The following is a 72089-nucleotide window of genomic DNA, read 5'->3' as shown; positions in this document are numbered from 1 at the left end:
GTTTTACTTAATTTGGTGTTTTGTGTGTGTCCCCTTTTTAACAGTTTAGTTCAAGATAAAGCTACTACCCCATTAGGGGTAGATTCCCAATAAGTAACATATCTGGTAACTAGGTGGGAGCCCTCCACCCCACAGACGGATTGACATGGATAATAGGAGCAACTGGAGAGGAGGTAATGTGACAAGAGGGTGAGGTGATTTGGAAGATCCCTTGCCATGGTCTCCAGTATTCAGGTTTCAGTCCTGGAATCTCACAAGCAAGCTGTGATGTTCCTCAAGAGGGAGGGTAATTGGGTCTGCCTTAAACCCAATTCCAGAGTGTTCTAGGGACCCGATAGGCAATGCCCTGCTGGTGTAGCCTAACTAGATAGATCGGGGGAAAGGAAGTCCCCTGGAGTTACTAGTGTCCCACTCCTTCCCACAGCTGGGGAAACAACCCCAGCCTCTTCCTCTGGTTAATACCAGGGGCATTGAGAGACAGGTTGCTTCTCATCCCACCAAGATAACTTAAGGGGTGGTTGGGTCCCATTTTACCACACCTCTTCTCATCTCCCAATTGCTCTGACTATGAGTACATGCAAGGAAATGATCTGTTGAAGAACAGATCTTTTTACATGGTTCTGTTTCAGAGCAAAACTACACTCTAAACTTATTATGAACCATATCTTGCATTCTGCAGCAATAAATTAGTTTAATATATTTTCTTTAAAGCAAGCACATTTGAGGGCAAATTCACCCCATTCTGCAAAATAACTTAATTGCTCAATTACATCTTTAATTACAGAAGCAAATATAGAAAAAGTACTAGTATGATGCTGTCTGCAAAAATAGTTGAAACAATGCCTCATCTTTTCTAGGTCACATTTTTTGTCTTTACTTCTATACTGATATCTAAAAAGTGAAAACAGAAACCACAGAAAGAAATGATGATACACAGGTGCAATGGTTGTTATTGCACTGATAACATAGTGAGGTTTTTGTGGTGGTTGCCATAGTAACAAGATCATTTACAGAATATAATCCTATTAGAAGAAACATTTTTAAATTGAGCTAATTGCACAGGAGTTTATTCTGTTACACAACGAATTGTCTGTTTCTGGTAGATTTCATATTTGAAGTTACTAATAACAAACCACTTAAGAGCATTTCACATTGTCCTAAATTATTCTCAGAGAAAGAGAGAGAGAAGATAAGAATTATGTAAATTATTGCATATATCTACAGATCCAACAGGTAAGATATAATCAATTAACATATGTGCTTCTTTCTATAGTAAGAGCCAATGGGTAGCAGACTTGGTGATAACATATCAGCTTGACATTTGGTTCAAAGGGATAATCTTCAAATTCCAATCTTCTTCTTCTCTGCATGCACAAAACTGTTCCTCAGCTGGGCTTTTTAATTCCTGAGGCTTCATTTATTCCTTTAGCTGGAAATTGCATGCATGGCCAAGTAGTTTTTCAGGAGTCTTGGGAAAATTCTCTCTTCAGGCAATATAAGAGATTGGTCAGTGCACATAGGGCTGCAGACAGCATCTGATAGTGGATTAGTGGGAAGGGAACAGATCATAAAAAGTAGTGTGAATAAATCCTGTATGAAACTCATCACCTCTGAGAAGGCAAAGTTAGGATTTAGTTAAGAGGAAGGAAAAGACTAAAGTCTATGAAAAGTTTAAGGAACCAACGGCTTCCTGCATCTGCTAAGAAACTCCATTCAGCCTTGGTTTTATATACCTGCAGTAAGATTGGCCTTTTGCCCTCCTTCAGAAAGAGAAATCTTCCTTGCCAGGTAATAGAATCCAAATGGAATGAACTCCACTATAGTCAGATAAGTCCTCCCCTGCCAGGGCATAGCTCTCACTACTGGCTAAATAACAGCATCCTACCTTCAGTTCTTGGTTAGCAAACAAGAGTATTCCAATGAGGAAATGCTTGTCTGATATTCCATTTGTCACGCTGTCACTCAGCAAATAGACTGTGGAACTCTTTGCCGCAGGAAGTCACGGAGGCCAAGAATTTAGCAAGATTCAAAAAGGGATTGGACATTTCTATGGATAATAGAATATGCAGAGTTAACAATAGTTATAAGAGATTAAGATAGGACCTAATGTCGGGGTCAGATTATCCCCCATTATAGACATCTTCCTACTATGGGGTTCTTACATTTTCCTCTGAAACATCTGATGTTGGCCACTGTTGGAGGCAGGATACTGAACTAGCTAGACCACTGATCTGATGCATTCTGTTACTATGTATCCTGTCAGAGGTGAGGTTCACAGAAATCTTGAGGCCAAAAGCAGCCCTGGGTACATGTGTATGGTTCCCATTGAGTTCAGTAAGAGTTGTGCAAGCCCCACTGTATGATGGGATGCCAATGAGGGGCAGGATGAAGAGGCAGCAGGAACCTCAGAGGAAGTCCCTGAGCCAGAGGAACTCACGATTCTGCACTGCTACCCACTTGAGGGAGCCTCCACTGAGGAGGCTGAGGAAGACCTTGAGCCACTGCAGGAACCAGAACCTAGTTGGTAAATGACCTTGCTCCCTCAAAATACCCCTTCTTGCACTGGTAATCCATGCCTGTTTGGAAATCCCATCCTCTGAAATTCCACTATAATTTCAAGGACTCTGGTTATGGCAACCACTGTGGGTAGATTACAGTATTGATAGCATGGCAAACCTGTATAACCATCACACCATCGGTTTACTTCCCAACCCTGAACTGGTTTGCAACTGACTGGTAGCTGTCAGGTGTTACCAGCTTCCAAAGGGAAGTAACCACCCACTTCTGAGCTGGTGTGGGTTTCTTAAAATTAGTGGTCTAGTGCTGGAGGATTGGTGCAAGGCGCTCGCACAACTCTGTGGAGGTCTGCTTCCTCATTCAGCAATTCTGCCACCACTGGTCCGCATCCCAGGTATCTAAGACGGTGTGGTCCCACCATAGCGTGCTGGACCAAAAGTGGAGGTCCACCCATGTGCATACTTTTGCAACCTTGGCACGCAACACATGTGTTCATTGGGATCACAGGGGATTTTTATTCACTCTCATCAGCCATATTTAGCGCCTCAAATTCTTCTGAACCCATTCTGTCGAGTATCTGGTACTGCACCACATGAACATTTGTCCTGTGTGCAGTAGCAGGAGGAAAATCACATCATCATGAACTTGCTCCATGTCTTCAACTCAGTTTGGTAGAAGGGAGAGATGACTGGGAGCTGCCTTTGCCAGATGTGTGAATACGGCGTATAGTACCGGCATCTTGCAGCAAGGTGCTTCCCAGCATGTCTCCTGGGACACAAAGAACTCTGGGATACCACCTGAAATGTAACACTACTGTCACATACTGGAAAAAGGGTAGCATGGGCGTGGGTATATGCCTGTACACAGCGTAAATCCATGCCCTGCACAACATATGTGGACACTCCATGTATGTATGGGGTACATGTGCGAGCAGTCATGGACATGTATACAGGGAAGAACACAAGTGTAGACACAGCCTTACAAATAGATTTCTACACAGTGAGCCATCTTTGTTCAGCTTCTCACGTCTCCTCACCCAACATCCTTCCCCACCCCTCCACATACACATGCACATGTGCATTATGAGATAACAGTACATTCACAAAATAGCGTAGACTAGAGGAAAATTTCCTTAGGGATGACAGGCCAAACTATTTGTCTCCTACATATGGAAAGTAGGAATATTTTAGTAATGAAGGTGGAGAAAAGCATTTCTTCCCCACTTCACATGCACTCTTGCACACTTAATTTTTCTGCAAAAAATCCAAGCAGCACTGTCAAGTTTGCAAAAGGCCCCAGTTTATTGCAAAATAAACTTTAATTTTTTAAAGCATGTATTAAGTATTACAAATATTTTAGACTTGGACTATTATCTTGTTCACAAGCCTTTCACGTATTCCATATGGGAGGTGTTTATTAGTGTAGTGTATAACTTATTTTTGTTCTGAATGCATAACGAACAGCATTTGAAACCCACTAAATATCTTACCATTAGCCATTGAATTTCATTGATCTAATTCTTTGAAAACCTTAAATGCTGTAAGAGCCTGGAAACACATCCCTCAATCCCCTTTTCTCCCCCTTTTTCCAAACCAAACTCTGTGAGCCTGAGGGCCAGTCATTATGTTTGCAATAGGAAAACTGAGCTGCTTGCAAAGCAAATCTAAATCTTCTTTTCATGGCGGTTTTTATGAAGGTTTTACATTTCTGTCAAGTCTTCTCACATGGTACCATAGACTATACGGTACTTGATTGGCTTTATTAGGACATTTTAAAAAATCTATAGAGAAAATCATTTTAATGCATCAGCTTTCCAGTTCATGGCACTCAGTTCTATTATTATTACCAATATTTTGTATTGAAGTACAGCAACCAGGAGGGCTATTCACTGCACATCATATTGCTCAACATTAGGGGGATAATAGGGCATCTTGGCAGCTTTTATACTCATGCTGGGGCTCCAATTCAGTGCCGCCATTTAAAGCTGACCTCTCCTAATGGAAGGCATCAATGGTACTGTTGCCTGCCTTCCACACAAAGGTATGAATTGGCAAAGGAGAGGAGGGCATGCTGCTTTCTCTTAAGGAGTGGCACAGTGGATGTGTACCTCCTGAGTATTAGGGAGTTCAGGGAGGTAGAGAGAGAGCTCCTTGAGCTTTCCTTTGTGCTATAAGCCTCAATCTGGCACTGGCTTGTGCTTAACACACTTCAGTTTATCTTTACGATGTGGCTTGTTCTAATTTTTTTTTTTTACTATCCTCCCTATGTTATTGCTGTATTGTGATGTATATACCATCAGACACGTTAATGCCATCAACATTAAGATCAACAAATTCATCATTAATATTGTTACTAGGAAATGAGAGAGCCTGTACGGAACAGTTCAGAACTGTGATAAAACCGTCAATGCTGAATCAGAGACAAATGTGTTTTTTTGTTTTGTTTTTTTAAAGCTTCAGATAATGTGTACCATTCACATGCATCTCCAAGCTGATGCTCCCTGGTTTCCTACTCCATCTGCTCAATGGCAGCATGGTGGAGCTTGTTCTGGAGAAGCAAAGACTGGGGAAGCAGATAGACCTCTTGTTTATCATGATCACAGTTCATCAGCATCTACTGAATTCACTACAGTAGGTCACTGATACCATACAGCAGTACGCCAGCAGGCTTCCCACCACCACCTCCATACAAGCAGTTCTGACAATCAACATGGGATGGAAAATAATCAGGCAGAAGAGTCATAGTCTCCCAGGGTCTGCGCAGGCATTTGCAGTCATTTGCACTTCCCTGTTTAAGTTGGGTGAATTTGGCCATGTTTTCACAAGGCTGGTGTTGGGAAGGTGACATTTTTAAAGAAGTTTTGTGAGTATGAGCTAGCATGTGTCTGTCTGCTGACTCCGGAAAGCACACTGCAGTGTAGATGTACTGATAGGTGGGCTTAGGATGCTTATCCAAAAGGTTTTCTGAATGTTGGCCTTGATCTTGCAATGTGATTTCCATGGGCAGAGACCCCAACATGTGTGGAGTCCCATTTTGGTCACTGGGACGCCATGCTGGCATGTCAGCACATGTGATCGGGTTGCAGGTTCACCCATCAGTATTAACTGAATTATGCTAAATGGCTTAAAATATGTATTTTTAACCTAGCTAAATGTATTTGTCAACTAGCAATGAGCAGCCACAATTTTGACAAGTTAAGAAAGTTGGCAAGATTCCTCTTTTTAGCCTTATAGCCCAGTTGCAACACTGAACCACAGACATGGTCACATGGAGACTGAACAATCAAAGAAACAAACCTCAGTGATTTCATGCGTCAAACAGCATAACAAAATTGAAGCTGGCTGGCTTTATGCAACAAGCTTTTCTCCTTGGTCTGCTGTAAACACAGAGACCACATCTATTTCTGTTTTTAAATCTAGGTCAACTTTAATTTACGTTTAAAGTTATCTTGAAAATAGGCACCAAAGAGCACTTCAGGACACACGAATGTCAGGAAGCCCTTTTCCATGCCTTGTCACTTTGGGGTTGGCAGTTATTAACCTACAATATTCTTTCCCATGATTCCTGGCTTAAACAGCTTCTGTTAGTGGCATCTATTGTTGCTTCTATTGGTGCCCTTGGTAATTTTTGTGTACTTTCTGTATAGAGAGATTCTACCTCAGTACTAAGGCCTAGTGCCTACTTACTTGAAGTTCATGCTCATTTGCTTTTGTATTGGATGCTAGCTCGTACAGCTTCAGAGCATCTAATTTCTTTTTTCTCTTTGGAATTTCTTATAACACAATGGAGTCCCCTTGAGAGTGCCTTTTTCATTTTTAATTATTAAGAAATATGTACCATAGCTCATTTCTGCAAAGGGTAAAACATTGTGTCGTATTTTTCAGTGGCTTTCTGCAGTATTAGGAGCAGATGAAGAGGGTCAGGTAAATAAGGCATGTCCACTCAAACACTAAACTTTGTTTAGAAGTTAACTGAAACAAGACTTTTAAGGTTCTGAAATATTCCTGTAGATTTTTGTTATCCCTTTCATTTTTGCATCCCTTTGGATTTCCTGGTTCCAGCTGGACTGGAAGCAAAGATGCCAGAAATATCATGAGAGCACCTCTCTCATAAGACTTCCAGCCCAGTGTTGCATTTTCCAGAAGATTGGATAAACTTTAGAAAAGTATCTCAAATTTTGGTTGTTTGTCCACACTTGAACCCAAACTCCAAATCTCTGTTATAACTTTTTTATTTCTATATGTAATAAGGGGATCATAATTGTGGAGTATGCTCATAACTGGAGACTCTGACTAGCTTATAGCACAAAGAAGGAATAGTTCTATCCATTCTTTATCTTCGTGTTTGTGCCTTTTAAAATATATTTTGGCTTTTGCTCTTCTTTGTCATTGCTGATAAGAGCTGTTCTGGAATGTTTTTCATTGGCTCCTTGCAGGTCACTCTTCTGATAGGTATCTCATGGAGTACTAGATCTGGCTTCTCAGAGTACATTACATTTTCCAGTTTTATGTCCTTAATCTTTTGTCTTCCATTTCTCAGTATTAGCAATTGGCAAACCAGTCCAAAAAATTAAGTATTTATTTGCACAAAAACTAAAGCATACACAAACTGTTGTGGAAGTTTAGTATATTTTGGATGAGTAGCTCACAGATGCAATACACCCAAGTCTGTTCTTTTCCTGTTGCATTATTCTGTGTGTATTGACTTCTGACCAAATCTGTTGCAAGGGTCTCAGCAGGCCAGTCTCTATTGGGACAGCAGAAGGCATCAAAGGACCTTGGGGTGGAAAGGCTATCTCTTGAGCCAGCTGAAGACAAAATGGAGGGGTTTCTCAGGGGCTTATATAGTCTCTCTCTCTCTTGTCGGTGGAAACCCCTCCCTCCCCCTATGTAGAATCACAGCCACAAGATGGAGTTTTGGAATCACATGGGCAAGTCACATGTCCATGCATGACTCAGTTCTCTGTAGGAACATTCCCAGGAAAGCTCAGATGTGGACTGGCATCTATCAAGGTCCATTGTTAGCCAAGTACTTCCATTTACTTGAATAACCCCTTCACACTATGTTGACCAAATCTGCCTTAGGAGCTTTCTACGATGAACACTTTGAATACAAGTGTCATAAATATAAAGGGAAGGGTAAACCCCTTTGAAATCCCTCCTGGCCAGGGGAAAGCTCCTCTCACCTGTAAAGGGTTAAGAAGCTAAAGGTAACCTCGCTGGCACCTGACCAAAATGACCAATGAGGAGACAAGATACTTTCAAAAGCTGGGAGGAGGGAGAGAAACAAAGGGTCTGTCTGTAGTCGTCTTGGCCGGGGACAGAACAGGAATGGAGTCTTAGAACTTTTAGTAAGTAATCTAGCTAGGTATGTGTTAGATTATGATTTCTTTAAATGGCTGAGAAAAGAATTGTGCTGAATAGAATAACTATTTCTGTCTGTGTATCTTTTTTGTAACTTAAGGTTTTGCCTAGAGGGGTTCTCTATGTTTTTGAATCTAATTACCCTGTAAGATATATACCATCCTGATTTTACAGGGGGGATTTCTTTATTTCTATTTACTTCTATTTTTTATTAAAAGTCTTCTTGTAAAACACTGAATGCTTTTTCATTGTTCTCAGATCCAAGGGTTTGGGTCTGTGGTCACCTATGCAAATTGGTGAGGCTTTTTATCCAACATTTCCCAGGAAAGGGGGAGTGCAAGTGTTGGGAGGATTGTTCATTGTTCTTAAGATCCAAGGGTCTGGGTCTGTAGTCACCTAGGCAAATTGGTGAGGCTTTTTACCAAACCTTGTCCAGGAAGTGGGGTGCAAGGTTTTGGGAAGTATTTTGGGGGGAAGGACGCGTCCAAACAGCTCTTCCCCAGTAACCAGTATTAGTTTGGTGGTGGTAGCGGCCATTCCAAGGATAACGGGGGTAATATTTGTTACCTTGGGGAAGTTTTGACCTAAGCTGGTAAAGATAAGCTTAGGAGGTTTTTCATGCAGGTCCCCACATCTGTACCCTAGAGTTCAGAGTGGGGGAGGAACCTTGACATCAAGCATAGAACCAATGGTCATCTTCAGATCTGAACATGATACATGCATATGAATAGGATGAATTCATGCAGTAGAACATAACCTTTGCAAAGATATGTTACCTGACATATCTAGCATAAAACATATTCCAGTTATGTCATATTTACACTCACAAGCATATTTCTATAAACCATTATGGGGTGCAATGTCACATATGGGTGTACTTATTAGGAAGCAAGAAAGAGGTTGTAGACTACTGGAAACCCGTTGGATGGAGGAACTGTCAGTCATAGAGAGGGTTAGAGGTGGGTAGCTCAAAGTTGGGATTACTTTTGAGCTTCTTAGTACTTATCTGAATCAAAACCTTGCAAGGTTTGCCAGTCCTATCCTTGGGTGTGCTTATATGGCTTGACCTAAAGACCACTGAAGTCAATAGAAGGGCTCTCATTGATTTCACCTGAGTTTGATGAGACTCATTTTCTTTCCTTTTAGGCTCTCTTTGGTCCTAATTAGAGCTGCCTAAATATCACAATTTTAGTGTTTGACAAAAAAAGTGTCCCTTCATTTTACAAGTGTTCATTAATCTTTACATAATGGCATTTGTTTTGTGTTGATTCCATCAAAATCATACTAGAATTCATAACAAAAATCCTCGTAAACTCAATTCCAAGCAAAGGGATTCCAGTAAGAAGTACTGCTGTGTTACACTAAAGGCTAGCGGGATTAGTGACTCCAATTTTGCCTTTTTAAAAGTGTAATAGAAAATTAGCTAAAATACAAAGCTGCTCTTAAAATGCTCCAGTGTTTTTACAGATGATACATGCCTCTTTTGACCCACTGTTTTCTCATGTGTACAGGAGTAGTCTGAGAGGGATACATCCACCCCAAAGCATTTATTTTAAGGAGTATTATTCTTATTAGTTATAAAAATATAGCTGCCCTAATCTGATTTCTGTTACTTCATCTGTATCATGGTGTATTGCATAACCCCACCCCCTCCCCCCTTGCAAGTACTGGATCTGATGCCAAAAAATTGCTTGGCCAAATCTAGTCTTGGGCAATCTTTTCTTCTCTCCTAATGCCTCCCTCCCACTTCAATTTACAAAATTTCCAATCGGATTTAACCCGTAGAAAAGCCCTTTTTCACGGCTTGATTATTTAAAAACCTCCATCCAACTGCATAGCACGCCCCTAAGGACTCTATTTTCAGCAAAACACTTGGAAACATGACTTGGGTTGTTGTAGTGGAGTAGGAGAGATGGGGAACTAAACTACTTTATACAAAACAAATCTTCTTTTACACAACCTACAGTGTACAATATTAAACTGCAAGATGGAGATACCCGGAGAAATAACTAGTGAAATTTTCATCGAGGTCAAAATCTAGATGACTTTTTCTTTGTATGTTAAAAGAGTTCTTGTTGGAGTCAAGGAATTGGTCATGACTTTGAAAATACAGGTTGAAGCTCTCTAATCCAGCACTGCCTGGTCTGGCGATGTTCGTGGTGCAGCATAGGCACCGACGCCATGAGTGCTCCGGGACTGGAGCACGCACAGGAAAAAATTAGTGGGTGTGGATCATCCACTGGCACCAAGCTCCCCTCCTCTGTCTCCCTCCCACTGTGCCTCTCATGCGCCGGTGGCCGCGCACTTACCAACTCCTCCTCCTCCCTTCCAGCCCTTCTGGAGTGCCACAAACGGCTGATTTGCAGCGTTCAAGCTCCAGGAGGGAGTGGGAGGACCTGGGGCCGGTGGCTGAAACCCTGGGAGAAGGGTTGGCAGTTGGGACCTGGAGCCAGCATCAGAGGCCCCGGGTGGCAGCACCGCCCCTGGGGGGGGGGGGGTGAGTCATACTGGATGCAAAGCCTGGGGGGTGATGTTTTTGGCCAATCACAATTCACCGACACAGTGTGAATAGCAAATAGTTATGGTTTACTGTTTGCAATTGATCCATACAGATAAAAGGACTAACGATAATTCAAAGAAATTATGATGAAATTTCCATGAAAAGAAAAAGATGTGAAATCATCATATAACTTAGTCACGTTACTTACTCATCTCTACTGAATTAGTGCATGTTTTCTTCAGATACTGCCTTGAGATTGAGAGCCTAGTTTTCATTGAAATACAAACCTGCTCTTGATTCTTTTGTAACAAGGAAAGCATTGCCATATCAAAAAGGGCTGAGATAATTTGTTTGACATGCAGCCTATTTTAGGAATAGATATTAAAAGCATTGGTAGTTTTGTGTCTTGGGATTTTCAAATTTTGTTGATAGTTTTAAGTAGTTTTCTTAGCTAGTTGGCACCCATTTGGTTTCCACTAATGCACTTAAACTTTGCAAATGCCATCTTAGTTTGACCTCCTTAATGGTTGTGTCAAAAATGTATAAAAATACAAAAGCTGAATAATAAAGATCGCATTTGCTAGCTTGGAAAAAGTAATCACTTTCCTTTTTTTTCCTTTCTTTTATAAGTGATGGGCCATGAAATGTAGAAATATGTCCAGAATAAGACCTCAGAAGTCATCCTGTCAATCTTAAAGCACTTGTTAGACCCTTCTGTTGTAAAATTAAAGTGTTAACCATGTTGAAAAACCATCCTTAACACCATTCAGGAGAGTCTTTGAAAGTGTAGTTCTATTCTGAAAAGTGATTATGCTAAAATGGCACCTTTTAACTTATCAGATCTGCTCCCTCTGGGAATTCAGGTTCCAATCTGCTTGCTTAAGGGTCAAAAATAAATTTTTACTGCTTTACTTTTATTAGCCCTGCAGAGCTAAAACAACTATGAGAGAGTGAACTGGATTCTATTATGATGCACATCTTCATCATCTGAATTATGTACTAAATTTCAATTACAGGACCAATTGGATACTCTTGTGAGACCCTATTGAAATCAGTGGTGTTACACACGTCACAGTGAAATTCAAAGACAGTGGGGTTACACAGGTGTGACTATGAGCCTAATTTGGCCCGCACAACTTTTCTTACCAGTGATTGGGCACAAGAAGGAAAGAATCCAGCTCGGCTTGCAGATACAAAGTTCAGTTTTCAGGTTAGCTGCTAGGGAAAAAAAAATCTTTAATTATAAGCTAAGCACATTTGATCTGGAATCACCGAGAAACATTACGCTTCAAACCCCATGAGACTATTTTTACAGAGACACTTTTCATAGTGGAACAGCACTTTAAATCCCCCAGTGGTGGTGTGGGTGCCGATAGGGAATAAGACCTCTCCAAGGCCCTTCTGGGCCATTTAAGTTTGCTCCGCCTGTATTCTCTACCAAGTGTCCGTTGTTCTACTTTTCTATTCAGAATTTTGCCAGCAAGTTATTTTTAGCTCACTAGTGAGTTAATCTGTGTGTATGACTGACATATGCCACATTGCTGAAAACTTTATTATAACAAGGCATTGTCCATTTAATGGACAATCTCTGTCATTTCCATTGATTCCTGAAGCTCTGTAGAGGGGGAAAAAACAGTGGCTTTAAAAATAAATTCTTATTAAAGATGTATCTGAACCCCAAACCCTAGATCTTCTAGGGGCATTCAGAATCTGAATGTAGCTCTGGTTCTGGCTCTGGATTCGAATTTTGTAATTCACCCCTATGTTTCTTATGAGATGAACTGTAATCCCCAGTTCCCCAAAATTATGGCGGTTCAATATTTGAAATCTTCATCTGTCGCCAAGTTTTCTAGTTTGAGTTGATTCCCAAGGAGATTGAAAAAGGACACTGCACCACCAACGCATTCTCATGATGCTCATGCACTCAGATACCATGGTGATGAGCAAGATATAAATACCCAGACAGATAGCAAAAAAAGTGTAATGAGGCAAAAACATAAAAAAAAGTAGCACATTTGGAATTTTTTTTTAAATCAAGCAATGCCAATTATATGTATAAGGTTATAACAATGTATTGATGTAATATTGTTATTAATTAGATTTTACTTTTAGGAATGACACTTTTTAGAGAATCATTACCTGGTTTCTACTTATCCTGTTTTTATGCATCTTTTTTTATTCTAAGTCAATCTCTGTTCACTTAATCACAGTTCTCACACAGGAGAGGTCTACAGGTTTCACTGGCTAACTGTGTCTGAGCTCAGAGTCACTTATTATAATGAGGAAGATAAGCATAGCAGACATTGTTCTTAGCATTTTTTTTTAACCTGCAATCGACAGCAGTTCTGCAGGACTCAGAAACCTTTCCATAATTGCCACTGTGTGTCATTGTCATTTAAAGTCCTGGTAGCTGCTTTAAAATAATATATATATAATATGTATGTATATGTATAGCTCTAGGAGACTGAAAGGATAGTGCTAGGGGAAAGATGGGGGTGGTCAGCTGATGTATGTCGAAAGCCAAGATCCAGTCATTATACCAATGTGGTTGTGCTAATTAAAAATGTGATAGTGTTAATGTTCTGCATATTATCTTAAATTCATTCATATCACACAGATATATAGCTATATGGAATTCAAAATAAATAAGTAAGCATCATATTATTCTTGGCCTATTGTAATCATTATAAGGGTCACTGCCATGGGCTGTAACACAGCTATTGATGACATTTCTGTCCATGCTTCAGGGGAAAATGAATCAATATTTGTTATTAACAAGTCCTTTTATTGCTGTGCATTCCCATGCATATGAGACTAGGGAGGTGTTGATTCTATTCCCATCTCTGGTTATGACTCACTGTGTGAAACAGAAATATACCCAATATAAAACTTCAGAAGTCATCCTGTCTACCTTTAAATGTTTCTCAGCGCCTTCTGATATATTATAAAACAACATGGGACATTTTGTTAAGAGTTTACTTTGGGTGCTCTGCAGAGAATTTCACTGTGCATACTCAGAAAACAAAGGGAAGTTTTCAAAGCAGCATGTGGGCAGTACTGATTATTTGAAAATATTCTCTCAGCACTCGGTGCCCAACCTGTCTTGGCACCCAGTCATTAGGATTTTCCAAACCTTATTGCTGTATGATTCCATCCTTTCCAAGCACTACTCCTCTTCCTGTTTCTGAATATCACAGTCTCCCCTTCTTCCCCATCCCACCCCAGGTCATTGGGAGCAGTCTTCCCATGGGACACCTGTTGTCTACTGAGACAATGTATTGACCTAGCCAACACCTGAACTGATAGAAACAAGAATTATGGGAGCAATTAAAAAGCATAAAGATATTGCAGAGATGCTAGAAACTGTATTTTCATGCATTGTTAATCACAGATGGCTGGTAAAATACTGTGGCGTTGCACTCCATATGTTTTAAGGAAATATGCTTATGAGTGTGAATATGATGTAACTGGAATATGCTTTATGCAAAAGGTCTCTTGTAAGGTATCATAACAAATGTTATAACCTACTGAATATAATATTCCTCCTATGTGTATGCATGTATCATTCTTAAAGCTAGAAATACCAAGTATAATTCTGAGGTCCTATTGTAATTATGCGAAGTGTGGGCCATTAATGGTGGTTTAGAATCTTGATGGCTCCCATTGACTAGGACAATTGGTTGTAAATGGTTTATTTACCTGCAAACCTTCCTGTGTATGTGTGAGCCAACCCAGGAAGAATGGAGACTAGGGGTCTTATAGTGACATGTGACCATGTCACATGATACTGGAATCCATCTTAGTCCTTGTACTTTTCCATTGATGAGGCGGGGTTGGGGACAAGCACAGACAAAAGATTCCCGCCTTGTGCCCAAGCTATAAAAGCCGGTGAAGCTGAACAAAAGGGGCTGCCAGTCATGAGAAAACCTCTGCTTACCACCCGAGATGTCTGCTGGAACTAACGAGGACTGTACCAGGGGAAAGGATTGAGCCCAGACTAGGAAGGAGTCTAATCTGTGAAAGAAGCTTATTGGAACATCTCTGAGGGTGAGATATTACCTGTAATCAGTTTCTTAACGTATTAGGCTTAGACTTGCTTGTTTTTTTATTTTGCTTTGTGACTTACTTTGTTCTGTCTGTTATTACTTGAAACCCCTTAAATCCTACTTTTTATACTTTTGTTTATTAATAAACCCAGAGTAAGTGATTAATACCTGGGGTAGCAAACAGCTGTGCATATCTCTCTATCAGTGTTATAGAGGGAGGACAATTTATGAATTTACCATGTATAAGCTTTATACAGAGTAAAACGGATTTATTTGGGGTTCAGACTCCCAGAAAGGCTGAACATTGAGCGTTGAGAAAGTCCCTGTGTAATGGGGCATGACTCACCCCACGGCACCTCCTGCTGACTGTCTGGGAATTAGCTCTTTTTACCAGCTCCGGAGCACCCTCTGCTGGTGTCTCACCATCGCTGGCCCCCGTGTCCCTCCCAGACCCCAGTGCCCCTTTACCTGGGGTGCTGCCCCTCCAGGCAATACCCCACAGATCTGGGTCTCCCCTCCCCAGGGAACCCCCCACCTTGCCTCAGCCTATGGGCTACTACCAGTCACCATCTAGCCCCTTTTCACTGGGGCCGACTGCAGTTTGTATAGGCCAGTCATCATAGGCAAGGGGGGTTTTGACCTGCTGCCTTTCCCTGCAACCCACTACCTCCAGGGGCCTTGTACAAGGCCCTGCAGCCTGGGGAGTTGCCGGCCTGGAGCTCTCCAGCTCCTCTGGCCTTTCCCCAGCCCTGCTTCACTCCAGTACCCTTTAGCACTCAGGCAGCTAGGTCCATTTCCCTCCTCAGCTAGAGGGAGACTCTGTGTGCTCCTGTTCCACTGCCCTCTTATAAGGGCCAGCGGGGCCCTGATTCAAGCCAAGCCGCGGCCTGATTGGGGCATGGCCCCCAGCTGAGGCTGCTTCTCCCAATCCGCCCAGCTTTTCATTCCCTGTCACAACCCTCTCTCCGGGTTGTTTTAAGCCTTTTAAGGCAGGAGCGGGTGACCACCCCACTACACCCTGTTAACTGAGGAGGCCCTGGACTGAGTGAATCTCAGTGTCAGTGAACTGCAGAGAGGCGTGGCCCAACTTCTGGGTCTGTGCTGGAGCTGACTGGAGTGTCTAACTCAGCAAGACAGGAGTGGAGGGGTGCCTATTCTGACAGGAGGGTTGTTCTCAGTGGTATCCCAGCTCATTGAGTGACCGTCTCGAGGGGAATCTCTGTGACCGAACCCGTCATGGATACCTATTATTTTCAAGTGATAAAGATGAGGCATTGTCAGAGACAGAGGTGTCAAAAGAGGAGGGTGCTGCAAAAGAGAGGATAGTGCATACAAACACTAGCCAGTTCAATACAAAGTGTATATAGTGAGTTAGGCATAGATCATGCATTAGTTTTATATTATGTTCAGCAAGGTAAGCATCTAGGCATCTTGAAGTGCAAGGCTGTGAGGGCATGAATACTGCGTACAGATGTGGTCCCCTCATCTCAAAAAATATATACTGGATTTAGAAAAGGTTCAGAAAAGGGCAACTAAAATGATTAGGGGTTTGGAACGGGTCCCATATGAGTTAAAATTAAAGAGGCTAGGACTTTTAAGCTTGGAAAAGAGGAGACTAAGGGGGGATATGATAGAGATATAAAATCATGAGTGGTGTGGAGAAAGTGAATAAGGAAAAGTTATTTACTTGTTCCCATAATATAAGAACTAGAGGCCACCAAATGAAATTAATGGGTAGCAGGTTTAAAACAAATAAAAGGAAGTTCTTCTTCACTCAGCGCACAGTCAACCTGTGGAACTCCTTGCCTGAGGAGCTTGTGAAGGCTAGGACTATAACAGGGTTTAAAAGAGAACTGGATACATTCATGGAGGTTAAGTCCATTAATGGCTATTAGCCAGGATGGGCAAGGAATGGTGTCCCTAACCTCTGTTTGTCAGAGGGTGGAGGTGGATGGCAGGAGAGAGATCACTAGATCATTTCCTGTTAGGTTCACTCCCTCTGGGGCACCTGGCATTGGCCACTGTCGGTAGACAGGATACTGGGCTGGATGGATCTTTGGTCTGACCCAGTATGGCCGTTCTTATGTTCTAAATCCTTCAGTTGAAACTGATGACACAGTTATTATTGTTCAGAATATTTTCCACTTCCCACCAACGTCACCTTTGTTTTGTCCAGGTTTAACTTCAGCCAGTTGTCTTTTGTCCAGGTTCTTCTCTCGGCCAGGCATGGGGATGGATGAGTAATTCTACTCTTGTTATTAAACGTGGATGAGCTTGAGTTATCTGTGTATCACAGAGACTTGCGTCAATGATGTCTCAACATTTCCGCTAGTGGTTTCACATAATTGTAAAGCAGAATGTGAAAAAGAGTAGCGTCTTATGGAATTCTATGGGGAAACAGTCCAGATCTAGAGGAGCATCTGTCCAACATAACCCTCTGGTTCTGGCCAGAATTTTTTTTTTTACAGGCTTTCCAATAATTTCCAATCAGCTCTATAAAAAAAATTGTTGAAAAATTGGAATTTGGAAAAATTCAACCAGTTTGACCAGAGAGGCAGACTTTGAGCCTTCCCTGTTCTACTCCATCAACCTCGTGGTAGGTGTTTAAGGGGAGGTACTATAATAATAGACTCCAACAAACTTTGCGTTGAGATCTAGTAACATGAAAATTGCTGTCTCCTTCTTCTCCAGGGACTGGAGAAGGTCATCTATGAGTGTGAACAACTGATGATGGGTACAACTATAGATGTATATGCTGCTGTACAGTTGGAAGGCTCGACCAGAAAAAAAAACAGGTTCTCTGCCCTGATGGATCTACAGTCTAAAGATAGATAAGGCAATATGCAAACAGAGGGGGTTGTTTTTACCCAAATCTGTAAAGCAATTGAATATATAATATTTCAGCTCCTGACTCCTCCTAGATTCCATAATAAAATCCACCCACGGAAAGCATTTCCTACTTTTTCTGTATAGTACCTATATTACCGTAATATCTTAGTATCTCATAATCATTTGATATAATTATTCTCACAATACCTCCGTGAGGTAGAGAAATACTGAGGGAGAGAGGGAGATGAAGTGTCAAAGGTAACACAGGAGGTCTGTGGCAGAGACCTTGAACTCAGGTCTCCCAAGTCTCAGGCCAGTGCCATAACCATAGAGGTCATTCTCTTCTTGCTGTGTGTACTCTGCTGAAAAAGGCGGCTAGCTGTGCAGGGCAGAATTTACTTCCTTAGTTTAAATAGTGTACATTTCACATTCTGAAGAGATTTCTAGGTTAAGCTGTTGAATATGGCAATAATATTCCCTGAAATCTCCAACACAGTCTGAATTATTAAAGAGCTGAGGAGAAAAGTTATTATAAAGGGCTTTTTTGTATCCTTAGGTTTTTCTGAAGTAACTTGACTCATTTTTTGTGTTTGTTGCATTTCTGTTTTTGTTGAATTCGTTTTCTTTGTCCTCAATAAATCTTTGTCCTGAGTTTCTTTTCTTTCTTCCAACATGTCCTTTTATTAAAAAAGCCCTATGCAGTGTGTTCATCTTCCATTGTGTTTTTATTTAGAGCTGGTTTAATTTACACCCCCGAGAGACATAGTTAAGTTGACCTAAGACCCAGTGTAGACGCTGCTAGGTTGATGGGAGAATTCTTCCATTGATCTAGCTGCCACTTCTTGGGGAGGTGGATTTACAACAATGATGGAAGAACCCCTTCCATAGCTGTAGTGTATACACTGAAGTGCTACAGCAGTGCCTTAGGTTTATTTTCTGTTTTGTTATTGTTGTCTCTATTTTGGCTGCTTTTTCTTTGTGTCTATTTTTGCTGATCGCCTGGGGTTGGAATTGAATTTCAGTTGGTCTTGATTTTTGTTTCTTCACTGGTTTTGAGACAACTTGTTTTAGTTTCTTCCTCCTTTTTGACTTTGATCATCTTTCTTCTCTGACCTGGACTATTCACAATGCATCTCTAGCCAACTCATTAGTTACTAGCAGAGCAGTAACCTAAGTTACCCTACTGTAGAAGATCGATGGAAGAATTCTTCCATTAACTTAGTTACTGCCTCTTGGAGAGGTGGATTTCCTACAGCGATGGAAAAAACGCTTCCATCACCATAGTAAGTGTCTTTGCTACAATGGTGTAATTGCAGCTGTGCTGCTGTGGTGTTTGTAGTGTGGACATATCCTCAGGAATTGGTCACAGCAAAGTGCAGGATCCAAACACCCACAGACTTTGGGAAAGTTTGGATTTAGATCTGAATTTGGAGTCTGATTCAGCACCAGACTTAAGCATATGCTTATTCAATAAAATACGTACGCATGTACTTAACGTGTCATTGAGGGTAATAAGCATGTGCTTGAGGGTCTGATCTAAAGTCAGTGGAAAGCCTCCCATTGATTTCAGTGAGCTTTGGATCAGTCCCTATGTACTTTGCTGAATTGGGGCCTTTTCTTGGAGCTTCTCCACATGGTGTGGTAATGTGCACATGTAGGGTGTGAATTCTAATGTGCACTAATGTGTTGCACACTAACTGGCCCTTGTAGACCCTGCTGGCATGCACAGGAATTTTCCTACTGCACATTACTGTACTCCCATTTCAGGGTACTGTGTTAAAACATACTAGATAACTTTTCAGCCATGCCAGCAGGGTTTACATAGACCAAGTAGTGTGCAACACACTAGTGCACGTTAGAATTCACACCCCACGATGCACATTACTGTCTGGTGTAGACAAACCCGTGGGCCTCTCTCTAAAAAGAAGTCAAGTTCAATAAGGGGTTAATCCTGCTTATCTGCTTCTTCTCCACTTCCCCACTGCCCACCCTAGAATTGAAACTAGTGTGACTCCACTGTACAAGTTGGTATGTGGTTTCACAGCACACAGGGGGCTGTGGAAGCAGGATCAGAACTTCTCAGGTTATTGTAGAATCGAGGTGTGCTAATGTAGCTTCTGAGCTGCTAAGTGTTTCCACAACCACTTTGCAGCTTAGGACAGGAGGGAAGATTACTTCCCCTCCTTCCCTTCCACTATGCATCTCCCAGCCCAGTTCAGGTGGGAGCCTCAGGGGGGAAATTTCTGAAAGCACCTAAGAGATTTAGAAAGTGAAGTCCCCAGACACTTTCAATGGGACATGAGTTCCCTAAGGCACCTTTGAAAATCTCTCCCTAAATGTCCCCTCCTTCTCTTCTAGGGAACAGGGAAGAGGGCTTGATTCTTGCTCACCCCCTAAATCAGAGTACTTTGGTCAAGGAAACCTCCTTTCCCTGAGAATTAATTCTTGTCAACAAGGTGCTTCACTGATAGTTCACTATGAAGATGGAAGAATTCTGTCACTAGCAACATGATGTACTAACTCAGAAGTCTAGTCTGAAAATGGCAAGATCTGTAAAACCAGAGGGGATAAAAAGAGTTGCAAGGCTGTTGCTCTCAGTGGGGGGAAATTAAAGGTGGCTTGTGTTATAAAATATTAAATAGTAATTTAATCAGCAGTGAGATACGTAAGTGTGCTTAATTAGAAATACATATTATTATTTGACTTTAAAGCACAAAATGAAAAATTAAAGCAATCTTAGAGGATATGTAATCAGTGAGGAATAATATGTTGGAAAATGAGTCTGATGTTGTAATTGGTGTATGCAATTAAAATTAATTAATTTTAGTTAGCATACATGCATGCAAATATGAAATCAATGAATTTCAGATATTAAACTCATAATTATAGTGATACCAGTAGCCGAGCTGTAGTGACAGAGGAATTGACTTTTGTATGGTAAATACTAACACTTCAAGTTTGAGGTCTCTGCTATATTCTATCAGGCCAAAATGTAGTGCAGAAACTGACCAACTAAGATTTTTTAAAAATTGGTTTTAATACCCACACTATTTTAACTTATATCTTCTAGCTCCTCGGCATGTAAACTACACCAATTTAGACACCTTTACACAGCTTTACAGTGGGCGGGGTTGGGTTTAAGGTAGGCTCTTAGTGTAATGGGGGTTCTAATTTATACCATGTTATTACCTCTAAATGCTGCCACATGTGTGTTGTGGACAACACAGGCCACTCACCCACTGCTACCTCTATGTTTTTTGACCCATCTGCTGGGTAATCTCATGAAAGGGCTCCATTTGTATTAAACACAATGGGCTCAATGTTAAAACAACTATTCACAGAACTCCTACAGTTGCAGTTTAGCATTGCTAGCCATGTGCATGTAGACTAACTTCCTGGCTGCTTCTCCAAAGTCATCTCTCTTGTAACCCATGCCCCTCCTTCTGGGTTCCATGCAGGTTGCTACACGCTTTAATACAAACTAATAAAGCAATTTTCTTTAATTTTTCCAACTAAACAGATAACCCACATCACCAGCAACAATGCTATGGAAAAAGAACAGGAGTACTCGTGGCACATTAGAGACTAACAAATTTATTAGAGCATGAGCTTTCGTGGGCTACAGCCCACTTCATCGGATGCATTTGTTAGTCTCTAAGGTGCCACAAGTACTCCTGTTCTTTTTGCGGATACAGACTAACACGGCTGCTACTCTGAATGCTATGGAAGTAACCTACATATCCATGAGCCCACTGGGATGGGTAGGTTGCTGAGGTCAGAATGGGCTTTATCCTCAAGCCATACAATTCCCAGCCTCTAACATGAGCTGTAGTTACAAAAAGCTCCTGCTTTTTGAAAGTCATTCAAAATAAAGTAATAGGCATATTAACATCAAATGACAATTGAACTCTGCTAAACCCCAGACAACTACCACTGTTATTAAACACTCCATGTACTATTATGTTGTGCCTCAACAACCTCTGATTAATCCAACGTATCATAGCAATAGGTGTTTTATTAATCCTTTTAGATTATATATACTCTTCAAAACAGCAAACTATCCTTTAGGGTATGTCTACACTGCCATAAAACACCTGCCTTTGGCCCAGGTCAGCTGACTGGGCTTGTGGGACTCGGGCTGCGGGGGCTGTAAAATGGAAGTGTAGACATTTGGGCTCAGGCTGGAGCCTGGGCTCTGGGACCCCTCACAGTCCCAGAGCCCAGGCTACAGCCCAAGCCCAAATGTCTGCACTGCAATTTGATAGCCACACAGTCTGAGCCCCGCAAGCCTGAGTCAGCTGACTCTGGCTAGCCACTGGTGTTTCATGGCAGTATAAATATACCTTTATTGGCTCAAAAAGTCCTTTAAAAAAAAGCAGATAGCCCTTAAAATACCATTAGCAAGAAGGTTCCCTGTTGTTATGTAATACAAATAGCCATGGAAGGACAATTCAAGGGCACTCCTCTAAGAGAAACAAAAATGACAAACTCCATTGACAAGCAAAAGGAGGGGATTGCCTCTTCCCCTTTACCAGCCCTTCGTATATGTGCATGCTACACACAACTCTCGAATGCCCTGAGTTTTCCCCTTGCCTTTGATAAATATCTCCTGTTCAGACATTTATCTATTAAATGGTCTCTAGGCAAGCATATTTCATTATAAAAGCACATAGCTAGATAGAGGCAGCTGTGTCTCACACTCTGTATTTGTACAAGTGATATTATCTAGGGGAAATCTCTGATGGTCGATTACACAGGGGGCATTGCAAAAACACAAAGGGACTGAGTGAATGGGGCTGCGGCTGCTTTCACTCTGGTTTTCCTTGCTTTTGTAGGTGCACAGAGGTTTAATCTTCACTGCCCATTCCACTCTTTCATTGTACTATGTTCACCTGTGTTATAGCTTAAGAATCAAATGCAAATTAACATATTTGTGGGGGTGCTAGTTAAATGAAGCAGTCTGTGCTGAAAGTGTGCGTTCATGTAAAAAAAGGCACAAGAGCAAAGAGTTATACAATAGCCATAAAATGGCGGATTTGTCTAAGCTTTGCCACTTTTATCCCATGCACACAATAGCAACAGGAATCAAAGCAGCTAACTTTCCATCATCTCTGGACAAAGGTGCCTGTTTGATTCAGTTTCAAGGGCTGCATGCACAATCAGACCCCTGGAGATACTGAAAGGCAGAAACCAGAGAGATGCTTCAACAAAGTTCATAGGGAGGAAGCTGCCTGCATGGAACGAAACAGAATGAGAAGGAAAATGAACAATGGGATTGGGCATGAAACTGCTTAGAGGTCACAGAAAGGTCTAAAAGAGGAAGAAAATATTCAGTAAGACATTTAAAATGGAAATATGGTAGCTATTAAAACGAAGGAAGGTCATTACTTAGGTTTAATGAAGCCGAATATAATCAAGAAGGAATTGAACAAACCGGTTGACAATTGCTCGCTGTAATCTAATATACAGTGTGACACAGCTTTACACAATGGGGCCAATTCTGCCTCTGCCACCACATCCCTGGAGGCTCTTTTTAGCAGCTAACTAATGAAGCTCCTCTCTGCAGTGGGGCAAGGCGGGGCAGGATTCCAGGGTATGAAACCTTCCTGAAAAGCATAGAGCTGAGATATATGGGGTTCCCTGGTGCATAGTGGCATGCAGAAAGCCAATAGAGTGCTACGGGCCTGAGGGTGGAGTGAGTGGGCCAGGGGACTTGTATGATTGGTTGACCTGGAGTAGTTTCCATAGATCATCTGTATAGCAGCTCTCAGTCCAGGTTGGGAGGATTCCATTCTCCCATCTCTTTTGCATCTCCATAACACCTGGCCTGGCTCTTTCTAGCCAGGTGCTGGGTAGAGACTTCATCCCAGCATGTGTGTAGCGTGGAGGAACCATTTCACCCATCAGCAACATATGGCTATGAAGGAGTGAGCCTATGTGCTTTTCAGAGCCCTGATTGGTTTAGACATCCGGCAGGAAATCCCACACCCCACTTCCTGATGCCTGCTCTTTCTTTATTGGAGGATCTTCTAGAGTGGCACTGAAGGTAGGGTTGGACACAAACTGAGCCTGAACTAAGTGCTGGGAAATAGCCTAGGGAGCTCATGGGCCACTGCTGGCTTACCTTGCATGCGAAGGTCAGTTACCATACCAAAGGCAAGGAGGTGCTCTATTCTGGGGCTAACGGACCAAGGCTGAAAGGGTCGTTCAGACTGGTTTGTTTTCTGATGTAAACGTCACAGAGGGAAGCAGAGGTATGAGTACAGCTACGTTACCTTTGTAAAGATTCTGGGATTCATTATTATACTCACATTAACTGTTCCCTTCAGTGACCCTGTCCTTCTTTCCATGCTGATAAAGATGTTGGAATAAATGTGGGTATTCAAGTGATTCCTGGGTGAAATCCTGCCTTCTCAAAGGTTATCAGAGGTTTCTCCCGGCCTAGGCAAGGGGGTGGGAATTTGAGACCTAGCATTTAGTTTGTTCGGTGCAGGGATCGAAGTTCATCCTGCAGTCTTCCTTTCCTGAGGCACACTCCTAGAGAAATTAGTGGGTATGCTATGTGTTAAGGTATGGAGTCCTCTTATTTTTCTGAAACTAACCATGGCCTTTTCACTTTTATGCATCAGAAGGAAACAGAGTTATGAGTGCAGGAATGTTACATTATCCCAAGTGAGTGAAATCCAAAGGGCCAAATTCTGCTGCCTCAGGATACATTTATCTCCCATTGATTTTACTATCCAATGTCTGAGGGCAGAGTTCAGACCGGGGGTTGGCAACCTTTCAGAAGTGGTGTGCCGAGTCTTCATTTATTCACTCTAATGTAAGGTTTCGCGTGCCAGTAATACATTTTAATGTTTTTAGAAGGTCTCTTTCTATAAGTCTATAATATAGAACTAAACGATTGTTGTATGTAAAATAAATAAGGTTTTAAAAATGTTTAAGAAGCTTCATTTAAAATTAAATTAAAATGCAGAACCCCCCCGGACCAGTGGCCAGGACCCGGGCAGTGAGCGCCACTGAAAATCAGCTCGCGTGCCATAGGTTGCCTACCCCTGCTTTAGACCAAACTATTATACCCGTTCTATATCCTGGTGAATTTAGTGTGGCTTAGTAGGAAAGAGCATTTTTAAATTCACCTAAATTTGCCCCATCTTCAGTCAACAACTGTTGTTGGTAACTGCAACGAAAACAAATTCTGAAGTGTGAAAGTAACATGCTCTGTTTGTTTGTTTTTCAACATGGGGAGATTAAAGAAGCCAGTGTGATATGTATTTAATTTTGCTCTTTTAAGTAAATCAGTACATTTTTCATCTATCCCCATTCTCCATTTTGCTGCAAGACAGGCTTTTTTAAACTTGTGTTCATTTGATGTTGAGTATATTTTAAAGGATGGCAAATAAAAAATTAAATTTAAAAAAAACCCCAACAATTAAGAAACAAAATAAGAGCGTGAGAGAAATTTAAGTCCAGAGAAAAGCTCTTATGAAGGAAATGGGGGACCAATTCAAAACCTTTGAGATCATAAACTCTTTTAAACCCATAGCTTTGCGTTAATACAGTTCAGACAAGTGAGCCAAACTGTTCTTGGTTTATTTGCTGAGTCCCCTGATCTCACAGCCAACAATGAGCTATTCTTGAAGTATTGAAATAAAAGTTGTAAATAGAAAATGCTTTGCCATTTGCATTGCGAGTGGAGCAAGTTAATCATCACTCCCCAAAACATTGCTTGCTGGGCATTATTAGTATTATTTGTTCAGTGGTGTTTTAAATCTGCAGCTCTTTTTCTTAGTAAACACGTTTACTTATTAAATGTTTCTTTCTCTTGCCCTTGCACAAAGAATCCGTTGCGACAATTACTACTTCATGGCACTGTAGTTAGCATATTTGGCAAAGGAGCTGAGGCTTGTAAGAGACAGAACAACCCACTCACGCATAAAGGTCCCTTCAAGTCAGACTATCGGCGTATTGGTGGGGTGGGGTGAGGTAAGCTCATGCTGTATCTATTTTGTGGCTAAATAGAGAAACCGGCACTAAATTTGCTGAAATATGTAAGTAGATGATAGTATTTATGTAGTAGCAGCCAGCAGTGCTGACCCAAAGCGTTCAAAAAATTGTAAGCCAGTCATGAGATTGGCGTAAAAATCATGAGATTTTAAAAGAATGGAAAAAAAAAGTTTTTATTTGCCTTCTGGGTTTTGAACCTTTGGGCTTCGCTTTGGTCACATTTTAAAGCTCTTTTGTGAAGGCACAAGGGCTAGAAAGTCACTTCTTTATTTAAATGAAAACTTAACTTCTCCGGTAATGAAATGCCTCTGGGAACTAGGGCTTTAAGAAAAAAAACCAAATAGCATGAGAGTCATGATAAAATCATGAGAGTTGGCAAGTCCCTGGAGCTGTACTGGCCTTTCAGAGGAGGCACTCCTTAAAAGTGACTAGCAGTGAAGAGGAGAGAGTGGGGATAAGTGAACTGAGGTGGGAAGATTATTGTAAAAGGAGGAATTAAGCATGAGCAGGGGAATTGCATTCTCACTGCTTGCAGCATTTAAGAGCTTTGCGTGCTGTTCAGATATTCTCGAGGCATATATGCCTGGGCCCTAAATATCTCCAGCTGACATGCTAAAGTTAGTGTTGGAGGATATGCATGTTTTTCTGATATGTTTACATACACAAGCTGGAGCATGTTCCTCTATTCTGTATAAGCAGTGCTTAGGTCAAGACAGACAAGGGACAAAGGTGATGCTATTCTACTTTTGCGGCTCCCAGATCCTGGGACCAAATCGGCTTAGAGTACAATTTACAGCAGCCCAAGGGGCTGTTGCAGCAGTTGGGGCTTGCCAGAGCACAGGTGACCTTCTTGCTGTGGTCTGTCCTTTACACTAGGCACTTGGGGGCGGGGACGTAGAAGCTCTACATCTCCCAAGGACCCCCATATAAACCCAGATAGCCAGTTAAGCCAATTTGCAATCAGATAATAGGAGGCAATCGAGGCCAAGATTATCTTAAATAGACCTCATGCTTAGAACATCTGAAACAGACTGCGGTTGTAGATAGTATTCATCTCCTTCAGTTGTTCTGTGCTTCTGGGCAGTTTAAACCGTTTGGGATACTTCCTGAGCTGGTATAAATCCATGTAAATCCATTACAATCACTGGAGCTAATACTTCAGGTTATACCCGCTAGGGTCTGGCACCTCGTACTTATGTATCTTGAAAGCTTTCAATTGATTTAAAGTGAAAGAAACAATAATAAAAAATATTCGTTGGAAGGGGCAATAGAGTGCTAGCCAAAGTGTGTAAAGGGTTTATGCAGCCACGGTGAGTTACTGAAACTGCACAGCTATTATCAGCAGAGTTGTTAGTGGTGTCTATACTTAAGACTACCTAACACGTTCCATTATAAGACCCTGTTTTCAGTTGTTTGCCAAACTTTAGCCATCCAGGTTTAAATTTCCATGCTGTGTGTCTGCCTCAGGATGCGTTTTTCAACTAACACTAAAGCTTTTTAGTGTTAGTTGAAAACATTTTAGTTGAACTAAAACTATTTTAGTTGAACTAAAACTTCAACTAAAATGGTTCAGCCATTTCCAAGAATGAGATTAGGGGAAAATACATTGTTTTGCTCCTGTGGGTTTTGTTTGTTTTTTAAGTATAACCGTTTTGTTGAGAAGCTCTGGCACCTCCATTCTTTGGAGCAGGGACTTAAAATTTGAAAGGCTGGGGGGTGGGGGTCACCCTGTTGCCATGGATGTGCCTTTTACCATCCCATTAAAAATACATCCAAATTTGGCCAATTTATAACCCTCTGAAAATAGTCTGTTTTCACATGCTCAGTAGAGACTTCGAATTTGGCCACTAAACTCTCTGAAGAATCTCTCTGCACTGAGCATGTGCCACCCCACGAGTGCAGGGGCTAAGCAGGACTTTCCCTACAGTTGATCAGTCAGATGCCTGGGACCACTGTGGCATCAGGCACAGGGACTGAGTGTGGGGAGACTGTCTCTCTTGTGCTTTCAGTGCACCCCTTGCGGGGACCCAGGCAGTGAGGAGGACAAGGAGTCAGTCACACTAGAATGCAGAGGGGTGAGAAATGCAGGACACAGAGGCTAGTTGGGGGTGTGTGTGTGTGGCACAAGAGCTGGGTGGAGTGAGGACAGGAACTGGTTGAGTACTGGAGGGGTATATAGGTGCACATGGGGGTAGGGTTGTGGAGCAGGAGACAGGAGGTGGGGCAGTTAGGAGCAGACTGGGACAGAGGTAGGCTAGGGGCACATAGGTCTATAACCCCTAACAGATACTCCTCTGCACTTGAACTCTTCTGGAATTGCACCCAGTTGTCCTGTATCTCTACATTCATCTACTGTCAAAAAATAGCTATTAAACCCACTGGCAAAGTATGTGTCCCATCCCCTTTTAGTGACTGGCTCACCTAGGAGATAACAGCCTACTACTGCTATCAGTTACGCTGTTAACTGAAGTGATAGCAGTCTGTGCTATGGATATAAAGATCTGAACACTGCTGATGACCCAAGCTGGGATCAATATGATTCCCATGACAGAGTTTGTTTTTTTCTGTTTGCTTTTTAACATAAAATTAGGCAATTATATTTACAAATAATAAAAATTAAAAAGAATTAAGGTTGCAAAGTCAAACACTTGAAACACCAGAACTAAGGTTGCTTTGCAGCCTTAATTCGCCCCCCCCCACCCCTGTGCATTATAACAATTTTTAATTACATGAGCACATACTCATTTTAAACAATTTTGATAGACCATGCCTGCAAATTTTGTGGTTTTCAAAAAACATTGTTGATTTTTTTTAAAAGGGGATGTTGGAGGGAGGGCTCATTTTAAAAACAAAATGAGGGTTTTGACAACTGAATTTTCTTTTACCAAAATTCTTTACAGAAATATTTTGGTTTCTGGCTTCTTTTTTTTTTTAAAATAAATTTCAACCAAAATTATAATTTTCCACACAAAAAAAATTGGTTTGAGTCAACAAAGCTATTTTTCATTTAAAAAAAAATTGATGGCAAAATTGAAATCTAAAAAGCATCTCTAAATGTTTGCCCATTTTAAGCCTCAATCGTTCACTAAGAATCACCTGGCAGGACCTAGCCCTCATGCAGAATCCCATCGATTTAGAGGTCCACCTATGCAGCTTTTAGTGGGGAATCAGGGTCTAAGACATTACGCTTCTTGAGCTACGGACTATGATATCCCTCTATGCCTTGCACAGGATGCGGATGCTGTTATTGATCAATATATAATAAATAATAACCGCTTGAAAAAATGTCTTGAATTGGTCTTTTCTTTCTAGCTTTGAGGTGTTAGTCCTTGATGTTTTTTCTAATTTGGTTGGTCCTTTATTTTTGACTTTTCAGAGCGTTTATACAGCTTGTTTCCTTTTGCTATTGTAAGTAAATGGGTTTTGCGCTTCGAAGCTCAGAACATGTTTTTATTTTATTTTGTGCAGTAGAAAGAGAAGAGACAATTATTCAGTGTCTCATTGTCAGCTGAAGGTTAATTGTGGTTTTCTGTGGGGCATTCGTTTTAAGGCAGTGATGCCAGGTGAGAATATGAAAATGAGCTCCTTTAATGACATTGACCTGGTAAAACAATGGACTTTGATTGGGCTGAGAATGCAGTCTCATTTCCATGCTTCCCTGAAACAAAGGGAGAATTCTCCAACTGCAATGCAGATTCCTGCTTCTGTATTAGACCCACCTCAGAGCTCACACGCAGCTCTGCTTGCACCACTGTGCCCATTTATCACCACAGATCTGATCACTGCAGGCACTTGGGGTCTTTAATCTGATAGAACTGACAAAAGATGCTTATGCATACCATTAGGAAAGCAATATTCCATATGCTCTCTAATTGGTTTGAATTTATCCTATTATTTCAACATTTAAATGTTGCTGAATGTAATTTAGATGTGTCAGACTCATAAAGTGCAGGCTCTAGTGGGAGTTCATTATTGAAAAAAGATACGTCCACCAAGACTTCCTCTGGCAAAATGCCCAAACCCCCATCATTTTGCTTATCTTGTATGGCTTTTATCTGTTACTGATACTCCTACTTCCTCACGGATGGTGTTTCTGATACGTTTTATTATCTCTTACCAGCCATTTTAATATTTTTCTCCTATTTAGAAGATATATTTTCCAAAAAAAGTATCACTTGAAAATGCAGAGCTATTATCAATTTATAGTAAACAAATCTCTTCTGTGAAAAATGCTGAAAGGCTGAATGCCAATCTCAAGCCGATCATTTTGCTGACTGACTGGCTAGTGTAACAAAACCCGATAATTATCATTTTCCAAACTGAATGACTCAAGCAATGCCAGGACTCACCCACTGAAACCTCTGAAAGACAAGCTGTTTCTTTTCCTGATTAGGGTGCTTGACCCATGGTCATCACACAGGCTGAAAGCTTTTTCTCCCTTTGCTCATATGTAATCTGTAATTTAAAGAAAAATATAATTTGAAGTGAGCTTTAAAGGTTTGAGACTACTTAGTTTTGCAACTCGGCTCTGCGCTGTACTTCAGACTAACAACAAGAAGAATAAAAACAAAATCTTACGTGCACTCGCAGCTGCTAAAAGCAATGCCAAAAAGAGTATGCTGGCAGCTCAGCTTGATACATACAGATAATGACTCAAATCGGAGGGAACTTAAAAAGTATGAATGGTCATTTTCAAACTTCAAACCTATGAGAACAGAGAAATTGGCAATATTTACAAGGTAGTCTCTGAGGTGCAAATTAGCAACAACAACTAAAAATTAACCAAAACAATAAATAAATCCAGGGCTGTGGTTAGTAATCATGTTTCCTGTGTCTTTGTGAAAGAAAAAGGGTCTTATTCAGAATGATATACTCAGGGAAAGCCTAACTACTCAATACCTTCCTTTGGTTTCCTTATGCCTTGATGTATCTCAGATCAGTCTTTGCTGTTACTAGGGTATTGAAAATCTAATATCAGAAGCAAAACTTGCAGGTTTAGACCTCTTTCAGATGCACTTAGGCACATATGTTTCCAAATTTTAAACTTACTTGCACCTCATAGATATGGCATCACACACCTCATGTATGAGTGTTTCTGCATGTGTGTTCTGGCTTTGTTCTTTTTGCAAAACCCGAACAGTATTGCCAACTCTCATGATTTTTATCGTGAGTCTCACGATAGCTGGTAAGTTTCCTAGAGCTGCAGTTCCCTGAGTGATGTGAATATGCAAGAATCTGAGCTTTCATTTTTTTAAAAAAGAATAAGTTTTTCCTCTCGTGGTTGTGAAGAAACGCTTGAAAATATGACTTGAGTGCATCCTAAAGGTTCAAAGACCAGAACGCACATAAAAGAACCCAAATGGGTTTTTCAAATCTCATGATTTTTCAGCTAATCTCATTCTTTTTGGATGCCTAGTTCGCAATATTTTAATGTTTGGGGTGGGCAGTACTGCAAAAAAAATACCCAGTTATAGAGTCAGCCAGAAGGTAGCACACCTCTTACCAATGGCTCTGTAACATGCATTACTGAGTTTCAGGTTATAGAGAGAACTGCACTTTATACTCCGTTTAGTCCCTCTGGAGTGCATTCCTTTGGGGATAGGCTTCATTCCCCTCCCCCTTCTCCTTCTCCCCCAGGGAAGTTCAACCACCTGGGACTGGATCTCTGGGCTGTAGTCTCCATGTCTCCCTGCTGTGTTAACGTGACAGGCCTAGCTGTGGTTGGCACCTGTGAGCCCTTTTACTTTGGGACTTGTGACCAGCAAGCTGAGTAAAGTGACTCAAAAACAGCTTCTTCAGAACAAAACATTGTATATTCATTCACCCAAAGGCCCAAGGCACGCAGAGCAAAGTGTCTACATGCATATTTCCTCTTACCGAACCTGTCATCTTTCCTTGCAAGCTCCGGTACATTTCACCTAACTCAGTTATCTCTATCTCTGGGTTAGGAAAAGTTGACTGCCCTGCTGTAGTTTGAATGTGTGTCTCTCTGTGTCTCCTTGACAGCCTGTCAACTCTCTCTGATGTTCACTGGGCAGCCAGCCCCGGGCAGAACCTCTGCCTTTCTGAGGCTGGAGTCCTGTAACAATTTAATATCCTCTTTTGATCCTAAGCTCAACCTTGGGGAGAGCAAACCATTCTTGCCTGTATGGAGTCAGGTAGGTAGCTCGTTACCAGTTGATGTCCCAGGCATTGGGGTTTTAACTCCTTTGAAGTTGTTTACCCCAGGTGTCTTATCTTTCATTGTTTCGTTTCCTGTGGTTTTTCCCCTTACAGCTGCATTTGATTTAACTCTGTGCATTGAAACAGTGTAGCATCATACAGATAAACAGAGGTGCATATGACACAAATAAAAAATAACACCCTGAACTCCCCCTTTTTTCCACACCCAGCTACAGAATGGTAGTTCCTCCTTTGTGGAGTGGAAATCTTGTGCAGACTTCTCACACAATATATCCAGCCCATATAAATGTCCTTTATATAAATAAAAGTATAATTCAGCTTTAAACCCTCATTTGTAAATGACTTCTGTTTCACCAATTTTTCTTTAAGGTCATAACACCTCCTGAACTTTGACTGAAATATCAGGGTAAGTAGCTTTAAGCAAGTTAAAGTCTGCCCTTCTAATACACACATACAGGGGATTGCATCACATTTAGAACTGAGAACGCTGAAGAAAGTGTTTAACCACAATAGCTCCCCGAAGGGTATTGTTCTCTCATTTAATTCAGATTTACACCCAGAACAGGTTTTAAAATTTTGATTATGTACAAGTGATGGATGTTTTGAACAGCACATGCATGGCACAATGGTAATGGAGGTGATGGAAATCACAAAGAGATGCTGGAGCTTCTCAATCTCCCTTCCCTCTGGGTGAAATTTGCTCTTGTGCAGAAGCTCAGCATAAGGGCTCCTCACCCTGTAAACAGGACATAATGGGATGTGCGTGGTACATAGGCCTGGTGCAAGGCTTGAGCATGGTGGTGAATTCAGTCTTTTCTTTATAGTACAGTGGGGAGAATTGCACATTTTTAGTCATGAGTTAAGTACACTGGATGAAATTCAGCACCCGCTTACACAGGAGGCTTCAATCTTCTCCTTCAGGATGTGAGGAACCTCACTGGGGATTGCATGCTGCAGTGAGAGGATAATATCCATATTCTGAACTTGACTTCTGACAATAGATGGAGATATAGTCTCTATCTGACTTCTTTGAATGTCAGCAGATCGGGTCATTTGGATCACAATATTCCAGGCTCAAACAGGAGTTCCCAAGGCACTGTAATCATAAATATTGACTGAAAATGGGATGAAAGAGAATTTAAATGTACACCAAATTACAATTTATTCTTCTAAGTAATCACTGCTATTGTTCAAATATCTTCGGTGGTAGTGGGGGAAACCAGAAACTCTTTTGTTTTTGAAGTTTTAACAGTAATCACAATAGTTTTCTATAACAAACAGAAACCAAAGTACTGTCATTTGTCAGTCAAGCTCACCTAAGGAGATTAAAACTCGACTGACAGGGACACAATAGACTATTCTTACTGCACTTTCAGTGCAGAAAAGAGTGCAAATGTTCTGTCTCACCCTTTGGCAAATAGTGCAAGGAATGTTATTTTAAGCTGTTTTTTCTTTATTTTTTTGTGGGGGACGTGATACAAGGAAACTTGTCTTAATTAATAATAGATTATAGATCCAATCCTATATGCCTCAGAGCATCATTTGGAACACTGTTAGGCCTGGTCTATGTTTAAAAGTCATAGCTACGTCACTCAGGGTTGCAAAAATTTCACCCTGAGTGCCACAGTTAAGCCAACCTAACTCCCTGGTGTAGATGTGTGAAGGCCAACAGAAGCAATTTTTTTTGACACTTTAACAGCTGTCACAATAATTTGTGGCTAGGTCGACGGCTAGCTACTGCTGCTGGAGGAGGTGGATTACCTACATCAATCGGAAAAAATGCTTCCATCACTGTAGGAAGCATCTGTGCAACAGTGCCACAGTGGCATAGCTGCAAGCACTCTAGTTGTGCTGTATAGCACCCGGAGCGTAGACATGGCCTCCCGTCCTGTAAAGGCATATTTTGTGCAGTTATCCATTATGTTTGAAATTCAGCCCGTGCTGGGGGCCAGCAAAGTCCTATGGTTTTCAAGTGCATTAGGCCATTTGGCAGTGCAGGGACCTTGTGATGGCTGCAGGGAAGAATTTCATCTGATTACAGTTGTCCAAACTCACCATTTCAGTTTGAATGGGTTTGTACGCTCTGAACATTGCCCAAAATCTAAAACAAAACACAGGCTAAAGCATTGCATTTTACATGGCTTCAGTCAGAAACCTGGAAAACATCAAGTTTTCCACTTAAAATACAACACAGCTAGGTTTCTTTGACGTTTGTCTCAGGGTTCTTCCAAATTCCCTGAAAGGTTGGCAGCACTTGGCAAACCTGCCCTGAGTTCTAGGTTTGTAACAAAACTTGTAATTCGGAATCATCTGTATTGTTTGAAAAGCTGTCAAACCCTGTGTTTTAGTAGTCAAATACAAAGCCATGCATCTAGAAACAAAGAAATGTAGGCCATACTTGTAGGCTGGGGAATTGTATTTGGGAAAGCAGTGACTTCGGGTTCATGGTGGATAACAGCTGAAAATGAGCTCCCAGTGCAATGCTGTGGCCGAAAGGACTACCATTATTATTATTTATTATTTGTGGCAGAACTTAGCCCCCCTGCACCAGGGCCACACTTTACTAAACATGGGGCAAACCCATAAGAAAAAGATGGTCCCTGCCCCACAGAGTTTACAATCTAAGTATAAAATGAAAACATGATTCCTGGATGTGAAAAAAGGAGAACATTGAATACGAGTAGGGAGGTGATGTTACCTCCATGTACAGCAATTGTAAGACCACTGCTGACATTCTGTGCCCAGATCTGCTGGCCACACTTCAAAAAGAACTGAAAAATTAGAGCTGTAGCTCACGAAAGCTCATGCTCAAATAAATTGGTTAGTCTCTAAGGTGCCACAAGTACTCCTTTTCTTTTTGCGAATACAGACTAACACGGATGCTACTCTGAAACCTGAAAAATTAGAGAGCGTTCAGAATAGAGCTACAAGAATGATTTACGGTCTGGAAAACACACCCAAAAAGTGAGATTTAAGGAACTTTAATTTAGCCTATCAATAAAAAGATTGAGGTGACTTGTTTATAGTCCTTATGTAAGGAGAAGATCTCTGATAAAAGGATAGTTAAATCAAGTAGACAAAGGCGTAACAGGATCTAATGGATGGAAGTAGAAGCTAGAAAAATTCAAATCAGAAATAAGGCACAAATCTTTGACTGCGTGTGTGCTTGTGTGTGTAATTAACTACAGGAATAGATTGCCAAGGAATGTAGAAGATCCTTTATCTTTTGACGTTCTTATATCAAGATTGGGTGTCTTTCCAAAAAAGGTAGGCTCTAGTAGGCTCTAATTTAACTACAAGATATTGGGCTTGATTGGGCAGGAACTACTGGGTGAAATTCTATGGCCTGAGTAATTCAGGTCATCAGATTAGATTATCATAATATACTCTCTTAAAATCTATGAATTTTCAGCAGCTCTAGTACTGTAAAGTAATGTTGTTATGGCCATTGCTTCCTGTATTTTTTTTATTCCAGTGCAGCCAGATAAACATTTCCTTCATTTTAGATTTTTTGATGCAAACAAATGTTTTTTACTTCTATAAATTGATTCAGTGAGTGTAATTGATAACTAAGGCTGAAATTGCGACTGGTGCTGTGGGGGTGCAGAAGGAAAAGTCCCACTGGAAGACTGAGGTCATCCTCTTTCTGATTGTATACATAGCCTCAAAAGGATTAGCTTTTTCTCTGTAAATGTTGATTTTGTACATGCACAAACTGATGAAAACGTATTTCCATCAATAATAGAAATTTACAGGTAAATAAAGTAAGAAAAAAATATAGAGCCAAATCCTGTGATTCCGACTTTTGAATTAGGCTTGTTAGAAACGAACTAGCAAATTAATAGTAAAAACAGATATGATTTGTTGATTTAAGGATATTTACGTTGTATATTTTGATATGTGATGTTGACAGTTTGTGTTCTAATGGTTTGATAAAGCTTTACATTTTTTAATCCCAAGGTCTACTGTCATTACATAATTCATACTCACCATAATTTTCTGCAATTGTGAAAATTTAAATGGATAAAAATTGAAGGAAAAAAATGCTTAAAACCCATAGTTCCACACAACTGTGAAAATGTAAATAGATAAAATTGCTTTAAAATAAACATTGGTGTTATCTGTGAAAATTGTAAAATAAATAAATAAAGATGAAAAATCTGCCAAACCTATGTATAAAGCCTCCATTTCTAGTCTTGCAGAGTCATGAGAAATCAGACTGGTACAGGAGTTAAGTGTGCATTCCTCTCCCTCCCCCCCCAACCCCCGTTTGTGGAAAGGAAATACTTTTGGACAAGATTTGTTTATAGGCTTTTGTAAGCTGCTTGGGGGAAGGGCTGGGATCCTGGAATAAGCCCCAGAGTATATGGTCTGTGGGCAGGAGGCAGGTGAGGCTGTCAACGATAGACAATAAATGCAATTCATCACATGGCTATGCTGACTTACTGTATGGCAATGCAATTTTTCATAGGTCTATCATCACCATGGTGTGTGTGTGTGTGTGTGTGTATACACCACCACATGTATGTCATGTTCAGTGCTTAATACTGTAGGCACATGCTTTGCTAATGAAGCTATTAGATCCTAGCCTCTGTGTCGCAGATCATTTTTATTTTGCTTCTAATGGAGCTCTAAGGACATCATGTGACCTAGGACTTTGAAGCAATGTTAGCCTCCAAAAGCTGCAATATGAAAGACATTGTGAGTGTGAAATGAATTACCCTTGCTGGGGCTAAAGCCAGACTTTCTAGCTAAACTAGGCCAAGGTGAGCCAGCGACATAATTATGAAGGGAATACAACTGCTGTTTAACTCACCAGTAAACCTAATACAAGACAAACCAGAAGAAGAAATTGTCATAAGCAGTATCCTATTTTTTTAGCCATGCAGGAGGAGAATACGTTAAAGAATGAGGTGGCTGGAAATGAGCAGATGAATTAAACATGGTCTTGGATTGAAATTGCAGGTTTAACTCTTGCCAATAAATTATGATTTTGAAATCATAATGATGTTGACATAAGGAATGCACATACACTAGTCAGGTCTCCAAAGAGGGATTGTTACATGGAGTAGTCCTTGCTGCCTAGTATGAGCTTCAGAGCTGAATCCTGACCTGGTATAAATCAATGTAGATCCATGGGCTTGCAGCACATTGGACTGCTTTGCCTGTTCTCAGCCCACAAATCCATATTCGAACATCCCACTTGCTTCTTTAAAAGTGGCAAAGAGTCCTATGGCACCTTATAGACTAACAGACGTATTGGAGCATAAGCTTTCATAGGTAAATACCCATTTCATCATTGTAATTATATCCTGAGAATCTGAACAAAAGTTTGTCTGAAGGAGAGGGCAATTTGTGTTGATGGAATTTGATGTGGGAAGAGGCCAGAAGACGACAAAGGGATTTGAGGAGAGTTGGTTGAAAATTTTCTGACACAACATTTTCTATCAGAAAATGCTGACTTGTCAAAACCAATTCATCGAAACCAAAATGATCTATGGCAACATGGCAGTTTTGATGGAAAACGGGCAGGTTTCCAATGGAAATTGGGCAGTCCATGTTCTGATCGAAACCTGCCTGATTCCCTGCCAGTTTGTCCACCTGTTATTTGCCTGGTAAACTGCTTTGGAGGCAGGGCTTCCCAGCTTCTTGGCAGCTGCCAGGTGGGCTATGGGGAAGCCTGGGAAGGTGAGACCCTATTTTTTATGAAAAATTCCATTTTGTTTTTTCTGAAGTGACTGTTTCAGACACTTCCATTCTGCAGGAAAGTTTCTGACTCTGTGTTCCAAATTAACATTTAAAAAAAATTTGTGGGGAAATGTTAAATTTCCCATGGCATGGACATTCAAGTTCCCACCCAGCTCTTGATTTGAGGAATGTGTGTAGGTGAAGTAGTTGACAGGAGATGGGAAGATAGGTGCTTGAGAGATGTGGGGATTCCAGGGAGGACGATGTTAGAATACTCTAGGTGTGAACATTGATTTTAGCAGCAGGGATCTATTTTGATGGTAGTGGAAAACGTTTAATGACTTGATGAGAGCGTGGTCATGCAGGAGGCTTTTCTTTGCAGGGACAAAATGTTCCTCCAAACTCCTCCCACTCCCCACCAGCAAAATTAGTTCAGATACCCCATTCAAACATCAGACTGAACTTCTGAACTCTGCGGTGTTCACCAATCCCTGCTTTTGCGCCCATGAAAGTCAATTGCATAACTTTCATTTACTTCAGTCATGCAGGATTAAACCTTTACAGAGTGACATTGTGCACACTCTCTCTCTCTCTCTCTCTCTCTCTCGGAGAGAGGGAGGGAGAGGGGGTCCACGCCAGATGGCTATAGGAGAGTAATAGAAGGCAGATATATAAGCTCCAGGCTAAGTAGATCCCTTTTCCCTGGGTAAGGTACAGGGAAGGTTCCAGAACAATCAGGAACCTTCTGGAGACAATTAAGACAGGCTGATTAGAACACCTGCAGCCAATCGAGAAGCTGCTAGAATCAATTAAAGCAGGCTAATCAGGGCACCTGGGTTTTAAAAAGGAGCTCACTTCAGTTTGCGTTGTGCGTGTGAGGAGCTGGGAGCAAGAGACACTAAGAGCTGAGAGTGAGAACGCGGACTGTCAGAGGACTGAGGAGTACAAGCATTATCAGACACCAGGAGGAAGATCCTAGGGTGAGGATAAAGAAGGTGTTGGGAGGAGGCCGTGGGGGAAGTAGCCCAGGGAGTTGTAGCTGTCGCACAGCTGTTCCAGGAGGCACTCTAGACAGCTGCATTCCACAGGGCCCTGGGCTGGAACCCAGAGTAGAGGGCGGGCCTGGGTTCCCCCCAAATCCTCCCAACTCCTGGTCAGACACAGGAGGAGTCGACCTGGACTGTGGGTTCAGAAAAACGGCCAAGCTGAGGGCTGCCGTGAAGCTCCAAGGCGAGCAAATCCGCCAATAAGCGCAAGACCTACCAAGGTAGAGCAGGAACTTTGTCACATATATATATATATATATATATATATATATACACACACACACTTCTTGGTCAGAATGTCAATCATGGATGAAAAGTGATCTCTGAACAGATTGAACAGTACATTGTTGTTGCTTTGGCCGAAAGTTGAGTATCTGCTATTCTTGTCCTGTTTTGTGGCAGAGCATGAGTTTGTTGCAAAAAGAAATATAGCACATTGCTTCAAAAATCAGCAGTTACCAAACCATGGCATGAGAGATGACACAGCTCCCCTATACTTGAAATAGAAAAGAAACAGAGACTGCTGGGAAATGCTGATTTTAATGGTGAGCCTTATGTAGTTACATAATTTTATTCCTGTGAATAAATCTGACTCCTACCCTACTAACTAATATTTTGTTCTGGGAAATATTCTCTATGTACTGTTGACTAAGATTTGTGAACCAAAATAGAGAGAGCACCTGAAGACTAAACCCCAGGTTTTACACAAGTCCCAAGGTTGGCTTGGGTAGAACACTTTGGTTCAATAGCCTTTGCTATGTAAATATCTAGCTGGTAAGCTGCATTTGGTACAGGAAACTAAGCTCCAATGTGTGGAGTCACCTAGTGGACATTAAACATCACAATTTTGGTTATTCTAGTATACTGTGCTCAATAAAGTTTGACAGAACCTCTGCCGAAAAGCTGTTAGTTCTTTACCGTGAATGACTGAGCCAGTTGACATTAGTAATTAAACCTGACTGCAAACTAGCACAGCCACTGGTCAGCTGTTTTCATTTGTATGGCTGATTCCCAAACAAAGCTGTAGTTGCCACAACGTTTCTGATGACTTGAGCTTCAACCCACATTTTAGAAATTGGGTCCTTTTTCATTTTTTTTTAAATGATGCACTGTCAGGAGAAATCTCCTTTGTGCTTGATGCAGTGCTGCAGAAAGACACAAACATGCTTCAGCCTCTGTGTCACTAGTGTTGTGCTCATGGTTCTGGAAGATGGTCCTCTAGCTTTCTCACTTTACCTTGGAGAGTTGAGATTTTTCTAACTCAAATATTGCAGAAAAACAAACAAAAACCAACAGCCTCCAACCCTGGGTCTTGTCTCCTCACATCAAATTATTCTTTTTAAAGGGATCCTGTTGAGATAGAAAACATATACATTTTAAAATGTCATCACCTTTCATAATCATTAATATTGTGACTGGGTCGGGCCAGATGGCTACAAGAGAGTAATAGAAGGCAGATATATTAGCCCCAGGCTAAGTAGGTCCCTTTTCCCTGAGTATGGTAACAGGGAAGGTTCCAGAACAATCAGGAACCTTCTGCAGACTATATTAAGACAGGCTGATTAGAACACCTGCAGCCAATCAAGAAGCTGCTAGAATCAATTAAGGCAGGCTAATCAGGGCACCTGGGTTTTAAAAAGGAGCTCACTTCAGTTTGCGTTGTGCGTGTGAGGAGCTGGGAGCAAGAGGCACTAAGTACTGAGAGTGAGAACGCGGACTGTTGGAGGACTGAGGTGTACAAGCATTATCAGACACCAGGAGGAAGGTCCTAGGGTGAGGATAAAGAAGGTGTTGGGAGGAGGCCATGGGGAAGTAGCCCAGGGAGTTGTAGCTGTCACACAGCTGTTCCAGGAGGCACTCTAGACAGCTGCATTCCACAGGGCCCTGGGCTGGAACCCAGAGTAGAGGGCGGGCCCGGGTTCCCCCAAATCCTCCCAACTCCTGGTCAGACACAGGAGGAGTCGACCTGGACTGTGGGTTCAGAAAAACGGCCAAGCTGAGGGCTGCCGTGAAGCTCCAAGGCAAGCAAATCCGCCAATAAGCGCAAGACCCACCAAGGTAGAGCAGGAACTTTGTCACAATATCTAGATTAGTAAAGATTTTTTCTAATCAGGTTTACTTTTCAAATTGATGCTGTTTTATTTATTTTAAGACATGTGTTTTCCAAACTGGTGTATGTGCACCACTGAGAGGGCATAAAGCACTAGACAGGGAAGGGGCCACACCTCTTTTTGTTTTAGTTTTCACTTTTTAAAAAAAGTCTCTACTTTTTATGATTATGAAGAAAACATGAAGTGAGTATAACTTCTGTTTGAGTTTGCAGAGAGCCTGAAACAATAGCTGAGGTATGAACTCAATTAAATGAATTAATCTGAATTGGTGCTAATTTTAAATGTCAACAGTGTTAACTATTTCACTGCTCCTCGAAGTGTGTAAGAAAGGAGAGGAAATATATTATGATGATCTTAAACCAGCATTTCCCAAAATGATGAGCACTGGGGGACACGGAAGACCTATAAAGATGAGTATTGCAAAAGGAGGTGGGATTTGTTTGATTTCCTTTTCCTGAAGGGGAGGGCAGGCTGAACTTTCAGAAGTTTGGAAAATGCTGCTTTTGATAATAAAACTAGATGCGAGTTATAGTTAAGTTTCACTTCCTGGCTTTTCTGCACGAGTATAACACTCACTGCTTCCTCACAGACTTTCATTAGGCCGCAAGGACATGAGTCCATCTTGCAGGTTGTAGCCCTGAATTCCCCAATGCCTTTAGAATCTTAGGGCTCACTTCAGCTAAATATTTGAGTGTGCATTTAAAATTAAGCATTTGCCTGAGTTAGGACCTTAATGAAGGAAGCTGTGTGGAGCTGCTATTCCAGATAAAGCCCAGAAACTATTTGCAGTGAACTATTTATCTGACACATCTCGCCATTTTCCAGCTTGTAAACTATTTTTGAACAGACTTTAATATAGGTGCACTTGCTCATTTTCCAACAAATGGTTTATGAGAATATATTTATTTCAGCAGTCTATGAATTGATTGTGAACTCGTCACTCTGACTGTTGCTTCTGAGTATCTGTAATTAGCTACTCATGCTGAATGATTGGATGCCTCCAACCTAAGTTGTATTGTTTCTGCTCCCTAGCTGGCTCCCCCTGCCCACACAAGGAGTTTTCAAGATGGCTCCTGCTAACCATTTCAGCACGATTACTTGTGTGAATACATATTTGATTCAACACTCGTGACCTTTTCTCTGTCAACTTTTGGGAACAAAAATTTGCTCTTGCAATATAAAAGCTTGCAGAAAACGGAATAAGAAAGGGGTAGCAAATACTGTTGAGAAGAATGAGCTGTATTCACTCCATTTTAATTGCAGACTCTCAGCCAGCTTTTCATGTTGCAGCCATAAAAGTGTTGTCAGTAACAAACAAACAAAAAGAAAAAGACCCTCAAAATGTTTGTTGTTCCCTACAGCCAAAGTAGCCTCAACAGTGAATAGTGGACATTAACATTAATGCACGAGAACATATTTCATCCAAAAAGACACAGATGCATGTAGTGCAGCGATCCTTTAGCATTCGCCATTGGCATTCGCTACCTGGATGTCTTGTGGGGTGAGCGGGAGGTCATGCTGGCTCCCTTCAGTCGGGCTGCTGAAGACCTGCCACAAATTAACTAGCTGCAGTTAAACTGCCACTTCTGGCCTCGCTGACAATCTGGCATGGTTCTTCATTGCAGGAAGCTGAGTGGCAATCTGTTCACTCTCTCAGCCCTCCTGAACAGAGCAGCCTTATTTCTTTTCGCTCCAAGATAGAGCTTTCTAGTCTGTTTCCCTCTGGCAGTGACATCCGTAGACACCAACGTTCACGCCATCTGGCTCCTGTGTCTGTGCTTCCTCTGATGGCAGTGGGAATCCAGGTTCTGTTTCAAATGGATGTGGTCACCGAATTTTCCTTCTACTTTTTCTTCTGATGTTCATGTGGTGCTGGGGCCATGGCGTCAGTAGCTTGGCACTGAGACGGCCGAGCCTGAATGGTGCTCGCGATTGGAAATGCTGGTCAGACTGTTGCTTTGCTCATGCTATGTGCATCTGGAAAGAAATATAACCATATACAGACTTACAATATAACCATTAGCATAACTGGTATAGCGAGGAGAGAACTAGCAGTGTGGTGGTAAAAATAACCAAGAAATAAGCGTTGCTCGTCAAACATTTATAATCGTATACCACGGAGTGCACGTGCATGACATCCACATGAGTGCATGAAGTGGCCAATTGCCGCTCTGTCAATAGATCAGGCTCCATACCAAGCAGAGATGACCCGTACCTGACTACTGGGGGGGCACAGAGAAGGCAGAGGCTTCAGCAGATATTACTGAGCATTCTCAATCTGTGTGAGCACGCTTAGTACAAGCCAAGCAAAATGGGAGGCACGTGTTGCCTCTGATACCAAGATGACTTTTTCTAATTAGATCATTTTGGGCTCAACATTATTTGGCTTTCAGGCTGCTTCTCCCTTCCTCTTTCCTCCCCCCACCCCCCTCCCCTCAAAGGAAAACAACACCCCGGATCACATCACATTCCCACTGTGGCTTGATTTCTCTGTGTTCAAGGCCCCATGTGCTGTACAGAACGTTTAGAACTAAATTATGCCGCAGGGGGCCCTAGTTTACACTGCACAAATGCCGTTCAATTACTCATTAATTCGTCATTGAAATTTCACTCTTATTAATATTTCCTGAAATGCATCACAATGAAAACATAATTAAGCAGCCATCATCAGCCTTGTCTACTAGTCCAGTACAAATCCTCAGTAACATGGTGGCACTTCATTCTTGTGACCTTTCCAGCAAATATGTGCTCATAATCACCACAAAAAGGCAGGTTCTGATGATCTTGCTGCAATGAAATGACACTGAGAGAGTTATTCAGTGCCATTTTATAGACTGAACTGCCGCTGAACTGTCTGACTGAGTGAGAGAGAAATCAGAAACATAAGGTATACTGAAAGAAATACATACTACATATCATGGAATCATATACACTAGCAATGAAAAAGACCTCTTAGGTCATCTAATTCTGTGGTTCTCAACCAGGGGTATGTGTATCCCTGGGGGGTACGCAGAGGTTTTCCAGGGGGGTGCATCAACTCATCTAGATATTTGCCTAGTTTGACAACAGGCTACATAAAAAGCTCTAGCGAAGTCAGTACAAACTAAAATTTCATAAAGACAATGACTTGTTTGTACTGCTCTATATGCTCTATCAGCAGTTCTCAAACTGTGGGCCAGTTCATTTTAATGGGGTCACCAGGGCCAGTGTTAGACTCACTGGGGCCCAGGGCAGAAAGCTGAAGCCCAGGTTTTTAAGTGAGGTCAAACTTGGAGTATGCAAGACAAATCAGACTCCTGAAAGGGGGACAGTAGACTGGAAAGGTTGAGAGCCACTGGTCTAGTTCATCTTTCTGGTCTCTACTCCCTTTATTAGAGCATTGCCTAGTATATGTTTAAATGTCCCCAGTGATGGGGACATCTTCCTGGGGAATTTATTCGGCAACCTAATAGATCTTGCAATCAATTTTTCCTGATGTTCAGTCTATATTTTCTTTTTGCTTACATTTAGTATACAATCTAAGTGTGTGTGTGTGAGAGAGAGAGAGAGAAACTGGGAAAGTTTCTTTTTTAGAGCCATATTCTGATATAACCACTGGACCATAAATCTGAAAATACATATCTGTCTCCATGCATAGTCTCAGAGGTGGGTTTATTTTTGCTATGTATTCCTCCACCCACCCTCGATAAGCACTGTTCATTAAAGGTTTTAACAAACCAGAGGCAGAGGAATGGCAATTACAGTTTAGATGGTAACACCCTAAGCTGTGCAGTAAGGTACAGTTACATATAGGTTTAAGTCACTGAATTAACTCTCGGTAGATATAGGTTCAATACTGGGCTTTGCCACAGATTTCATGTGTGACTTTGGACTGTAGGGAAAATGTTGGGAGACTGAGATGTGTGTGGCTGTCACTCAGAGATAACCTTCCCCTTAATACTGCGTTCTCAAACTTCTTTGCACCATGACCCCCCTTCTGACAATAAAAATTACTACACAATCCCAGGAGAGGGGACCAAAGCACGAGCCCATCCAGCCCTGCTACCCCAGGCTGTGGAGGAGGGGCCAAAAGCTGAAGTCCAAGGGAGGCATGTAACCTTAGCCCCCCTTCCCAGGGCTGAAGCCTTGGGGTTTCAGCCCTGGACGGTGGGTCTCGGGCTTCAGCTTCAGCCCTGGGCAGTGGCGCTCGGGCTTTGGCTTTGGCCTTGGTGCTAGGCCCCAGCAAATCTAACACCAGCCTTAGCGACCCCGTTAAAATGGGGTTGCAACCCACTTTTGGGTCCTGACCCACAGTTTGAGAACCCCTGCCTTAATATCAAATTTAATCATGGCAAAGAGTCCTATAGCACCTTTATAGACTAACAGACATATTGGAGCATGAGCTTTCGTGGGTGAATACCCACTTCGCTGGATGCATGTAGTGGAAATTTCCAGAGGCAGGTATAAATATGCAAGCAAGAATCAGGCTCAGGATAACGAGGTTAGTTCAATCAGGGAGGACGAGGCCCTCTTCTAGCAGTTGAGGTGTGAACACCAAGGGAGGAGAAACTGCTTGTGTAGTTGGTTAGCCATTCACAGTCTTTGTTGAATCCTGAGCTGGTGGTGTCAAATTTGCAAATGAACTGAAGCTCAGCAGTTTCTCTTTGAAGTCTGGTCCTGAAGTTTTTTTGCTGCAGGATGGCTACTTTTAAATCTGCTATTGTGTGTCCAGCTAGACTGAAGTATTCTCCTACAGGTTTTTGTATATTGCCGTTCCTAATATCTGATTTGTGTCCATTTATCCTTTTACGTAGGGACTGTCCAGTTTGGTTGATGTACATAGCAGAGGGGCATTGCTGGCACATGATGGCGTATATTACATTGGTGGACGTGCAGGTGAATGAACCAGTGATGGTGTAGCTGATCTGGTTAGGTCCTGTGATGGTGTCGCTGGTGTTCATATGTGGTCAAAGTTGGCATCAAGGTTTGTTGCATGGATTGGTTCCTGAGTTAGAGTTACTATCGTGCGGTGTGTCGTTGCTGGTGAGAATATGCTTCAGGTTGGCAGGTTGTCTGTGGGCGAGGACTGGCCTGCCTCCCAAGGCCTGTGAAAGTGAGGGGTTGTTGTCCAGGATGGGTTGTAGATCAGTGATGATGCGTTGGAGTGGTTTTAGCTAAGGACTGTATGTGATGGCCAGTGGAGTTCTGTTGGTTTCTTTCTTGGGCTTGTCTTGCAGCATACCCTATATGAGGATATTTGAGGGAATAGCCGAATACAAGATGTCTTGGACTCCAGTCCATTTCTGCTAATCAGACTCCATAAGGAGTAGTTATGTGTCTGCGCTGGAAATAAAATGACAATTGACCCAAGGTGCCAGAAATACATTTTCAAATGTCTTGGAAACAGCTTTTATTCTTGACTCTTCAAATATCCTCTAAATGGCAGAGAGTCTATAGCCATGCTCAGACAATTTTGCTTTAGCAAGTTGTGTGTGTATGTTCCCAGTAATTGAGGCTACACTGTCAGATAAAAATGCAACAGGAATCTCCTAACTTTTTAATAACTCATTAAACAGTTCCATAGTTCCCAGGGTGCCTTTCAGATAAATTTAATAAAATGACCAGTAGTTTGACATTACCACTATCTGTGTTTTGATCAAAATATACAGAGTCTTGACACTTCCCAGCTACTTATAGGCTGGTATTTCAGTCTTAGAGCACTCCATGCAATGCAGTCCTGGGTCAATGCCTCGTCTTACTCAGAATCTTCCAATCCATACAAGCTTTCTTAATAAACCTAATAATGCCATCTTCCCAGAAAAATGACTAACATTATATTGTACCAGAAAGCTGAAAAAACAAATCCTTTGCCACGGTTAGATTTAAAGTTGTGTTTTCATGTAAAAACGTGTTCTCTTGCAGCATGCTTCAAACTTAGTTGGCTCCTTGATTTGATTCTCCTATTGAAGCACCAACTGTGGCTAAGAGTTAAAAAGGACATGAAAGTGCACTAATGCATTATACAAAGAAACCTGAATGTTAGGTCTGCTAATCTGTTGTGCAGTTATCCAGCCATTCTAGAGAATTGTGGGCTCTAATGTATATAGCCATTAGTTCGCATATTAAAACATCGTACGTCTGTATTGCAAGAAGAGGCATGACTGCAGCATGTGTAGATGTACCTGTGCTAACTTCGACCTAAGTAGCTTGAATAAACCAGCCCGGAAACTATGGCAGCACAGGCTGTCCAAGCCCGGAATCCTGTGTATGTGCCCATGTCACCGCAGCTTTGCAGCTGCTGTTATTGGGGATAGCTAGATCAAAGCTACCTTGAGTATGTCTGCATGTGTTGCAGTCAGGCCTCTGACTGCAGCGTAAATGTGCCCTTAGGTTGTGTGCGCTTTTCTGATACCCAGTGCCTTGGTTCTTATTTTCACATTGCTTTTGTTTCTTTGCTAATAACAGTTTAGCTCTAATGAAAAGTGCCTGGCTTGTGGCATTGCAAACTGGACTCTTCTATCTCTAGAAGAAGTACAGTACAGGCTGCAGCAGTGCAAGTTTCCCTACACGATTCTGCCAATACCTCAGTCTTTAAATAATAGGAGCTACTGAGGGCCTGAGTAGGGGGGGCATAAGAGACCAGAAAGAGGCACTCTTGGCATTAATAGGCATGAATAACCTGTTTTCTGCCTCAATTGCCAAACCTCCAAATGCTCTCTGGAACTGCAGGGGGTGAAGTAGTTGTTAATTCTCCAAGAGCCATTTGGCCCTTGGTCTGTCTGCTGGGACTGTCACATAGGCCACAAAAGGGCGAGGCTTGGATGGAGAGTAGCCATCCCTGCAAGGACCCTGAGTGTAGAGGAATGACTGAAGATATTACAGGGCAACCAACCATCGTATCCATGAGGGCACCTACTCTTAGAGCTGCTTTGCAGGGGCAGTGTACCAGTCTGCATCTGTAGCTATGAATGCCTTTTGACAGGGGCACAGAATAACACCACAAGACCAAAAGTGTGGCCATTCCAGAGGTGGGAATGATATGTGGGTGTCGAATGTTTATACAGAAGGGGCCACTTATGTGCTATTATATTCTAGTCTGCACTGGGTCAACTACCTCAATGCTAGAGGCCATGCCATATAGCCTGGATGTTTAGCCCAGTTTCACACATCTGTCAGTGCCTCTTGGATCTCTCCATTGGTCTGGATACTCTCCTGATAGTAGTACTGACTGACAGTATATTAGGTAGCACTGTTGCCATTGGCTGCAGGCTGCACAGATGGTGGTTGGCAGGCTGCGAGCGGAGACAGAAGAACAAATGACTGGTGTGCTCTGAAGCACATGCAGAGCGTCTTGGCCGCACCCAACTGGTAACCAGTATTCACTCTCTCTGGACCACTCTCCAATCAATGTAAGTGACTGTTGATGTAATTCTCTTTAATGACTGCACAAGGTGCTGTTACACCAGTGCATAGTGATGGCAATACACTAGCATTCTGTTTTGGGTAGAATTTTCTTACCCAATTTACAGGAGTCTTAGACTGTGTCTACACTTATGGCAGCATGTAGAGTACAGGCACTATCTGTTTAGCTACGAGTTGCAGTGGAAAGCAGGCTGCATCCACACTTGTCACTGTGGTGTGTAGCTGCATGCTGCATTGGAAGGCTCAGGTAGCTGTGAGGCAGTAGGGAGCCTTTCCCCGCTGCCTCCTCCATCATCAGAGCCTTTCTCAGTGGCAGGGAAAGGCTCCGGCAGCAGAGAGACAGCAGGATGCTACACCGCTAAAAAGAGCGGTGAAGACGTGGGAGGCACTGCCTGGCTGTGTAGTGAGCTGTGTAGGGTGTATGCTCTAGGGTTCAGGCATGTAGGGCACTCAACTCTACTTGCCTAAGCCCTGTTTTACCATCTATGCTGCTATTTATACCCAGGCTTGCTGGGCATGCAGTTTCTGTCCACTCCACGCCGCCGTAAGTGCAGACATATTTTAAATGAGATGATGCCAACTGGAGGACAATAGAGAAGTGGACACCACATATCTGTCACTACTGTGAATACCTGCAGCTGTGCACCAGGGTAACATTTTCAAACGTTTGTAAGTCACTTGGAAGCGAGTCCCCATTGGCCTTAAAACCCCCAATGAAAATAGAAAAGAGAGTTGAATCTAGCCAGCACTGAAAGTCTGATTAGCAAACTGAGGTTCGTTTAATAAATAGAAAAAGGGACTAAGAACGTATTCCAAAATTGGAAACTATTTAAATAATGTAAATGATGGGATTCCATTCTACATTTACTCCTCCATACAAGTGTAAACAACTAATCATTTAGTAAGATAAAATCTTTGGAGTAACAGAACAGAAAATATAAAGCAATAAATATAGTTCCAGAGTGCCTTAATATTTCTGGCTAATAAAGAGTGACCAACAGCAATAAGCAACTTGAGCACCAGCACACCTGAAGTCCCTGGGGATCATGAGTGGCAGGGACACACTGGTCAACTAAGTGGCTCTATAAGTTTAAAAAAAAATCTGGAGGAGAAAAAGTGTGGTAAAAATAGGAGCTGTGAGAACCTGGAAAATTGCTACCTGGTGAGCAAATTCACTTGTTGCTGCTTTTTAAGAAGAAGAAAAAAAACCCCACCCCATCCAAACAGTTTAATGGCCCTAAGGAGAGCTTGTTTATGAGATTGATCCTGTACTCTGTGTGCAGCCACAATTGCCTTTGAATTTTGGGCACAGAGGGCAATGAGGCTCTAACTGAAAGTTACTATTTGTTATCTGAAAGTCTGGCCACTTCTCTCCCACTGCTTTGAGACACAGATGGTCCAAGGAAGCCATCATTTGGTTTTACACGGGTAGTTTACACTTTATCTGAATCACGAAGGGCTAGATTCTGATAGCCTTACTAGAGTCTCACTGAAATCAAGGGGGCCACTTGTGGAGTAAAGTGGCTCGGTGCTTCTCAATATGAAGAAGCAAATGACAACAAAGAAAATTAGTGCTCTTATTTTGCTCCCTCTTCCCCCCACCCCAAGCTATAGAATCTCCCCTTATTCTACACTTGATCTTAGCTCCAAGAGCTAATTCAAATATTTTTTTTTAAAAAAAATCCATTTCTTTCCTGTCCATTTTACAGTAGAGAATCTCAGTGTAAAATCCAAGCTCAAACCAAGGTCTTTATAGGTGAATATCATTTACCGAAAGCGAACATCCAAAAGTTTTATAAAATCTGAACATAAGAACGGCCATACTGGGTCAGACCAAAGGTCCATCTAGCCCAGTATCCTGTCTTCTGACAGTGGCCAATGCCAGGAGAAATGAACAGAACACGTAATCATCAAGTGATCCATCCCCTGTTGCCCATTCCCAGCTTCTGGCAAACAGAGGCTAGGGACACTTCAGAGCATGGTTTTGCATCCTTGCCCATCTTGGCTAATAGCCATTGAATTTTTTTAAAAAAATTATTATAATCCTTCACCAGGACTTTAAGTGTGCCATTTTACATTTTTCATCCTAACTTCTGATCAGATAGCAGATGAAATAATAAATTTTTATTCATTTATTCTTCACTCTTGGCTACTTAAATTCTTGTCTTTGAATCTTGTACAGGAATTAACTTATTTTCCTTAGTATCAGGACACATAACTATATTGAAAGATGTAGTTTTATTTCAGATAATATCCCAAATCTGGGGAAGATCCTTCCACTTGTCTTGAAAATACCTTTAGTATTAATTGCTCAACCCTGGACTTTTTCTTAATTTAGCTGAGACTTCAAGGTAGATAATGTCATTAGCCCCTTTTTTCTTATAATTAAACTCCAAAGAGCAAGTCGTCATTCAGAAGTCATCACAGATTGTATTGCATAGCAGCATCCTGGCAACATTTTTGATCCAGCCAATGATCTCCTATGTCTTCCTTTCCATACAAGCCTTGCGCCTGGCTGGCTCTTTGCAGACTGCACACTGAGGACCCAGATCACAAGGCTTCTCTCAAAGTCTACTACAGACCTTATAAGAAATGGAATCTATAGCAGAGTAGCTATCCAGGAAAACTGAGAACACAATTAGCTCCTCTTGTATAAATGATCTGGATGTCAGATAGTCAGGGAGGGGAAGCTGCAATAGTCTGCTACTATGCTGGGGAACACAAAGACATTTTGGATAAAAGGGAGTTTCATAGTTCATAAAATTGGAATGTATTTCTCTGTGTGTGTGTGTGTGTGTGTGTAATACTTTGTGAGGGGCTGGATGATATGGTAATGGACTCTGTAGCTCTTTGCTCTAGGTTATTGCTTTGACTACAGCTCAGGTCAATAGTTACTGGAAACTGTTATACTCTGGTAGCTGTTTTGTGGCTTGTGTGAAGTGAGTTAGTGGTCTCAGTCCAATTCTTATGAACAAGCTGTCCATAACATAAAAATACTCAGAGCAATAATTGGTTCCCCTGTTGGCAATCTCAGCAGAGAAGCCAAAAGGTTGAATGGGTCATGGAGACTGAATTTTCACGTTGGCAGGGCAGTATGCAGGAAGTTTGCATTGCTGCTGCTCATGCCATGCCTGCTATGTGGCTTACTGAAGGACTTTCCTCTGTTACAACCTTACACTTGTTACCTAGGTGGTCATTATTCAGGTCTGGGTTATGATTAGTCCTGGGCAGGTATGCAAGAGGGGCATGGGCACAAAAACCTCCCTTTTGTCCCACCAAATATGTACCCTGCAGTGGGGCTAATAAGAAATGAAGTCCTTCCACTCACTGAGTGCGAAGACTGCTCCAGACTGGTGTCACTGGTGGTGCTATCCTGGACCTACATTGATTTACAACTGCATAGGATCTGACCCCCTAACACTAATCACAGCAGTCCAGCCCCTGCCCTCCATACACAGAACAAATGGCAATTTGAGTAACAAATGGTGGCGCACTACAGCCCAGCAAGCTGAAACATTTTTTCAGCATATCAATATAGATTAGCAACACGGAGGCAGATTCTCAAATCAGGGGCAATAAGTAAAATGAGAGAGAAATACAAAGATAGGCATAGAAAAGTATCATAACCCATACTAACATGTTGTTTCTTTGTCTCCCTCCAGTGGCTGGACCATATATATGACTGCTACTAAATTCACAAACCATGTATGCAGTGTAGTTGTAACCGTGTGGTACCCAGGATATTAGAGAGACAAAGTGGGTGAGGTAATATCTTCTATTGGACCAACTTCTGTTGGTGAGAGAGACAAGCTTCTGAGCCACAGGCTTCTCTCACCAACAGAAGTTGGTCCAATAACAGATATTACTCACTCCCTTTTCTCACAAACCTCGTCGTTTAACTCCAGTAATGGAAGGTCATGGTTTTTAAATCTAGAAGCCCCAGGTTCAGTTCCACAGACAAGCTGTCCTGGAGCATTTTCACAGTAGCACATCATGTATCCTTCCTCTTTCAGTGGCTAATGCCTGATGCTTTAAGTAAGGGGAAAAACCCCAAAGGAAAACAAACCAAAACCAGACCAGCAACAAAAGCTAACCCCACGCACCCCATTGTGGAATGTTGTACAGGGGAAGCATTCCTTCCTGGTCACTCTCTGAGCCATGGGAGTTGATTGTTTCTGCTGACCTTCCATTAGGATGAAATGTTTAAAGAACTTGTTACATTTATCGCCAACATCACTTTCTATACTGAGCCAGTTTAGTTGCCTACATCATATGCTACATTTAGAATATCTCCAGTGTTGCCAGGGTAACCATTTCTGCTTAAGCATAGGTGAGACTGTAAGTTAATTTTAAATGAGCTAAACTGAAGGGGTGTGTGTGTGGGAGGGAAATACCCCCAAATCATTCCACACCATACAGATCTATGAATCGAATCAAATTAGTCAGTAAATTTTTAAAGCCACTTTACACCCTTCAGCTATGTCTTCTTCCTAATAGAAAGCTGTTCTCTTCCTGTTTCTTTAAACTTGCATTGCCAGCTATGGTTGTAATGCTAAAAAGCTTTGATGTGTTTTTCTTTTCAATCTTCCCCACGTACATGTAATACCCTGCTGATGTGCTGCTGAATACTGTGCATATCATGGTGTCATAGGGATGAATAATTTCTGTACCCAGCACACCCATTTAGGTGCACAGAAGATTAATGTACGTGGTGGAGCAAAAGAGATCTGTTTGGTGTAAATGGACAATCATACGTCCTTCAAATCGTGGTCCAAACTCTGCATCCAGTTACATCCATACAACGCTGGGTCCATATTTTTGATAGGCTATATTAAAGTACCAAAAGACAAAAAAATGGAAATATTCTGTTTCTGGTATCATTATTCAAAAAAGAAAAAATTGGGCATTAAAATCATTGTCATAAGTGGTGCAACTCACGTAAGGATCACAGGATTGAACCCCTTTCACTTTTTGTTGGTCCAATCAAAGAAAGATTTAGCAGTCTACGTTCTATAATTGGCACCTTTCACCACTGTGTGTGTGTGTGTCTAGTCCATTAAATAAACATCAGGGTAACAATAACAGTTCCAGGAGTCCACTTAAACATTCACCTAGTCACGTAACGCTCTGTAATCCCTGCTTTGTATCGGCTAGCTTCTATGTAATATACAATTCGCAACTCAAGAGCTGGCAACTGGAAAAAAAAGTAAGGGGCAGTTTATACAAATACACTTGTGACATCAATAACAATTGCTGGGGGAGACATGATATATATCATTAGTGACCTTTAGTAAGGCAGTGGGAGTTGATCATTGGGTTCTGAAACCTGACGAACAAGAGGACATAATTATTTAGATTTTTGTAATAAGCAGTTGCTTGGTTACCAGCATTTGCAACTCATTTGCAAGCACAGATAGAACAAAAAAAATTACTCCTAGGTCTTTTTCTTCTTTCCATTTTGCTTACAATGACACTCCTACAAACTGAAATAAGAGATTTACCGCCTATTTCTGCATTCATGGCCAAGTATTTGCTAAGCAATAAGACATGAAAGACCAAGGCAAAGCTCCAGTGTGCATGAATTGGCAATACCACATTTTGTTGTTTCCTTTTTTTGTTTGAGTTTTCAAATCTGTCTCATCCTTTCTCATCTCCTTTGCCATTTTTTCTTCACTTGCCTGCTTCTTCTGAGCTGTAACTTCTAGAGTATCAATTCTATAACATATTATGAAGGTGCGATACCATACTATAAAAAGGCTGTGGAAATTTTTGCAACTTTACACCTATTGACTTATTCACTTGTGTTTTTGAATACTGACCTATATTCTGGTTCATGATGGCAATGTGGTGATCCATTGAAAAGAATTAGTCAGGAAGGCTAATTAACTGCATTGTCACATGATTGCAATACCAGACATAGTTAAAACTACAAGACAAGGGAAGACATAGCTGCTGACATAATGATTATTAAATTGTTTCCTTCTCTAAACCATCTGGATTACTTAGAATTGACACAGATACATCCATGAGGATCCAACTGCCCTACGGTACCTGATGACCCACAATTAGGATGACTATTTTGCTACATATACTACAAATAGCAATGTTGTTATATTTATATGATACCAAAATTTTGCTATGTACTTTATAGACTAGTGTGAGAACGAAGTTCCTACTTTGTAGAATGTAGTTACAATCTAACCCGACAACATACAGCTGGAAGCATCAAAAGGAAAGTGATTCTTTATGGAACTAGCGTTATGAGGAAGAACTTTAAGGAGGGAAGTAAGAAATACATCAGATCAGGGCAAGAAAAGGTTCTGAGCATAGGGAGCGATGGGAAAGAAAATAGGGTAATGGGAGTTACAGAAGGAAATTAAGGGGATGCGTAATTATGGGGTTTAGATGGCATGAAGGAGGCCAGGGAAAAAAGTGATAGTTCCTTTGCTGCCTGCCTTGGCAATAGAGGGACAGTGTCTCATTTACCCTAAGGTTCATTTACATCATACAGGCAGCGTAAAGAGTCTTAGTGAAATTAAGAATCTGACCCACAAACTCTGAAATGTGGTGCTTCTAGGTATAATATTACAGGGATTGCTTTGTGTTATGCCATTTCCCACTGACAGCACAGGCGCCGGCTTCCAATTGTCCTGGGCGGGGGGCTTGCTCAATCCCCACTCAGTTCCAGGTCCCGCCCCAGGGGGTCCGCAGACCATAGGTTGAAAATCACTGTTCCAAATAAAGGTTACAGAAGTGGTATAATGTCAAACTTACCGCTTCCTTTGGTTTGGTATGATTGGTAACTCATATAATAAAACATAAACCTATTTTGCGAAAGCCTATTTAGGCTTTCTCCCTAAGCCTGGCTGTTTCTAGCTGTGATAGATTAATCTGTCCATGATTCAGATTTGGCATAAAATAGAATGAATGTGAAGATTGAATCATGAGAATTACATAAACCCTGCCTCTTTCAAAGCAGAGCGAGCTTGACTCATTCTAACACCCCCAGCCAGGACAATTAACATGATAGTTTGGCAAAAACAAAGGGTAGATGATCCCCGGGGTATGGGATGATATTTGGGGTAAATAGATGCAAAGATGGTAGGGAAAAAATAGGAATTGAAACTGTTTACCCCAAGCAATGACTACAGTCCTGAATGGATTTGGAATACAGACATGCAATGTTAGACTCTCGGGGGCATCACTCTGAGGAGTGTGTTTCTAGTATGATAGATAAAGTCAGGCATACAAAAGGGAAACAAAAATTGTATAACAGGTCAGGTGTGGGGGAAAGGATAAGATAAGATACCTGGAAGAAAAGGTTCTCTCTCTGACAGGCTGCCCTGCTGAAAGGGGGGAAAGAAGGTGTTTCTCTTGCCACCTTCTTTTTATTGACTGTAACTGGACCTAAAATGAAGCTAATTATAAGAGCTGCTGCAGAATGTCACACTAGATGTTATGAGTTTGTGGGACAGATTCTCTGTCCCAGTATGCTGCCTTTGCTCTGCTCCAGCTTGTGCTGGAGTTGAGGTTTGGGCAAGGGGTTAAGGCTGTTTGAAAAATGAAATTTCCATCCCACTGCTCGGTATTTCGACATTTGTCTTTGCCTTGAATCTGTATGAAAATTTGAAATATCAAAACTGTTCACAGACCATGGAATGAAATGTTTTGAAAAATTCCCATTGGGAAATATTGAAACATGGAAGTCTCATGTTGCACCATGGCAGCTCAACCATAGGGAGAGATCACAGGGCAACATGGGAGATGTAGTCTGTCTAGGAAGCTGGGCCTGTAGGAGATAATAGAAGCACTGGGAACTCAGAACTACAACTTCTAGGAGGCACTGCAGTGGCTTAGGCAGATGCTGAGATTAACATTGATGTGAAACAAAATGTTCCATTTTGATTTTCCCAGTGGAAAATTTCAATTTAGATGAAACTCCATTTTCTGATGGGAAAATATTGCATTTGAACATTTTTTGACCAGCTGTAGAGAGAATCCAGTTCCCGGATAGCCACTTTCTCTGGTGTACCCAGCAGAAACTTAATATTGCAGAGAACCTGAACCTTCCCTTGAGTGAGTTGCCCAGAGTCACACAGGAAGTTTATGGCAAAACTGGGATTAAACCCTGTTTCTATTTTTTAATCTAATCTCCTCTCAATTTAATCCTTGTTTTTAATTGGACCACTTGTGTCTTTACACTCTTGTCTGTGTAAAATTCCCAAACAATCCCAGAGAGGAAAAACATCCTTCAACCTCTTGGGGGCAGGCATCAAAGGAGGAATGGCTGGATTCTGCCTCATTAGAGATTCTTGGTAAAGAATTTAGACTAAAAAGGTGTCTTGCTTGCAGGACTGTTGTCTGACTGAGTTTTAAAGGTCCTAGGATAAAAGTAGGGTTTCCTGCAGGATCTCCCTGTCTGTATTCCTTTCATATACTGTAGAGTTATCAGGCTTCACTTCTCAAATGAAGATTCTCAGCAGAATCTACTCAATCAGCTTGATGCAGGGTTACAACTCTTTCTTACAGGGCCAACAGAAATGCCCTGCATCCCTATACCAGATCACAGACCCTGCCACGCTGTTATATCCCTCTCTTGGTACTGCTGAAGCATCCCTGCCACAGACGGCAAAAATTGTAACTGATTTAATGGTTTGTGTCACTTTATTGGTGGATTATTAGTCCCCTTTCCTTCTGGTTGGCTTAGAAATGGCTCCTCTGCAAAACATCCTTCCCCTTTTATTGAGTCAGCACCTACGACTCTGTCTCTTGATTTTTCATCCTATCATTGTTCCATCACTGACTCCCACATGCACAAAAAGCTTGGGAATTTGTTTGTTTTTTGGAACCATTAAAACTATTACTATTCCACAGGACCTGCTTTAGGTTTGCAGAGTCCTTTGTGAAATAACACCATTGCCAAGATCCATCTAGCTTTTCCTCACCTGGCCACTTTCCTCTTTAACCTCTCTGGATACTTACCATCCCATTTCCATTCCTTAAGATGTGATGATCTCACTTGCATCTTACCTGCTTCAGGCCCCATGGCTTCGAGTGATCCACCTACATGACCTGGGAAAGCAGGAGAGGAACTAAAGTACATCTTTCCAATCCGAGATGGGGAAAGGCACTTTCTGACATGGCCCACTGGTATCAGAGTCAGACAGGACATAGAATGAGACTCAGAAGGAGCTCTGGCTGGTGAATCAGGTGTGCAGGGAGAGAGGTTACTCAGGCTGTACGGCTGAGTGATATATCAGGATGCACCATTTCTGCTGTTCTAGTTCCTACGTCATGCCAAAACCGTGATGCTAACCAGGTCAGCTTTCATCGGCTCCCTTGGCCTATGTCTGGAGTGCCAGGGATCCAAAGGTGTGAGAACTTTAATAATTTAGATCTGAAAATAGCTAAAACAAAACACTGAGTAAAATTTCAAACATTACTTGAAATTTACTGCAAAAGCCTTCATCACAAGAGCTGCTTTCACAGTGACTACAAAATCAGTGAGACGGGCAGAACTACTCTGTATCATTCTGCCATTTGGCATGGCTGCTTTTCATATTCCCCTCTGCCCTTTCCTGGCAGTAACAGTGAGGTCTGCTAAGACGTCAAAAACAATTAAACCTACATTGTTTCCAGTCTGCAAGAGCCCAGATATCTGACACTGAGTTTTACAATGTGTGACAGGCTTGAAATATGGACCTCAGCTAAAAACTGAAGCAGAGGAAGTTTGAAAAATGTTATTGAGATATTATTCACTTACTGCACATGAAGATATCTGGGGCCTGAGTTTTAAGTCGTGTTGAGTGTGAACTATATTTTTTGTTTTCACAGAAAAATCCATCCTTCTGCCATTTTTTCCAAAATGGAATGAAAACTTTTGAAAATTTGAAATTTTCCGCAAAATGAAATTAAAACAAAAACAAAAAAACCCTTGTTTTGCATTGATTGAAATATTTTGTTTTGATAACATTGTTTCATTCTGATTTTGATACTTAACATTTTATATTATAAAGTTTAAAAAAACTTGCAACAAAAAGAGGTTGTGAAACGGAATACCAAATGTTCCATTCCTCCAAAAATTTGTGAGAGAACATTTTGTCAAAATTGACTCGTTCATGACATGTTTTGCTTTCGACAAATTGGCATTTCCTAGTGGAAAATTGTTACATTGGAAAATTTCCAACCAGCTCTAGTCTCAAGATTTAGCAATTTGGGGTGTGGGGGGTGGGATTTTTTTCAAAGCTTCTAGGAACACCAGTTCTAACAACAGTCAATGGGACATGTGCTCCTAAGTCACTTAATTACTTTTTTACAAATCCCATCCTCTCATGTTAAAGTACAGTAATAATGAGGTGGAGGTAAATTTGGGTAATAAAATAGTCCTGTAACTCATGAGGTGCTGTTGAGAGGTAAATGTTCAGATATCATCTGATGGAAGGCAACAGTGTTGGTAGGCACAGAAAATAGCCCCCTCATGTTTCAGACTCATAGAGGATGAAAATAGAAGAACCTCCATAAGAATGGCTCAAAATCTGTCAGAGAGAGAGTACAGTTTAGCCAACATGGAATCCTCCATCTCCTCCCCTCACTCTAGCATCCTTCCAGATGGTGTGGATATGTCTATATTGCAGCTAGGAGTGAACCTCACAGCTCAGGTAGGCAAACCTGCAGTACCGGGTTCAACCTAGCACTCTAAAAATAGAAGTGTGAATGTTGTGTCCCCTAGGCTTGAGAGCCCAAATTGCAATATCCTGTACAGTAACAAGTAGTGGGTGCTTTCACTAATGCTAGGCATTCTGCATTGTGAAATAATAAAGATGAATCATTTTCCCCCCCAAAATAGATTTTTATTGTGTATGAACACCAGTGTAAAAAAACCCCAGTGTGCAATTAAAAAACAAATACAATACAAACTTCTGAAATAAATTAATGGAACAGAACTTAACAAAGAGAAAGGACTTTCATGTCCATTCGAGTTCATTTTGGGTGTACATACAGCAGCCGTGGCTCTCACAGGTCAGAATAGGTGAATCTGTGGTTTTCCTTATGGTCCCCTGGCATGGAGTCGTAGAGATAGAGATTTGGCCCCTGATGCCATGTGGAATGGTGGAGGAGGGTAGGAAAGTGCTAAAATGTAGTTCTCTATTAATTGCAAAGGGAAGTACGCCCATGCTTGTTGAACCTGAAGGTTAACAAAAGTCTGTAGCATCTGTGTTTGCTGCCAGAGAAGCCCAATTATGTCCTGGTGCATCTCCCTCTCCTTTTCCTGCTGGGACTCCTGGCTCTTTCTCCTATCCACTCTTTCCTTCTCCATGCTGCCTGCCAGATTCACTCTCCACACTCTCTATTCACAGTCTGCTGCAGCACTGGCTTGCAGGGTCTTGCTACACCTCTCATCCTCTTCTTTGTCCTCCTTATCATGGTCAGATGTTCTGTGGGTGTGGAGGGGGACCCCTCAATGCCACAACAGCAGCAGCTACAGATAAAACACAGAGGTATCATTGTCAGTGTAGCCACAATGGAAAGCAAAAATGAAGACACAGAACCCGCTTCCCTTGCTCCCATAACGTTTTAAACAAGACATTCTTATTGACACTTCAGCCTTGAATTGTCTGCACACAGAATTGCTCTCCATACTCCATGCTCTCCAGCCATGGTGAGTATGGCCCAGCAGGGTAGAGGGAGGGGAAGGAATGAGGAGGGAATTGTTCAGAACTGAAACTGTTCATGGGAAAAGTTTGCTTTCAACAAATTTCCTGTTTTGAAGAAAAATTGAAAAGAAGTTTTGAAATGGTCAGAATGTCCTGTTTCAACATTTTCTAAATGAAAAGGTTCTGTTTTTCAGGTCAAAACAGCTTTCTATTTTGAAATCTAAGTTAAATTAAAATCAAATCTGTAAAGTCAAAATTGAAACAAACTGTTTTGAAATTTTCAAAGAAAACATTTCAATTGACCCAATCCATTTTTTTTGTTTTGATCAGATTTTTGTTTGTGAAAATTTTTGAGATGTTAAAAATTCTCATGCAATGGAAAAATCATTTCACACCCTGCTCTGCACCAAATATTGTAAGACTTGTGTTAAATCACAAGTTGCCAACAGAGCAGGAGTGTAATTGACACCAATCGGACTACTCACATGCTTAAAGTTAAGCATGTGCTTAAGCTGTTTGCTGGATCCAGGCCAGTGTGCCCAGCACCTTGCAGGGTTGAGCACTGCATCTTTAAATCAATGAGATTGTATAGGGTATAATCAGAGTGGAATTCAGTGGGATCATTTTGTGTATATGTTGGTACAGATGTAGATCCACAGGGCCTGATTCACCACCGCATTCCTTTCTTTTCAGGCCAGGGTAGCACCATTGATTTCAACATAAAATGGTGTGAATCATGCCCTTTGAAACTTTCAAGAAATCCAGCACAATCCATCTTGTTATAGTGTGTCATGCAGCTTCCTGTGTGAAGGGACCTGTCAGTGTTTTTCAACTGTTGGCGCTGCAATAAAAACATATTACAAAATTTAGAATAGAAAATTTTAAAATATCTTAAACTACCCAATGCAAATCCATTTAAAAACTCTTATCTCCAAGAATGCAGTGTCAAACACAGGAAGCTAAAAAAATCTGTTAAAAATACACCAAAAACAACTTTTCTAGCTCCCACATACACTGCTGAACTATATCTATGAATAGACTCTGTATAGTATTAAAACTCTATTATCCTTTTCAAAATTCAAACCTGCTGTTTGAGAGAAGCTGTCAGCGTATATTTAAAGGAGGTTTTGGAGGTTTGTTTCATTTGACTTGATGAACATTACGAAAAAAAAAATTACAATCTTACAGAAAGTATTGAGGAGACATTGGATTTTCCTTGTGTCCAGAAGATTCCTAGTATTGACTAAAAGGTGTAGCCAATAGTTTGACTGCATTGTCATTTCATTCTTAAAAATGTTCAAGAGATCAAATAACTGAATCTAGCCAAATTTATTGTCTAAAAACAAAACAGTACAATACAAAAAGAAGACCTTTATAACGTCCTTCAGGAAAGCAAATTCTTGCAGCATATTCACCTTATACAGAATTTGTGCTTCAAAAATACGCATTTAAGCTAGTATGATTTTGCACGTTAAACTCTACAATCACTAAAATCCAACCCACCAGTTTGTAACAGTTCCTAATTTGTTCTGTACTGTTCTTATCTCTCTTTTCGATACTACATTCCAAATCAGTTGGGCATATAGGTACATTACAACATCATTCATTATCTTGACTTTGACAGGCTTCCTGTTTTCCGATACAAAGCTGACTTCAGCTTTGCAAAGAGTTGTCATATACTTGACATGGGTGAACACAATTGTGGAGAGACCATAATACACTCAGTTAACACAACTTCCAAAACCTTATATATAATATTGTGTGATAGACCCAGGCCAGCTGGGTACGGCAGAGTAGCAGAAGGCAGATACACTGGCCACTGGATTAACAGTTTTCTGTTCTCTGACTGACCAGAGCAGGGGCTGCTCCAGGCTAATGAGAACACCTGACTCCAATTAACCTGCAAAGAGTCAGGTGAGGCCATTAAGCTAATGTGACCACCTGACTCTAATTAAGGCCCCTCTGATACTGTAAAAGGGCTCACTCCAGTCAGGTAGAGGAGAGCTAAGGGAGAGCAAGTGTGGCTGAAGGACTGGTTAATGAAGACACCCTCAAGTCATTGGTAAGGGAGAAGTAGGAGAGTTGTGGGGAAGTGGCCCAGGGAAATGTAGCAACTCTGGCAGTGAAAGGTTGGCTGCTAACAGCTGCTACCATCAGGGTCCCTGGGCCAGAACCTGGAGTAGAGGGCGGGCCCAGGTTCCTCCCCTCCCCCAACCCACCGCTACAGAAACACCTCCTGAGAGGGGAAAACAGGCCCCTGTAAGGACAGGAGGCTAAACTGTTTTGGTATGAGGCCGTAGGAGCAACAGAGACTGTGGGAGTTCTCTCACCAACCTCCTTGCTGGCTTATGATAAGGGCTCAGTAGACTGGATCCCTGGCCCTAGAGAGAGAAGGGCTATGTGATGGGTTGCAGTGAGCTCTGAAGCTAGCATAAACAGCCTGGAAGTGCTGGATCCATGGGGACAAGGTTGCAGCTCTGCCACAATTGATACAGTGTGCATAATACCTATGAATGTAGTGTATACTGTGCCTAGCACAGTGTACTGGCTAACATGTATCCAAACTTCCTCTGGACAACATGTAAACAAAGCCATCAAAGCCTTTTCTCTGGAATATTTCCATGGGGCATTATTTCATTTTCTGTAACTGGAAACAAAAACATTAATTTTGTAGAGGAAGAAGAATTTCCAGGATAGATGACATTGTAGAAGATGGGAGTAATAACGGTTAATTACTTGAGCTGAAATTCTGTGAGACCTGTTTAATGTTGGTATTACAGTAGTGTAGTAGCCCCAACTAGTTCAGGGACCCCATTGCGCTAGTCAGGCCTGTTGACAGGGGGGCAAAGGGGGCAATTGCCCAGGGGCCTGGGCAATTTAAAAGGGCTTAGAGTCTAAATAGATAAGACAAAGGAACAATTATTAAACCCATTTTTATGGATTGGGAACTGAGGCAGAGAGACCTTTAGTGCTCAGAGTCTGTAATTGAATTTAGATCTCCTGAAACCCAGTTCAGTGCCTTAACCACAAGACCATTCTTCCTCTCTGTTTAAACTTTAAGCTCAGTGCTGTAGCTATTTCTATGTAGCACTATCTGTATAGTCAAAAGAAAAGGAGTACTTGTGGCACCTTAGAGACCAACCAATTTATTTGAGCATAAGCTTTCGTGAGCTACAGCTCACTTCATCGGATGCATACTGTGGAAACCTTTCATGCATCCGATGAAGTGAGCTGTAGCTCACGAAAGCTTATGCTCAAATAAATTGGTTAGTCGCTAAGGTGCCACAAGTCCTCCTTTTCTTTTTGTGAATACAGACTAACACGGCTGCTACTCTGAAACCTATCTGTATAGTGTTACGCTCACAAGAGCAAGCCATTAACAAACTATAACTGGAAAATGACTATCTATTATGTTCTGTTTTGTGTGGTTTACTACTTGTTTGGGTCTTCATGTAATCTTTTACAGGAAAAAAAATCCAGTGTAATATAATACTTGTGACTGATTTATTGCTAGCCACTGTTCAACTGCTAATTCGCCTTTGTCCCAATATCATTTCCAGTTATTTTTCATTTGCCTAAGTATTCCAGATAGATACTTGATACAGCCCTAGCAGCCAGTAAACATTGAAAATGCACGAGACTAACCAGGAAAATGTTTTATTACCACCAAACTAAGCTGTATTTTTCAGCATTATTGCAGTAGGTAACCTTTTCCTCCAGTCAGTGAAAAGTGCACAAAGAAATATTGCTAGAGACTTAGGAGATCCATCCTTGCATCTTTTCATTGAATTTTTAGATTGTCCATATCAGCCGTTTTAAATCAGTGCAGCTCTTTTGACTTCAGCGAAGCTATGCTGATCTACGCCAGACGAGGGCCTTGCTCATAGCCTCTCCCTTCCTTTGTTTGTTTGCTTTTATTCCTTTCTCAGCTGTCACAGACGGAGGTCTGGTTGCAAACTTTTTTTGCTCTGACCTTTCACAGGTGCTCCACTAGGTCTGACGCAGAGCGTGTAAATCATCACACCGCATCGACTCCGGTTTTAATCCAAAGGCCTGATCATGCAAATCAATGGGATTCTTACCATTGGCTTCAGTGGGAGTAGTGTCAGGCCTCTCCTTATTACAGACAGGCTTTTCAGAAGATCTTAATGGAGTTAAACGCCCAGCTCCCACTGAAACTTGGCGCGGGCCTAGCTCCCTTACCCTTGTTTGAAAATCTCACTTTCCAAGCATGGTGACCAGCAAGGTGCTGGCAGGGTCTTCACAAAGTATGGTGTGCAGCTCACAGTAAAAGCGGCTGGTCTGCGGCTCAGCGCCAGCTCAATAGTTGGCCTCCCTGACCTTGTGGTATGTCTGCTGAACTTTCCTCAGTTTCACACAGCACTGCTTCCGATCCCTGTGCCTGCATCCCCTGTGCAGTCTTTTAGTTGATGTCCTTTTTTCTACAGCTGGTCCATTGTCGTGATTACATAGTCTCCTCTTCCCACGGGCCCATGAGATCCAATACCTTCTGTCTACTCCAAGTAGGAGTGCATCTCAGGCATGGGGCCAGCATGGTCAGTTGAAGTTGTGCTTGCCAATCTGGGCAATGAGGGAAAAGCATTTCAAACCCACACGGGAGGCTTTAAAGGGTTACCCAGGGTACAGTTTTAATGGATGGACAGTGTTGACCGCTCAGTTCCCAACCTGGGGTGCCTTTTACCCTGCTTCAGTATGAGATCTACAACTCCTGGTCTGTTTAGACACAGCCTCCTGTCTGTAAATTACTCCCAGCTATACTGTATGAGTGCTCTAGCCATCCACTCATAAATTACATTACAGGACAACACCAGCAAACTCCCAGTCCCTGGCTTTCTCCCAGAAATGTGCCTCTTGTCCTGCCCAGCACCCTCGTGGACAATACAAACTCATATAAAGTGCATCATTTATTAACAGAAAATGATATGCGTAAATCTTGTTTCCCCAAACACTTCAGTACAAATGCACAGGTTTAGATAAAACAACTTTATGATCTACAGAAGGATAGATTTTAAGTGACTCCAAACAATGAGGCATATAAATCAGAATTGGTTGCAAGGAAATAAAAGATAAAACACCACTAACAATAACTTAACATGCTAAATGAATACAAAGCCAAAGGTCTCTCTCACCACATGTTCCAGCAGTCTTACTGGATCTTTCAGTCAGGATCTTTCACCCAGACCAATGCTGCTTCCTTTATGTGTTGATGATGCCATGGGTACACAGCAAGGGAGACATGATTTGGGGTATCTGCCCTCTCCTCTTATAGCCCTTTCTCTTGAGCAAGAATAATCTCTAGCTGATGTTCAGGAGACAAACTCTGTGGTCAGGAACCTTAAGCTACTTCTTTGTCAAAATGTAGATTTGATTCCACCCCCCCACACACCCTCTTCCTGCCGAAGAGTGGCCATTCACTCAGTGATGGTCCATTTGAGCTCATTGAAACCTGGCTGAGGCATTGGCTAGCCTTTTGTCTCTGGGAAACTTGTTTGTGACTGCCCTCCAGAATATGTTGGAAGATGTCTTGGTAATATCATACAGTGGAATCTTATTTTTACATTCAATGTTGCCACATATATTTTACCAGGACAATAATGGTCAGCAGATCGAGTTTTCAAATGATACCTTACACAGTATGCTTTGTACAAAATTTAACACAGTTTTGTGCACATAAGGATTCAGACTGTTACAGAGGAGGGGGGCACCTCTGGTCTCCATGACCCTGGGCAGTGGAGGTTACAATTGTGACCAGAATGGCCACTTGTTGCAGAGAATGGGGCATTGTGGGACTGCTGCTGGAGGTCTCATAGGATTGACATAGATCATGCAGTTTTTACACTTGTATTGTGTCGACCTCAGTAGGTGAACCATGGCTCCATGCCTTACAGGAAGGTGGTTTTACTGCATCTCCAGAACAAGGCACTTACATTGGTGGGAGATGTACAAATTGGTCAACACAAGGTGCCCTAACTTTTTAGTGTAGACCAGGACTTACAGTAACCAGACTGTGGTTAGAATACCTGCTTCAGGTGCTGTTGTATCTGTATTACAAAAGGTAATGTATATAGTGAGTTTCTCTTTTGAGTTCCCTCTTTCATTAAGTATGATTCAATAGAAAACAATATCCAAAAACTTAGCACCAGATTCTGACACCTACTCCACAAAATGTCCCATTGACTTCAGTAGGACTATTCGTTGTCAGCAAGGGTAGCAGAATCTGGCCTTTACTGCTTGATTGCTTCCTTCCATTCTGTGTGTCCCTGTTTATATTGAAGTACATTATCTCATTTTAGCTTTTAACCTTACCAACATAGCTCAATGCTCTGACAAAGAAAGCTCTCCACCTGCCATTTCAAGCATTTTTGATATTACAGACTATTACAAACCCACCCCACAATTTGGTATGACTGGCAGTCACTGCTCAAGACATTGCAATTGCAAAGATGCTGGAAGTCAAAGTGAACTGTATTAGCAAGAGCTGTGTGGGGAAGCATGCAGGAGTCTAAAACTTGCAGGATGCCTGTTTCAGTAAATGTTAGCAGTCTTTTCCTTTCCATTCACTCATAACTTGAAAGCTAAACAAACTATTTTTACATTTAAACACTGAATCAATTGCTTTGTGAACACACAGATTATACACGTTCTTAATATGGGTCGTACGTTAGCTCTTCCATTCATGGAGAAATAGGTGCAATTGGCATATAATCTTTGGTTACAGATATTTTTGGTCTGACACAAAGACAGGCCTATATATTTTCAAAACCTAGCTGGGGTTTTTTTAGTCATGGTTTTTATATTCAGACAGAATTAGTAGGTGGAAGTGATCATATGTAGACTTTACAGAAAGTCTGGGGAATATTTACCGTCCAGACTAGCAAAGATCTCAGTTGGTGAGTAGTAAGGTATTCTTAAGGGCAAAATCCTGTCCCACTGTAAGCTCCAGAAAGTGCATTGGGGAATGGACTGGGGGAGACAGTGGCATGGGAGCAGCTAAGCAAAGAAAGCTTTGTCATTCTTCCCTGTCCTGGCAGTATGGCTCGTGGAAGGCTGTAGGGGCGCAAACGTAGTGGCCCTTACTGCATCCTTCACAGTCTCCTGCTTAGTGTTTCTACTTAAGGCCATGTTAGCTAGGCATCTAAATATGTCTTTGGAGGGCTTGATCTCGCCAGGCTCCAATTCAGCAAAGCACTTAACCACATGCTTACCTTTGAGCATGTACATACTGCCATTGGGAGCAATGAGATTCCTTAGGTGGTTACATTAAATAGTATATGTATTCAAGTGCTTTATTGGAATGGGGTCAAATGCTCCGCACCTTGTAGGCTTGAGGAAACACAGGATGGGATTTTGTCCTGGTGAGTGAGTAAGTTAATCAAATGATGCATTAAGATTCCAGGGTGAAATCCTAGCCCTAGAGAAATCAATGGGAGTTTTGACTTCAGTGCAGCCAGGATTTCAGTCTAGTGTTGATCAGAGTGTTTCCTATGTGATAGACGAATCAAATTGAATGAGAAGCAATACCTGGGAGCTTAAGATGTTTTGGATTCTCCTATTAATGATTTGACTGTTGAAGCAGGATGTTGCCTTATGTTCTGACAAAGTTTAGTTTGTTCTTCAGTTCGAAGAACTAGTTTGCTGTTAATGGGTCCTCACTAATCAGACAGGCCATGTGGCAAGCTTATCCAGGAGACTGTCTGCAGTACTCAAGGTCGTCCTCATATTTCAGAGGGAATGGCATCTTGGAATCTAGGCTCTTAAAATGTTCTGAGGAGTCCTCTGATCTCCTGGAGTCCTTGGATCCTGTAATGCACCATGCTGATCCCCAAATATTCAGCAACTGTGTCCTCAGCTGCTTCAAAGTGCTTACTCATACAGGTCTTTTTAAATTTAGTTTAGTTTCAGTGGGCAAACAAATGGAATGATCTCATTTTGGCTTCAGGATGGAACGTGGACATTTCATAAGATACTACTCAGCGACTGTCAGCTGTTTCACTGTAAGGATGCTCCCCCCCCCCACCAAATTCTCAGCACTGCCTTGCCTTTCCCCCAAATTTTTTTTAATTTTGTGAAAATATGAAATAAAACTGTTTTGCTCCATATTTGGGAATTAAAGAGTTCAAGTGTTTTCCATGTGGGAAAACTAATGTTCTCCTAAAGATACCTGACAAGGGACAAGCCCTGTTTGCCTTATTTACACAAGAGTTCTACTGACTTCAGGGTGAGAGAACTTGTGTAGGACAAGGTGGGTTTGATTCCAAATGAAGACTGCTGGTTTGAAACAGAGCTGGCCCTGCTTAGCTCTTCTGAAATCATTAAGGGATGTCCAGTGCGCACAGAGCAGGCTGAGGGTGGGAATCCTTCAACCTGGCCAGCGTTAGGGGAAATGTTTTCTGGGCTGGCACAGGGACAGGCCTATTTCCATCTCAGGCTGATATCACATCTTGAAAAAGCTGAACAGGTAAATTGGCATTAAGTGAAATAGCCAGTCTGTTTTCCACTGCCGCTGGAGCGCATCTGGTGAGGACGCGCTATGCTAATGGCCAAGCGCTCTCCTGGCGACATAATTACTCCACCTTGATGAGAAGCAGAAGCTAAGTCAGTGGGAGAGCATCTTGCAGTGACATAGCGCTGATATGGACTGCACAAAACTTGTGTCGCTTGTGGGAGGGGGGCTTTTGCACATCCCTGAGCGATGTAGTATAGATCGACTTAAGCGGTAGAGTAGACCATATTTTTCCCATTAGCAGAGGCCTTAAACCCAGCAAGGTGTGTGTCTGCGTAAAGGAGGCTGGGCGAGAGTGAGAAGAGAAATCTCATGAAAATCAGCACTGTGAATTTTTTTTTCTGATGCATCTCCAGTGCATGCATTGCAGGGTGGGATTTTTCCAACGGCACACAAACAGTGCTTCCTGAGATGCAGGTCAGATACCAGGTCTCAGCGTTCTGATGAGTGTGGGAGACAGATATGTATGATAATGTAATTGAAGATCAAGAAAATAACCCATATTGAAGATCATCTTCTGATTGTCAGGGGAGTGCATTCCCTTTTATAACAGGCAAAAACAATGATTCTGAAATTATCCTACACTCTGATCAACTCTGAATCTTTTTGCACTTTTGCTCTAATGCTTCTCTGTCCTTCAGTGAAGCTTTGAGGCTGCTATGTCAGACCCTGAGGAGGTGGGGGAGCAAGGTTAGCTTTAAGCCATGATCCCAGGGGCTGCCAAGTGTGGACCAACCCCATAGTGTAATTTAGAGCAGTCTCAGGCTGCTCTAAATTACACCGACTTGTTATGGGCACTGGTGTGCTAGATGTGGGGGATGCTCTTGGATAGCTTCTCTCTCCTTCTCCCACACAACTCAGCTCCAGGGGGGTTGTGAATCCAGTGCAGAGTTTGTTGAAATGCCACACGCATTCCCCAGGTGCAGAGTAGGGGAGGGTGGGTTGTTGGGGAGTGGTGGAGGAGGAACAGAGGAGAGTCAGAGGCAGGAGGAAAAGTGGGGAAATAGCAAGTTGCTCCTTTCTCCTGCCCTGACTACTATAATGATTTTGCTGAGTTTTGTTGCTGCTTTCTCAACTGCAAGACTGTGACCCAGCAGGTGCCCCCTTGTCACCAGCTTCAAGGTTCTGCCCTATAGTTTAAGGAGGGCTGGTGTGGTGGATGTAGAAGTGACTGAATCAGGCAAGCTAGGTTCTGTTCCTAGGTCTGCCACTATCTACTACTCTTACTCTGAGTAAGTTTCCTCATTTTAGGAATGGGGAAAATAACATCTTGTGTGAAAACTCTGGGTATGTGTACACAGCCTGTGGCAACGATTCCCTTACTCTTAATGAAAAGTGCCTTACTCTAGGAGTGTTCCAACTGAAATCAATGGGACAATTTGCTGAGTAAGGTAGAACACAACATGAGTGAGGGTATCAGAATCTGACCCTAAACTTTTACATCCTTTTCCTCTACATCCCATGTTCTTTGTAAATGCCTTTGGCTTCTGTGGAGTGGAGGCCAACTTTAAATATTATTTAAACTCATTGTTTTACTATTTAAGTTTAAAGTAAGTTATAAGTAAAAGCAGCAGCCTTTGCTCTGATGGGATCCCCAATATTATGAAAGTCACATGGATGATCAGCTATATTGTAAAAAACGATGCAAATCAGAATGACCCCTTAAAAACTAACATCCCAGGATCAGTTGAAGTCCCATTGACTACAGAGGGGCCAGGATTCCACCCATGGTCTGCAGCTATGGCACTCTTTACAGACTCCTTTAGAAATTAGCTGAAAGTAGTTTGTTTTCTAGGTGTGGATTTAATCCACAATCTTCAGATCAGTTTAGGAAAACAAATTGGTAGCTGTAATATTGGTCTTACTGAATGATTTGTTAAATGGGCACTTTTTTAAAACCACATGCAAGTAATGCACATGAAGGGCTGCAATCTGCCTCAATAAAGACAATGGGAGCAAAACTGGGACTGAAAGGTTTTGTACTAACTACTGTAGACACCGCAGTAATGTATCTGCAGTACAGCATAGGTGTCCCCAGGATGCTTCAATATGCCTCAACCCTGACCTGGTAGGGGGTGAGTACTTCCTACTCCATAGCCACCTCTTGATGGTTTGTGATGTGGACACAAGTTCACTAGCAAATGGTCTGAAACCAACAATTCGTTTCAAATGGCAAGCCGCATTTTTAATTAACACAACTCAAACTAGATGTGAAGTGGTGACTTAGAAGTGAAAGACTCTGCCTGGCAGTTATCAGCAACAAAAGCAGAAGTGGCTCCAGTACAATAAGAACTGACCTCTTTCCTGGCTATCTCTGCACCTCACATGGGCTTTCTCCCTCCATATATAGGATATGCTGGAAATAAAAAAATATGAAAATGCTGAACATGCATCAGTGAACAAGATATGAAAATTGATGGCAGCTCACCTTTGTGGATTTTGTTGGTCCTTTCAAAGGACACACATTTTGTGTAGTCACTAATGCTTTTTCAAAGTGATCAGAATTCTCTGATCTATTGAATTGATTGTCTAGAGACTGCATGGCATGTTTTGCCATCATGAGCTTCCAAAGCAGCCTGCAAATGTCAATGGTCTTATCAGTTCAGAACTTTGAAGAAGAACGGTGTGTGTCAAATCAATTAATTTTGTATTATCTTAAGGAAACACAGCTGAAGCTACAACAAAGGAATCTCGTGGAGGTCTAGTTGTTTGACAGTAATACATATCTTTTCTGAACTTACTGAAACCACTAAAGGTAAGCAGAGTTTTTTTAAAACCTGGTCAAGGAATACTAGCTCTTAACTATGCAATAGAGCAGGGGTGGGAAAACTTTTTGGCCTGAGGGCCACATCTGGGTATAAAAATTGTATGGCAGGCCACGAACGCTCACGAAATTGGGGTTGGGGTGCGGGGGGGGGGGGAAGGAGGGCTGTGGCTGGGGATACGGACTCAGGCCAGAAATGAGGAGTTCAGGGTGCTGGGGAAAGGGGGTATGTGTGTGTGTGGTGGGGGGGCGGTAGGGTTGTGGGCTCTGAGGTGGGGCTGGGGATGAGTTGTTAGCGGTGTAGGAGGGTGTTCCAGGCTGGGACTGAGGGGGATCAGGACTGGGGCAGGGTGTTGGGGTGCAGGCTCCGGGCAGCGCTTACCTCAAGCGGCTCCCAGAAGCAGTGGCATGTCTCCCATTCCGGCGCCTATGTGGCAGTGCAGCCAAGCGACTCTGCTGCACGCTGCCCCATCTGCAGGTGCCACCCCTGCATCTCCCATTATCCGTGGTTCCCAGCCGATGGGAGCTGCAGGGGTGGTGCTTGGGGTGGGGACAGCATGCGGAGCCCCCTGGCTGCCCCTATGTGTAGGAGCCAGAGGGGAGACATGCTGCTACTTCTGGGAGCCGCACAGAGCAGTCCCTGACCTGCTTCCCTGGCTGGAGCGCCGGAGCGGGGTAAGCCCCAGACACTGCTCCCCAGCGAGAGCTCGACGGCCGGATTAAAATGGCCAGATCCAGCCTACGGGCTGTAGTTTGCTCACCCCTGCAATAGAGTCTAACTAGGTTCATAGTGTAAGCATGGCCAAGACAGAGCCTTCATAAACAGTAGAATAATAGAATGGTCTCACAGTGCAGAGGCATTTTTGTAATCTTTTTTTCAAGAGCTATCTATGATGCCTTCAATAGCGAAGTTTAAACATGATGGACATAATTCTGAACACAACTTGACCTTGTCTACACTGTTAGCTAATATTCGCCAACTTGACTCCTCACAACTACATGTCGTCACGGAGGATTCTTATTGGGGCTACAAGTCCTGGGGACAGACAAGTTGCCTGAATAATGAAGGAATTGAACCTAGTGGATGCTCACAAAGTATTCACATAAGCTTTAGGTAAATATATGAAATGAAAACAAGTGATTACTAATGTAATATTGCATTCCTCAAACTGTAGAGAAAAACATTCACATGCAAGCAAGCAATTTTTGAACAGTAAGTTTACATGAATAACAAAGGGAACTGTTAAATACTGTAACAAGAATTTTTTCTTATACATGCCTCTCTCATTGGCATGAATCATACTATACATACAGGTTTCAGAGTAGCAGCCATGTTAGTCTGTATCCGCAAAAAGAAAAGGAGTACTTGTGGCACCTTAGAGACTAACAAATTTATTGAGCATAAGCTTTTGTGAGCTACAGCTCACTTCATCGGATGCATTCAGTGGAAAATACA

Source organism: Lepidochelys olivacea, assembly GCF_965140295.1.
Source record: "Lepidochelys olivacea isolate rLepOli2 genome assembly, chromosome: 2".
NCBI classification, from domain to species: Eukaryota; Metazoa; Chordata; order Testudines; family Cheloniidae; genus Lepidochelys; species Lepidochelys olivacea.
Note: the sequence above shows the minus strand (reverse complement) of the source record.